This window comes from Labrus bergylta, chromosome 19 (assembly GCF_963930695.1).
Source record: "Labrus bergylta chromosome 19, fLabBer1.1, whole genome shotgun sequence".
NCBI classification, from domain to species: Eukaryota; Metazoa; Chordata; class Actinopteri; order Labriformes; family Labridae; genus Labrus; species Labrus bergylta.
Window position 1 is genome coordinate 15172800 of NC_089213.1, and position 72089 is coordinate 15244888.

A 72089-nucleotide genomic window follows, 5' to 3' on the forward strand; every position below is an offset into this window, starting at 1 on the left:
TTTCGCTGCCTTTTCTATAGATCAGGTCAGGTCAGGTCAGGTCAGGTCAGGTCAGGTCAGGTCAGATGAACTTTCTTCCTGTAAGGCCCAGCAAACGTCTTGTCTAGAACTTTGATGTGTACATCCCAAACACAAAATAGGCCCAGCTTTCTGTCAGAATACATTCCAATAACTTGGATTAATATATATTGCTAATATCATAATTGTAAACTTTTACCCATTCATTTCAAATTCCTAATGTCACTTCAGTGAATATTTGTTTTCTGTTTTTAAAGGCATATTTTTTTGTATTTCTGCAGTACTGTATGCTAAGCTATGCTAACCACCTTCTCTCTATAATATGATTCCAAAGAGACAGACCCAAAGTAGTTATGTTCTCCTCGTCTAATTTCCTGCACAAAAAAAAAGTACAAGTGATGTTTTAAAATGCCTTTTATCAACCTAAACAACCAGCATGACCTAAGCGATGTCTCTCAGACATCAAGGTGATCGGGAAAACTTGAACTGATGATTATGTTGGACTAAAGTATTAAAAATCATGAACGTTTAAACTTTCTGTACATTGTGTTTTTATCCTTTACCTGTTGATATACTTCCACCTGTATGAATCTGTATACATAGAGTAAACATCTGTTGTTGAATTTCACACTCCGTAAATAGCATTTACATGATAATTAATAGGCCTACATGTATTCTGTATTAACATCCAACAAAAACAAACAATGCTACACCATACTGTACATAACATTTATATCTGCTCTCTGTTTATTTAACATTTCAGTTACGTCTCTGTGTTCATGTCAAAGTGAGACCCATGCTCTCAGGTCTGTCACAGCACAATAATAGACTGGGCAAAGGGAAAATAAGACCAAGTAGAATTTGCATTACACGAGTCGTACATTAAATATTCATATGGAGAAGCTTTATGGAGGGGGTTACATGCAATTGCCTTCCTCCCATGTAATGCATTTTCATAAAAATCTATTGTGTCGTCTTATTATCTTCTGGAGGTACATTTGATGCATAAACGAGCATTTAAACATGAAGTACCGGGGTTCAATTGGCCTTGTCCCATTGGTGATGGTGGAGAATCACTCTGCAATGTACTGTTCAAGATATACGCTGCCCCCATTCACACACACACACACACACACACACACACACACACACACACACACACACACACACACACACACACACACACACACACACACACACACTTACATGCTGGTCACTGAAGTAAAGGCTGACACAGGAATAAAACGCGTCATGTTCGAGAGCATTTAAATGTAACAATGACTCAATGGGCTTTCAAATAGCTGTTAACCTGCTGGCATACCATAAAAGGCTTTTGCAGAGAGTGTCTCTGGTGCCTTTTAAAAGCAGCCAGTGGGAAAATCATGGCACACCATAAAACTCTGAGATACTTGCTGAATCATTAGACCATTTATTAGTTTAATTAATGACTAGAAATGAAACCGCTGTGAGTATCGGGGTCTGCATTAGAGAAGAAGAAGTCTGATCAATTTTAGAAATTGCTTCCTCTAACTTAGGCATCATTTCTATTATAAGCTTTACAGTATTTATGATAGAGACAGCACAACAGTGTTTAACATAAACAACCATTAGGAGCCAGACATTTTATTTGCTGTACAATGTTATTTTTGTATTAACTTTTACACATAGCTTAAGTACAACATTTGCAAGTGACTCTTAGTGCAACTTATTTATTCCGGCAACGGATAATGAAAAACCCACAAACCTAAATGAAATGAGCAACAGCTATTTTACTATCAAATTCAGGAGAAATTACTGTGAAAAATTGCTTTGGTATAATTGTCACTTCTCACAATTAAAGAGGTAAGCGTTGCAGTATTTTTCTTAAAAATCAACAACTTTAATACCTCCAATACTTCTCCATATAATAATTATCTTAGCTCCACAGACACCAATAACTTTTTTTTTTGTGCCCGTGTGCAAGTGTTCAATGTGTGTGTAAATGTGTGTATGTGTGTGTAATACCTTGCCCTTCAGTAGCAGGTGTGTTTTAACAAGCTAATCAAACTGTGTCCACCTGTTTTTAATTCGAGCGAGACGTATCTGAAAGGCCTGTAGGCAGCTGGTAAAGGCCGAGGATTACAATCAGCAACTGTAGAACACATGGCTACGCCACGGCGGACGCACACCGACTCATACCCACAGATGTGCACAAGTAGACACACGAGCAGTGTAATTGTTTTTGCATTACGCTGCAATCCAGCAGGTTCACAGGGGCTGTAATAAGCTGAGCTGTTGCTTTGGGAATGCTAATCACAATTTATTTTTGAATAACTGACTTTTCTTTCAAGTATTTTGATCCAAAATATGCATCAAATTAGGAGGCCTGAATATAAAAAGGCAAATCATGATCAAACTTCTTCATTATCACAACAGCAAAAGTTTTTCAGTTCGCTTGAAGCAGAAATGCATTTGGCAGTGGCATTAAAAATACATTTGCTGAATTGTTATTCATTCGCAATGCTCATCACGACCTTGTCATTCAGCATGTGCTGTCAGATGTACTGAGGTTCCATTCATCGTAATTACGTTGAACAGTCTGTGCATTTGGAATCTGCCATGTTCATTTTTTAAATGAAGGCAGCCTCTGACAGTTGACATTGAAGAGCTCTAAAATTAGAAATCAGTTAAGAAACGTCTTTCATTCAAGCCATTAGAGATGCATTTTTTCTGCTGATATTTTTTTTTTTTCATATTTCAAAAGCTCACTTTGCTGCATTTGCAGTATTTGATGTATTTTCTATAATTATATACATGGGTTTGATTGTTTGGACAGGCTTTCCCATCATGTAATTCAGTGTTGCTGCTCTGCCAAGCCATCTCTTTCTCTTGTCTACGGTATTGATTCATTCATTTCTTTTGCACTTGTTCCTCCATTCTTCCTGCCCTCCTTCTTGGCCAACCCATTCTTATTATTTTAATGATGACAGACTTATGCATTGCCCTGGCGCATGTAGAGTAATTATGGGGAAATGAACCTGCGGGATGCATGGGCCATTGACCAGCATATTGACTTTGACTGCCACCACAAGCAATTAAACTTAAGTTGCTCTGCGTCCATAGAAGCCCCCACCTTTCTTTATTACCAACCTCCTCCACACACGCTCACACAAACACACCGAAACTAGATGCAAGGTCGCCAGGGTACAGTTAGTCAGCATGTTTTCTTTCCAGGGTTCTAAACAAAAAAGATTTTGCTTTCTAAGAATAAAAAAGCAACCTCAATCGCATGCAGAATTGTGAGTCGTCCTGTCTCTTTTCTCTCAACGCCTCAAGTGAATGCACAAAATTCCTTTTCCATGCATGACACAGCATCAAGGCTGACATGATCCTGCCATCACCCTTCCCTGTGTGGAAGTCTTATTCTAAGAACTTTACAGCTGTTTTAACATGCCGTTATCAAATACTTCTGCCCTTTGGCCGGCAGCGTCAAGGGGTTTTAAAATATAGTGTGAGACATACAGACAGATTGGTGCAGCATTAGCAGTATTCACAGGGTTGTGCTGAACTGTCATGGGGAAGAGGGAGCTAATTCCAAAGGCAAAGCTTTCAATTTTCAACCCTCACCTACAGTATGGTTGTGAACTTTGGGTAGCGACCAAAATAATGAGATCACAGATACAAGTAGATGAAATGAGTTTTCCTCCAAAGCGTGGCTGGGCTCAGACCTTAGAGATAGGATGAGGAGCTCAGACATCGAAAAGGAGATCTGAGAAGTGCTGCTGCTCCCTCACATCGAAAGGAGCCAGTTGAGGTGGTTTGTTCATCTGATTGGGATGCCTCCTGGTCACCTGCCTTTGGAGGTCTTCTGTTTAGACCTCACTCTACTCACTGGAGGGATTATATATCCCTTCTGGCCTAGAAACTACTTGGGATCCCCCAGGAGGAGCTAGAAAAAGTTGCTTGGGAAGGGGGGGCGTCTGGTTCAACTGGCTTAGCCTGCTGCTACCGTGACCCAGCCCTGGATAAGCAGAAGAAAATGGATGGTCGATGGATGGATTGAGATTCAACGGATTCACTTAACCATTTGCACAATTTATCTATATTAACTGATTTTCCGTGTGCTATATTTAGATGTCATCTTTTATTGTGTTCTCCTCTTTTTTATAGAATACTTATCTGTAATGCATGGTAGTTAAATTAACTAAGTATTTTGTTGCATAATACATCGTATACATGAATTGCTTAAGATGCTTCAGACTCAGGGTATTAGGTGTGTTGGCTTGGGGTAATGGCTTACTGAGACACTTGGAAATGTGTAAAGATATTGTTCATGTTTGAATGGAATATCTGAGCTGTGCATAGTAATTTATTTGAAATGTGCTTGGGGAACTGTTTGGAACCTTCCTGAAAAAGCAAGCAAATGTCATTATGTGCCACATTCCCATTCTTATCATACTTACTTTATTTCCAATTATCTTCTGTTTTGGCTCTCAAGAATAGTGTCATAGAGCTTCATTTAATTTACCGAATGGAAGCAACATTTCCTGTGGTTTAGTGGACAATCGTGCCATTCTTTGATAGTCTTTGGTTAAAAAAAAATAAAAAGGCTATTCACCCTGCTGGGTTTGCATAAAAGATGTAAAATGCATGAAAATCTGGACTGTAGCATCATTTTTGTGTTCGCAATTATCAGATATGACAGCTGACAGGGAGCTTTAGAAATCTGAAAGCTCAAAATCAAAGCCCCTGTTCCGCTCTCTTGTTTCATCCATCCAACTGGGCATCAAAACATAATGTTTATTTAATACCTACACATTATGTGTTGTCAAGATGTTTGTGTGTGGGTCTGTATGCTTAAGTGACGACATGTTTTAGCATTGGTACATGTGTTTCTGATAAAAATAACATCTCATCGGGACTATATGTGTGCAGGGTTGCATATTTTTTCCAAGTACGCCCTCCAGCCATTTCTATCCCTCCCCCCTTCTGAGAGGGTTTCAGAGCAGTGGATTAGTGTTGGGTTGACTGTCAAACAAACAGGCTCTCTGCTAGACCGGCGTTGTGGCTGTAACAGACCTCCTCTGTGCCGTGGGGACTGTGAGCACATATTGACTAAATACCTGTAGGCTGAGATTTTAAATGGCTTCTGACACTGTGGGAGAGGATTTTAGGCTTTTGCAGCACCCGCATGTGAGCTGCGGTGTAGGGTCTGCCAGTCAAAAAATAATTTATGGCAATGATTACTTTCAAGTTTTTGTGTCCCTATTTTGAAGCATTTCAGTCACTAAAAATGGTTATGGCAAAGAGTGAATAAATGTTTACATCTCTAATGTAAAACAAATGTAATTTAAAGAAAAAGAACTTAACAGTAAATAATAATATATTTTATTTATAAAGGGCTTTTACTCAAAAAAACGTTGCATTAAAAAAGATATAGATCATGACAACATAGAGTTAAAATTCTGAAATTCTTAACCCAAAGGATATTTTCCTCATGTGTTCCAGAGCTTCAGACAGATTCTGAGAAGGCTTTCTCAGTTAACAACAATACCAGTGAGGAGCACAAACCTCTGAATTTCTAATTCCAACGGGTCTGTTAGCTTTCACCTTATCAGAGTAATTCTAGTTTGGCCTTCTCCTATTGTGTGGAGTAATTGTCTTTAACACATCTTTAAGGCAGCCCATTTATATTGATATGTTTTCTCGGGGCTTTTTGTCGTGTTCTGGTTTACTTGGTCTTGATTGAACTCTCTTCTTCCCCATTCCCCTTTGAGTTTAACATTTTCTTCTCAGTTTTTGTATGGCAGCAGGCGTGGCTGGCTCACTCTCTCCTCTGAAGCTGCAGCACAGGAACACCTATTCTCAATCACCAATGATCACCCGTTCCATAAAGGCCTGGTCAAGACTCCACCACTCTGCCAAATAATTTAGTCTTGCTTTGCTGTGCTTTTTACTAGTTCCATAGATTTCTAGTGCTTTTTTTCCAGTGTGTTTTTTGATGTTCAGTTTTGCAGTTACTTGCAGTGTGGTGTGCCTAGCTGCCACTCTAGACTTCCTTTGCCTTGGTTCTTCTGAGTTTCTAAAGTTGATCTCAAATAGAGACTCGGATGCTTCTCAGCCTTCAGTAGCCATCCAGCCTTCGGCCACCACCACCTGGCTATTATAATTTTTCCCTTTTTGCCTTTTTGTTGTCGTTCATATTTTTGCCTGCTTTTTTTTATTAAATACATAAAACTGCTATTTTTGTCCGTCTCCTGCACCAGTAGTCAAAACTGACAGAGCCATCACACCCGAAAGTATTGATTCTTAGTAAGCATGCACTTTATGAGAATGACCAAGCCAAAGACAGCTTAAATTAGTTGGATTTGCTTTCTGATAAAGGCACTTGGAAATCATTTTTCATTTTTCGTTAATTCGTTAATCAATAATAATATTAATATTAAAAAATAATAAATGTTATGTGTAAAACACTTTGAACACTTTGAAGCAAATCTCAAAGTGCTAGAGTTGAAAAAAAAAAGCACAAAAACTATTTAGTGGGTCAGGAAAGGCATTCCACAGGTGTGGGGCAACAGAGTGGAAGGACTGATCTCCTATTGTGCAAAGCTTAGTCCTGGGGGTGTGGAGACAGGCGGCATGAGCAGAGCGGTGGTTTCTTGTGGCAGTTTGTGATGTTCCTTTGAGGATAATACATTTTTATTTTTTACTCAATCTTGAGTGAGATGGCAAGCCAGTGAAGTGAATGTAGGCAGGGTGAGTGTTATGTGTTCATTCCGGACTCTCACCAGGATCCTAGCAGGGTTTTTTTTTTTGGCTTTACTGGACCTGGAAGTTATAGGGAAGTTTTTTCGATGAGAACAGTTTCAAATCAATGTAGCTGTTGTTAGCTGAGCTCATGAATACCTAAATTCTTGCTGTGTTGTTACTATCATTAATAATAAATAGAATGTTACAGCATGCTGTTATTGCGGAGAAGTACCCAACGTTGAAGAAATATCGCCATTATTGCCATATTTAGTTTTTGGGGTCTTCTCGCTGGTTCCAGCCTCCAAAAGCCAGCTATTCCATACGGCTAATATTATATCTATTTCTAGGGCTGAGGTAGCATGTCAGAGAATAATCACATTTGAAGAGTAATTAAAGTTGAGTCCTGGGCTAAAAGCACTTATAATTGATTACCCTGGATTTTCTCTGAAATAGGTTAAATACTCCCCTAAAATGAGTTCCATTAGTCTTCCGCTCACTATTTATATTCTCTCGCTCCTCTCTTATTACCCAGCCGAAATGGCTGTGATTAAATTGCCCCATGCTGTACCTCCCTTAGACTGTGCATCTCTCTCCTCTCCTTTTAGCTCATATCCCCTCACGCTCTCTCTCTCTCTCTCCTCTGCTTGATGTAGCCCATTGATCAGATACAGAGAGTCATAGAGTCTCCCTCTTTCATGTATTACTCTGATGATAATACAGTTGCTGTAATGTGTTGGCTGGCTGAGTCCATGTCTGCAGCACAAGTTACCGCAACGTGTACTGATGACTATGAACGAGGACCTTCACTGCTTTGTGCTCACTGTGGTGAGTCCTGATCTGCTTATTGACTCTTTTCCCGACAGGCCAACTTCTTTTCTTGCTTTTATGTAAGAAATGACTCATGATTTGTCGAACCAACTCCGGTACACACTGGTCCTAACTTTAAAGCAAGTCCAACAATCCAATAAAAGCCAATACTTAAATATCAACTGACCCTATAGGCATCCATTTCCAATTTGCCATTGGCAGCCCTTTTTGGAGGAATTTATTTCTACCGTTCTACTCGTACCTGGCACTGTTACCATCTTAAAATTCCCATTCATCATAATAACCAGTGTTGAGTGTCCATTTATCAAGCCCTGAATGCCAGTGTTTACTGTTGCAAGTTGAGCCAGGGGGATTTACCTTCTAATGACCGTTAGAAAACCTTGCGGTTATGAGACAAATTAGACGACAAAGGAGGGGATAACAAGATCGCCGGTAAACAAAAAATCCACCTCCAACTCCCCTGTGGGAATTTCAGAAAGCCTTGAACAGTATTCCTAACAAGCAAGGCACTGCTTTTCTGCACTTGATTGCCATACATTCATATCAGACAATCTCTCGAAAGAGAAAAGGTTCACAAATCAGCATGTTTGAAATTCTCTGAATCAATTTATTCTATCTAAAATTGCCTTTTATTCTTCTTCAACAAGCATTCATAGCTCCTTGGTAGATTTTCTTCTTCTGTTCATCTTCTGTATTCCTTCTATCATTTCATCACCACCAATGCAGTATCTGTCTTTCTTTCTTTCTTTCTCTTTTCAGACCTTGTGATGGGAGTAATATATTAATGCCATGAGCCCCTGGTGAGGCACATCCACCAGAAGACTAATCTGTAACGCAAGGCTGTTTGAGCTTTATGCAAGCCAACATGATTTTGCCCAAAATATGATTAATACAATCTCTGTATCCCACAAGGTACCTTTGATGAATTAACAAATCGGGTGTGAATGTCTCCCGTTTAATCACCCTGAGAGATGAAATGCTGGACTAGTGAGGCAGGCTGGTTGAGTGTATCCACACTAATCTTTTTCCATCCATAACCCGGCTTAGATGAAGAGGAAGCGATGACTCAACACTTACTTCCGCTTGATGGAAATCCAAACAGTGAAGGTCTAGAGAAAATCATAATGAACTGCAAAATGTTCAAGCGTCTGTCCTGAACGTGGTAATGTGTTTTCTGCCAAGCTGAAGAACTGTGTTACTGTCAGTCTGTACTTTTACACATACAGGAGAGTTGGTTATGCGGTACATGAAAGGAAACATATTTATTATCACAAGATTTGCATTGGTTCGGAGCTTGTTTTATTGGGACTTGAGATGGAAAGGGGAAACAGGAATTTAATGCTATTTTGTGGTGGATATTCTTTTTTAGTTATAGATACATTAGACGTTTAATTGACCAAACTAATGGGAAAAAAAGGGAATAGGAGATGCTGAAGAAATTGAGTTCAAACTATATAGTAATAAGGGTGGATAGATGGGATGCAAGGGCAAGTGGAAGTATTTAAAGAGCCTAGCACGAGAACAAAAATTAAAAGTGCATGAAATACCAATTTAGTTTTAAGTCGACGGAGTCAACAAGAATTTAAAGAGTAAGATCCCAAACTATACAGTATGGTGGAAATAATGAAAAAGAGGTGAAAAAAGTAATACAAGAGGAAGTACACTAGAAAATGAAAAGAGGAGTTGGAAACGAACAAGTAGTAGAAAGAAAAAGAAACAGACTAAAGTTCTTGGAATAGTTTGAAGGTAGGGACTTTGAAGAGATGATGGAAGCGGAACGTATTGGAAAGTGATCATGAGGGAAATTAAATGAAGACAAGTACCAAGTAAGAGCAGAAAAGACAAAATGGTGAAACCAAAGTGAAGGGAGAAGAGAAGGAAAACAGAAGGTGGAAGTGGAAGATGAACAAGATGTGCTGGAAGAATGTCCTTTAACCAATCACACAGTGGCTAGTGGGTAGAGTCGGCCATCTCTTAACCAGAAGGTCCGGGAACAATCCCCAGCTCCTGCAGCTTTATGTTGACATGTCCTTGGGCAAATTGCTCCTTCCGCTAAATCAGCAGTGTGTGAATGAGTATGAATAGGATTAGTTAATACTATTTAACATTGCAGTCTCCATCAGTATCGATTCCAAATAATTGATTGATGCTAATGATTATATGGGCCGCGCCACTTTCAAGAACTCTAAAAAAAAAGTGTAATTCAGTCTCTTACCTCACATGGCACTATAAAAGTTTTTCAAGTAAGCTGCCGTGACATTCCCAAAATGTGTGTGAGCAAGTGAAACATGTAATTTATTTGGAGAAGAGAGTAAGTATCCAAGTTCATCCTCCCTTTTACTCGCAGCTCCTCTCTAACAAGCTCCATGCAACTAAAGGTTATGTGTCTACAATAGCTGGAGCCCCCTGAGTTAGCATGGGGAAAGACATCCCAATTAGTTTGTGTGTGTGTGTGTGTGTGAGAGAGAGAGAGTGTGTGTCCTAGTATTGTGTGTTCAGAGGGGGACAGACCTCCCTCCCAGGATCTAAGCTGTGTTGAAGTGGCAGGAAACTTGTTGACTCCTTCTGTAGCTTTAACAAATCATCCACTGCCGTTTCTCTGGATGGTGTAATGTTATCACTCTTTTTCTTTGTATTCCTTGAAAATAACTTTACAAAGACTAAGGGCGCGGTCACACTGGCAGTCTGTACCGTGCCGTACTCAAGCCTGATTGCCAGTGTGACCACGCCTGAAGATACAATCTAAAAGAACACAAGGCACCAGAGAGACTTGTGGTACACGAAACTTGCTCAGGACTTAAATGTTTGGCTTTGAAAATCCACCATTTTTCTTATTGCCTTTTTATTCATAGTCATCAGATGTTGCAAGCTAGCTAAACTAGTGTAGCTAGAAGAAGTGCAAACCCAAGCGAAAACCGATGGTACTAAAAGATCAACACAGCTGAACAGAAAGTGCACGTTGTTGTCCTTAGAACAAACAGCAAGACAGTTTAAACCTTTTTTCTTTTTGGGAAACCCCCCAAAACAGGCTCCGTCTTATTTACTGCTGCGATATTCTGGATTTTACGGTAGAATCAAGGACACTGCACATTGCTGGTGTTATTCAATCTTTAAGAGGGAACTTTTGTAGTCACACTGGGTAATCACTTATCTTCAACCACCACTATTGCCTGTGGTGTACCACAAGGTTCAGTTTGATTTTATTCTTCATTAAATGCTGCCCCTTGGCAAAATATTACAGCACTAAAATGTCTCCTGATTGTAACGGTGATAACTTTAGCAGCTGAAATTGTTAAGAATGAACCTAAAATACGCATTTTTCTTTGTTAAGATACTGTCTAAAACTTTGGGCTAAAATACTGCAGAGATCAAACTCAATTTCCCTGTTTCTACTTGCTTCAGGAAAGGTAACCTAGTCACAACCAAATCATCTAAATGGAACGGCTCTCAAAGTGAGTATATCTGTAATTTATTCAGTAGCCTACACTCTCATGTCTCATATACTCTTGTATACGTTCTTGCACATTTGTTACATTTTACACCAATTATTTTAGTGTGTGTTTGTCACTGCATGATAAATTATAAGGGCCCTATTCTGTGGAAATACAATTTTCTATTACTGACTTTAGAAGCAGATTAATATTAATAATGTATCCATACAGAGCTGCTTTAACTATGAATATATTCAGTCTGTATCTGTATAGAATAGTATCTCTGCTTAAGTGTATTGGGATCTTTCTTTCCTTTTCTTAGATGTCTGTGGTTGGAATTAAAGGAGTCTGTGCGCTGTTGGCTGCTCGCGGTAGATACCTCTCCTAATGCTTGGCTATCTCTCCACACACTATGGGTATTTTTAGTGGCCCTTATCTCTTTATGAAACATGAGGCGCACTGCAGAGGCTTACGTTACACACCTTGGATGCTTTGGCTTAGGATAATGCAGGCATGTGGAGCGTGTGTGTGTGTGTGTGTGCGTGAGTGGAGGGGTTTGGTGAACTAAGAAGAAAGAAATAGAATTATTTCCTCCCTTTTCCGGAGAGATTTTGGCTGAGTCAAATCCAGAGTTTTTTTTTTTTTTTCCCCCACCAAACTGTTTCAACTGACTGTGAAAGAGGGGTGAAGTGTGAATGGGCACTGTGGCAGTGGAAATGGTGAGGAAGAGGAGAGCAGTTGAAAGGGAAGGAAAGATGGACAGATGGACAGGGAGGCTGGATCTTTGCAAAAGAAAAGCATCCAGGGCAGACTCAACTGTTCCAAACTGGAGCTTTTTTCAAACTTTAACAGCTTAAGAGCAAATTTAAACTTGCTGCACAAACTGTGACTGTACTAAAAATTATATACAGTATGCATATTCCGGTTGTTACTGCTGTTTTATTCCACACTAAATGGGAAATATCCCTGCCTTGGCTACATGCAAAACTAAGACTGTGTGTACTGAAAGTTTCTATGATTGAGATGCTTGTAAAATGCCCTGCAGTTTAAGGCTGATATATCCGAAAGCAGCATAAAGAATACAAGCTTATTATTTATAAATACTCATATCTGAGAACCAAAAATCCTGTGGAGCCTTTCAGAATAAAAGATTCCCTCAATAACCCCATCCCATGATCAGCGTGCGTTGCCTGACCTCGTGTCTCTTGCACAGTGTGGGCTGATATCTAAACTGACTTTCTTTACCCAAGATTTTAGAAGATTGATCCGTCTAATGTCTAATTACAGTCTGTTGTGAGTCAAGCTACTATCTTTGAGGAATTCTAATCTGTTATAAAATACTTTCACAGTCTGCCCTCCAAAGAGTGACCAACAACCTTCTTTAAGCAGCAGATGTGCATGCTGCATTTTGATTATGTTAGATGCCACAGCAGTAGGATTTGTTAGAATGGACTGATGGAGAAGCAGCAGTTGTTGCTGTGAAAGCTTGTCTTTTTTCCTCTCTCATTTAAAAAAAATTGTTATTTGACAGAAAGCCTCGCACAAATATACATATTCAAATATGGCTGTATAACAAAAAAGCTGGGAGTACAAAGACTTGTGACCGGGAAAGAACATTTTCCATCACACTCTTAATGTAATGCTTTATGGATGTGTTGAGTGTATTAAGCTGACATTTATTGCCGGTATTAAATTAAGTCAATGTCATTGGAAGGTCAGACTAAAATATGATGTATATGTCTCTAAATTTTAAAGGAAAGTAACTTTTCAAATAGAAGAAATTCTAATGAATGAGGTGACTTTTCCTCTCACACAAAGTTTGAAATTAGCAAATGGTAACATGCTGACATCCTTAGCCAAGACAGTGAAAGTATGTTAGTATTAGCATAGCATAGGGCCACTAGCATGGTTATTTACACAGCAGATTTTAGCCATTTTTCTTCAGTAGACTGGACTTTGTGTCACTGTCAGTTGGGAGTTTTGTCCTGTGCAAGGCTGGAGAAAGAATATGAGGTGATGTTAGCGTGGGAGTAGGCAGCATCAAACATGTCGCCTGTCATCACTGAAATGGATACACAATGCCAAAAGCTGTACAATAATGTCAGAACACTGCAGGAATAGAAGTTTGTCCTCTCCCAGTCCACTGCGCTATCAATTGTCTTAGCTTGACTGCATATCAGCAAATACAAAGGTTTTATGTGAGGTGAGGGAGCGCTACCATGCATCCTTATGCTTGTTTCAAACAAAGAAATGGGAACCCACTTACTTAAGCCCCATCAGGAAAATGTACCCTCTAATTATAGACGACTGCAACAATGATATTATACCTTTTTTTTGTTTGTCAATTGCACATTTGCTCTTTGCTGCATTAAAATAATAAGCCAAGTTTTCTTCTTGGACTATGTTGGCAACTGGTTTCTCAATGACAGCTGCATTGGTACAAAAATAGTAACAACGCGTACTGTGCAATGCTGTGCACAGATTTGTGCAGATTGTAAGAAAAGGCCATTAGTCTCTTTTTAGATTAGCAAGTGGAGCTACTGTTTTATTAGCCTACTTTCGAAAACTGTATGTCTTAAGGAACCTACCCAACACATTTAAGCAAAGTGTTTTTATTCTTCTGATCTATTATAGAACCAGCAAAACAGATACTGAATTATTTGCCTTTTAATGGTCTAGCATAATTAGTATCATGATCAGAGTAAATTTAACTCTTAAAATTATACATTTTAGTTCACAATATTAAGTGAAATAGATCATTTCAGAGGTCAAGAGATGCTAGGATACTTCCCTCGCATCATTACAGTCTTTTATGCTACAGTTTTGCAGTTGAAAATCAGTGGCCTGGTGGCGGTGCCATGACACCTGTCACTTATTTACACCACAGACGTGAATGGAGGAGGATGCTACATCTCTTAGGCTATAAAAAAAGAAGCCCATTCAGATATATTTCGTTTTTTCTTGTAACTATTCAGTTCGGTTGCAAATCAAGGATGATTTATCTAACACAAAAAAACTGGGACCACTGCCTCTTTCTTCCAGCAGTAGCACAATTTATTTTTCATCAACCTGAAGAAAGGAACAACACTTCTGGCCAAATTTTCCACTACTAGTGGGGCTTATTTTTATGGTTTCATCTCAGGTGTGATCTGCCCACCCTTATTCGGCATGCACATCTACGCTGCAGGAAGCCAAATGAGGCAGTGAGCAGGGCTCCCTGCTGTCTCCTTTTGGCAGTGCCGTTGATGCAGCTGAGTTGAAGAGGACCCTGGGGCAGACCAGGACACACTGGAGAGAGAACATCTTTCAGCTGACCTGGAAGAGCTTGGCTGTCCCCCAGGAGGAAGCCACTGTGCAGAAGGAAAGGATGTGTGTGTTTCTCAGCTTACCCTGTTAGCATTGCAGCTCATTGCTAAATAAGCAGGTAGAAAAGGGATTGGTTGCAGGATGAATTACTCTCTGTAGTTGCAAAATCTCTCCTATTTCGCCTATATGATCTTTTAAGAGAGATTTTATCAGTTCTAGTGATGATTTCCATTCACATGTTCAATGAGATGTACAATAAACTGAATCTAAAAAGATGTAATCTGAATTGTTGCATTTATGTGCTTAAAATACAATACAACTAAAATAACAAAAGTTGTGCATGAAGGTCTTTTCTTTACCCTCAAAACACCTATTTGAGAAAAGAGAATTCTCAACAAAAGAGCCAAAAGCTTATTTCCAAAGCTTCTAACCAAATCTCATGTAGATAAAACATCTAAGATTAGGGCTAGTCACATTTATCAAACTGAAGCAACTTAAAAAGTTGGAACCACATCAATAAGAATAACTTGATTTAAAGTAGTAGCTACAGTGAATTGTTTTTGGGTCTGTGTTTTGTTTGCACATGCATGAAGAGGCAACAAATTCAATTCACACTCTTGCCAATCACTTCAACCAGAGTGTTGAAAAACCCTTACAGGCAGCTGCGGAAAGAGTCCGTGATGGAAAAGATGAGGCTTCATGCAATGAAAAACTCAAGATTTCCTTTCAAGGACTTATTATTCATGACAAGAAATTAATTTGACATGGTAATATATTGATTTTGGTTGAACCACTCAATGTATAAATACAGTAAATCCTGTTACATTACAAGACGAATGAGGGTAAGAACCTTTAAAAAATAATCTGATGATGTCAATACATATTTGTTTAATGCCCAGTTTGTTTTTAATTTAAACTTTATTTAAGCAGGTAATTAACCCATTGAGATCAAGATCTCTTTCACAAGGGTGACCTGGCAAAGCGGGCAACAGCACACGTCATAATAAATATTACATGATTAAGAAACGGTTTACGAACAATAAGTTAAGAGAAAAAAACAATTATAATGTGCAATTTGGTTCACAGATTAAGTGCAGAGTCATGATCACAGATCCAATTGTCTTGCATTGTTTGGCTTTTAAAGACAAAAAAACTGCATTGCAGTTGCCATTGGAGCTATGCCACTTTAATTCCACCTCTTGCCTTATAATAAAGTGAAGCTTAATTTTAGAAATGAAAGCCCCTCTGAGGGATGAGCTCTCGGCAGGTGGATGGATGGACAGGTCAATATATGATGTGACTTGGACACAAAGTCAAGTGCCATTTAATCATATCAGATAAGTATTTCCCTTCTCATTCAAAAACGTTTTTCTTCTCCAAAATACAATGTTTTCATTATAACCAACATATGTCTGAAAATTAAATAAATAAAAAGCTGTTTCGTTTGGAATAAATTTAAACACATTGTCCTTTTGCCGATAACGGTGTCAGCTCAAAGAACATTCATATTTTGTCATGCAAGGAATTGACAAATTACTTGTTTTCTTCTTCACCTTGTAGTTCTTTGAAGGTGCACGCACGTTCTTAGTTGTTTCTTTGAGGGCAGCAGATATTCAAAGGTAGATTTGGTACAGTATAGTTAATGTTTTTATAAAGTAAATAACTGTACAAAGGGCACTTTTTTGGAAAAAAAATACACTTTTCTTAACATAAATGACCCTTGTGCTTATCATTAGTGATGTTACGTTCTTCCTGCCCCATACCGCACTTTGACTTCATTATTTAAAGCCATTATAAGGTTGACTGTTAATCAGGGTTTTGAGTCCACATTCCCCTTTCAAGCTGCTCCGTAGTAGGAGCAGCTTAACTGCTCCTCAAAGACCTGGATGTTTAGGCTAGGAGGCAGGAGATCAATGGTGTAAAATAGGAGAGAATTAACAATGGTTTCAGAGCGAGGGGAGGACAGGCTGCTTTGACCTGTTGTGTGATCAGACGAAAAAAGCATCACCCTGTCGCCCTGATTATCGCTCCACTGGAGAGTGATAAGGCCAAACAAGAATGGGCTGTGATAAAGTAAAAGCTCCCAATGTGTCTCAAGAATCCAAAAAAGCTATGGTTATTATTAGTACCTTTTTAAAATTCCATTAAATTATGTGAGACACCAATCTATTGCTTAAAGGAAAGCCTTAGACAAGGTGTTTTTTTTTCTTTTTTTTGTAACCAATTAAATAAGTTAGATGTAATAACTTTCTTTCTTTTATGATCAATTAACAGCTGAACTTCCTATGTAAGCTCTTCTTTCTGCTCTGTCTGCTTCTGACTTGCTTTCTTCTCATTTTTCCCCCTCCAACTCCTTCATTAGATTAACATTGATATTCATTAACACCTGATCTACCCTGCGCGCCTGTGCATCAGGTCTGGCACTGTGCCTTCATAGGAAATCAATGGTATTTTCATTCATCCAGTTGGGGGGGGGCCTAGGTCTCTTTGCTTCCACATGCAGTGCCAGCGGTAGTGATTAACAGGCCAGTAAAGGAGCGTATACAGTGATTCTTAAGTAAAAACTTTGACTGTGGGATTTAGGACTCCTCAAACATCCATGCTGTGATGAGTGAACATACCTAAAATGAATACAGAAGGGTTTTAATCTAAGGATTGCTGAAGGGGGAAAGAAGAAGGGATGACATGAGATGGAGAGAGATCATCATCTCTCATCTCTCCTCTCTTACATTACGGATCAGGGAGTGAGGGATGGTGACAAGTTGGCCAATTTCCCCAAACTCCCAGTGGATGCCCTTGAAAGTGACAAATTGCCAGGTTAATTGTGTTGGGGTCATGGCCATTCAGAGGGAATGAGCCACTTTATTTGGTGCAAAAATCCATAAAGGGACTTCGTTCCCAATCTACGCTGTCTCCGTGTGGATCCTGTGAGATATGGCCCCAGTCCTCATGGGAAGTGTCCTAAACCATCCAGGCAGAGTATGGTAGAAATGACTAGCAGGTTAGCTGAGAAGTCCAGTTAATTTCCTGCAATCTAGATCCATGACAACAGCACTTCCGGCCAGCTGCCTGATGATAAAGATCCAATGTTTAGCTCTAACTATCTACCTAAGGGATCGGTTGCACTTACATGTCTGTCTGATGGATGGGGCATGGGTCATGTCCATTGGAGGACTCTTGACTTTCCTGTAACAGCACTCATTCCTGAATGCAACAACCTGCTACTCCCTATTTTCTCTGAAATCCACCTCTTAGCAGCCTGGTGCAATTCCAGGAATCTCTTTCAAAAGTGCTGAAGGGAGGCCAGACAAAAAAAAAATAGATTTTACATCTCAATGAGAACAAGCAAGGGTCAGACACGACCGAAAAACGGGACATCATTGAGCTGGAGGGAAGCAGATGTTGGCATACTGTCAGTGGTAACCATGAGTAGAGATTTTTTTCTAGGCAGAGGCAAATGAGAGGGGGTCTGTGCATCTGAGCAAAGCCAGCTCCAGCCTCTCTGCCACGCTGAGATTAAGGGAGAAGAGGAGGCTTTCATATAACTGACTCTCCCCGTGGTACGACTGCAGAGAGACAGAGAGAGAAGGCAGAAAAGCAGGAAGTCAGCCTGGCGTCTGCTTGGAAGGTGGAGGCAAGGGGTTTAAGAGAACAACATGGGAACCAGTGCAAAGGAAGAAACTGAGAGTGGGCTTTCTTTTTTTGTCTCAAATTGTACAGTGAGAGGCATGTATTGGGGGTAAGAGCATCCTCCAGGACTCCGCTAATAGGTTGTGGAGAGCTGACAGACCTCATTCTCTACCTCCGCCCATTCCCTATCTGTGTTCCTTTTCTCCCCCCCCCCCCCCCCCCCGTCTCTTTCTTGCTCACTCACCCTCTCTTGCCCTCTTTCTATTTATCTAGCTCAGTTTCTATGGGAGCAGCCAGCCAGAGGAGCCTTGAAGTCGATGGAAAGGAGGAAGTAAAGCCAGGTGTGCAAGGGAGGAACATGATGGGCCCCAAGGTTGGGCTGAGAGGTGAGGGACAGACACCGGAGTGTGTGACAAAAGGATGAGCTTCACTGCTAATGACTCCCACAGGGGAGACCAGCTGCTTGGTTTGCAAAGGCTTGACACATGCACGGCTACCAAGTAGGATTGCCACTGTTGTGTGAAGGGGCGTGCACACAAGAAGACAAACTTCACAAGACTTGGACATCGGAAAACAGGCACACACATAGTCACATATCACTGTTTATTTTGTGCATCCACATACACACTAATGACTTTCCTGAAAAACAATCCTTCCCTTTGTTCTTTTCAACCTACTTTTCCCATATTCAATATTCTTCAAAAAGTCTGGGAAATCCTCCGCCTGAGTAAGTGATGTCCTCAATTTGCACTCTGGTGTCATGAGACTTGATGCAGTGTTGCTTATGAATTCAGATGTAACATTCTATTTTCTCAGCAGTTTTTTGTCCGTGAATAGAAAAGGGATGTTTGGGCACAATAAAGTGTAATCAATAATACATTGGACAGTCGTCTGTGTGATAGCGGGAGATTTCTAACAACCTCCCCAAATGCTGGAACATAGAGGAGGCTCTATTGAATGGCAATGCATGTGAGCCCTCTAGTGTTAAGCTGTCTAGTTTCATGTACTTGGAGGATGAGAAAATAAAAGCTGCTAAGAAGGGCTTAGTGCCACACTCATGGGCTTTTTTTAATACATTGTACATGCATGTGTTTAAATGAAGAGTGTCCCATACAATCCCTGTAGATGTTACTTTCTTCAATGCTAGACACAATTTGCAGAACGAAATTTTAGTCATCTAGGATGATATTTTTTTAATTGAAACCTCAAGGCAAAAAAACACATATTTCCTTCCATTCATTCAGCACTCTGAGAAGGACGCTTGAAATGGCACAACGTCCATGACGTTCAATATACAAATCACCATTGAGGTGGCATTTTCTGCAGATTTTCAAGGGAGCGAATTATTCTCCGCTTTGGAAGGCTTGAAAAACCTTTAAAGGGCCGCACTCTATCTGGTGAATAATGTGATATTAAATAGATGTGACATTTTAAAAGAGGCTTTAAAATCTGAGCATTGATCAAATGCAGGGTGACAAGCATCATAGCTCAGTTAATGGCTCTCTCCACGAGACTTTCTAAAGGTTCACTTATGAACTGATGATATTTCATGGCAAGCTGCCATGGATTTCTCTATATCTTCACTCACATGAAGAATTAGTGGACCCTAATTTAGCTATTTATTGTCGTGTTTGTGTTGCGGGAACATGAGCAATGGCCCAACACATTGTAAACAAATCACCCTTGCCCTTATTGCTAAGGGTCAAAGCAATGTATCAACGATCCCATAGCTAATGTCCTCTCTGAGAAAACAGTTTACTCTATAATAATGGGCTTATGATGGATCTGACTGCTGTGATTATTCAAAGGGAAGCTCTTCAAAAGAGGAGGCATGAACTATTATCTTGATGTTAAACAACTGACCTTGGTTTCACGCACTTAAGTGTCCACCCTACATAATAAAGTTACCTGTTGTTTTGTGCAGCACTTACCATCTTTGCATTCATCTGATTAATGTGTTTATTCAACACATTTTACTGGTATTTGAATGAATCAATCAAAGTACAAGCTGTGCTCCAGTAACAATTAAGGCATTCTGGGCAAGGTGGCACAGAGATAAAATAAAAAAGATGAATAAATAAATAAATAACTTTCCAAAATTAAGTTTAAAAAAGTGTTTTAAAATTCAAACAAGCACAAACAAAATAGTGAAATCAAACACAGAAATTGACAAATAATGAAACAATTAATTATACAGATAAAATTATGTTTGAAATAAACACAAAATACTTCAGCCACAAACAAAGTACATCACCCAGGGAATACCAAGGCTGCACCCATACGTGCCAGCTAGGCAGCGACAACGCCAAGACCGCCCACCACACCACACCACACCACACGGTCCTCATCAGTCCCCCAACCCAACTATGTAGATCTAGGCTCATTGGCAGCTAGAGCCAGGACACCATGCTGTCAAACGGGAACCCCTTTACCCCACTGGTGCCCTATCCCGTCTGTCACACTACACTCCAGGAAGGCCAGACAGTGAGCCCTGGCTTCCCAAACCCAATCTCCTCCACACCAGCACCGTCAACCATTCACGTTTGAAAAGAGAAAAGCGAAAACAGAGATGCTGCTATGAATTTACACAGAATAACAGGACCAAATATTTATGATATGTCCCTCATGTAAAAGGTGCGGTTAAAGAAATTGTGGCGAGTAAGATAAAAACATCTAGGTAAGAGATCAGAGGATTGTAAATCTGTTATTCCTACAGGCTAACTATGAAGCTACAGCCAGCAGCTTGCTAGCTTAACATAAATGCAGGAAACAGAAAAAACAGCTCTCTATTGTCTCTATCTTAGATTGAAATATACCTATTAGCTCCCGTATGATCACTTGTTTCCCCACACGTTTAAAGCTTTATACTTAGTTAACCTTGTGGGCTGCTGTGTTTCCTTGCAGCATACAGTGCCACCTTCTCATTTTACTCTTGGCACTAAAGTAATAACAAAAATATGGAATAGTTAGTTATAGACTGAGTCAGTTGAGAATGATATATTATTTAAGTCTCATTTAGAAACGTATTTTATCAGAGTAAAAAGATTTGTGTAGCTAGGGCTACATGTTGAATGTTTGCTAACTCATGCAGAAGAAAAATCCATTTTTTCCATGTCATGCTGCATTATTTCAACTCCTATCCCAAAATGTTTAAAGAGTACATGGTTATGTTCCAAATTTGGTTTGTCAGATTATCATTTTAAATGTAACTTGTTGCTCACTGATGTCAAATAATGTTAAAATCAGAGTTCAAGTTATTCTACCATGTTTCACGCTACAGTTGGTAGAACATTTTACAACAAGGCCGTTTTGGCAGACATTCTTACAAATATTCTCATGAGCGTGCCATTGTGTTTGCACACATGCACTGATCCCCCCCCCCCCCCACATGGCTTTATGCGCACATGCATAAAGCCATGTGGGGGGGAGGGGGGGATCAGTCCTAGTTAGAAAAGCAGCATTTACAAGAGTGATCCCACCGAAACCTGATCATTAATCTATGTTTATGAGAATGTATAGATGTGCATGTATAGATTAGCTAGTACCTGCCTGCAAAAATTTGTTTTTCTCTGTGCATAGACTGAGCTTTTTTTTTACTGCAGTCAGTATAAATGAGTTTAAGAACAGGAATTGATGGATTGGACAAAAGGTCAGAATACAAGGTCATGCTGGAAGTGTGTCGGAAAAAGACAGTTTCACCTCTCAATGTCTCTGCTGCTGACATACAAATCGATCAATATGACAGAATGCTAAAATGCATGATTAATCAGGGTCTCCCACATAACAAGGATGCAGACAATTTATTATGTTTTTTAATACAATTTTAAGACTGAAGGGTTGTTAAATTAAATCCAATATGACCAGTGTATGCAAAATATATTGCATTTTTGGATAAATAGGATTGACTAGGAATGATTGACTTTTACATTAAAGATAGATAGATAGATTTACTTTATTGATCCCAAACTGGGAAATTGTGGCATTACAGCAGCAGGTTATCAAACACACAATATTAGCAAATAAAACAAATTGATATTAAATACAAAGCAAATAAGCACTAAAACCAAGAAGAAATATATACATCCAAGATTTAACTCAACATAACTTCTAGTTTAAAATATGAAAAATTAATTTTAAAAAATGGACTTCCATGCAGCAAGACAACACTTAAAATATCTGTTTATAGAACAGTATTGTGGACCCTTCATGTTCATCTATTTTTGATCCCTGTCTGAAGTTCCTGGTTGGAGGTGTTTCTTGTGGGGTTTGAAGTTTTAAGCTCCGATCGTGTTGGCATCCATCTAAAGAGCTGGCCAACTGACCACAATTAGTGGCATGTCCAGACCTCCTGCTCTGATTGGTTGGCTGGCAAATAAAACATTTTGTGTGTGCTAAAAAGCCTAATGAGAGACACCGAGGAAAACTGCAATGTGTGGGAGGAGAGAGGGCAACTTGAAATGGGAGGAAATAATCCCCAACTGTGAAATCAACCAATCTTTTGATAATCTGAATTTTGAAAGGAGATACCCTCCCGTGCAATATATCTTCATACCAAATGTGGAGGCTCTCGTGCAGTTTTTGTAAAATAAAATGGAGAATTCTGCAGCTAGCTGAGTGTGTTTGACTCTCTGGACAGTTTGTCTGGCCATGCTGTGTTATGTGAGCATTGTCCTAGAGCTGCTGTGGGCCTCTGCTGCCCACATCTTTCTCCATTGAGACAGGCCTCCTCTTTGCTTCCTTGGACCGTTGCTGGCAGTCGGTCTGAGCGCTCAGTGAATGTGGAGAGAGACATAACAGGCAGCAATTCCCCAACTCCCACCAGGAAAGTCACTCTAAGATTAATGAGTGTTGTGATGTCTGCCGGCTACATGCTTGGCCATCAAAAACTTGTAGCAATGGGCAAGAGATAACTTCAGGGGGTGTGTAGGGGTTTGTTGAAGTTTTTTGGATGGACTTTTTCAAGCAGTGTGTACTTTTTCCACTCCCTATTTGGTTATCATTAAAACAAATGTGTTTTAGTCACATAATGTCAATAATATATTGAAGAACAGTGACAACCAGGGTCAGTTGGAGGACACAATATCTCAGCAAAAGCCTAACACAGGGCAGATGGGGTAAAGAAATAATGAGCAGGCTGAATTTGCTAGAAGAACAGGGCTGTCATTGATCAGTTTGTTGGTTTATTTCTTTCCCTGAAACAATCTTGTAGATATGACTTTTCTTTTTTGTATTCCTCATTAGGGAATCAAGGCAAAAGAAACACATTTCCTTTTCACAAGAAGTCACCCAACAGACAAGTCTCTGGCAGGAAATTAAATAAATATGAAAGGAGTGGCAGCAGTGAGTGGCTAAGTTGACATTTACTGTCATTTGAGTTTGTAGTGCCGAGTGCATTTCTGTCATCTTTTCATACGCAATCTTTGTCTTTTCTTCCACAGTGATCTCTCACGTTCAACTTTACATGCCGCATGTAGATGTCCGTGACCTTTTGCTTTCCTGGATGAAAAATAATGATAGAAGAAAGGAAAGAAAACTCATTGAAGAACACAGGTGCAGCACAAATAAGCAGGACTGGGAAATATACCGGGGCTGGTGCCAGCTGTGACTATTTCTAAATGCAGCCAAAATAGGTGGAAAAAAGTACTTTTTATATAGTGGAATTTAGCTGCCTAACTGGGATACAATTTACTTAATGTGGACTCATGAATTTGAAAACAGTGAAAGAAAGTCCTTAAAGAGGCCATCTACATGAATTATGTGAATTTGAGTCTCTCCACATCTGCATAACTGTGCCCTCTCACGCACCTGCTCGCTGTTCAGTCTGCAGGTTTGAAGCACACTGTGAACCCTTTCGCTCTCCTCCAGAAAACATCCAGAGTTCCCCTCGATCAAGGGCATAATGGTGCGATCGGTCGACTGATAATGTTGGTGGGATCCACAGGTCGGCCGGCCCGGCGCCAGAGCAGAACAGCCTCTCTCATGGCCCATTACTGTCTGCTTAATGACCACACTGATGACCCAAACTCTGCAGCAGGCTGTCCTCACTCTGCCTGTTTAAAACAACATTTCACTCCCTGGGCAGACACAAAATGGGAGAATTTGGTTTGTTCCGTTCAACTGCTATCACAGTATTCTAAAACCCCATATTCCTTTCTTTTTTTCCTCGTACAAACTTATTTGTATAATTGTAGGAAGCAACAAGTGACTATTGCTGCTCAAAAAGCAATTTGGATATGTATATATGTGTGATTTTATGTTAATGCCATGTTATATATGAATGCAACAAGGCAGGACTCGCACACAGAGAACAAAGCAGTACAGACTGGAGGCTTGACTGAAATATTCAAATCATAATAGGGCATAAAGGTACAATATTTGGAATTTTATGAGAATGTTTACATTAAAATATGGACAGTAAATTAATTTAAAATGGACTAAACCTATTTCAGTAATTACATTACCTCAAATATTTCCAACAGTTATCAAAGCCAGAGAAATACTTAATTTTAAAGTCTCAACATGTTGCCAAGGAAACACCTGATGTTACAGCAAAGACTGCTGCATGGAAGTGGGAATTGCTACTGAAAGCTGCTGTAATGGTGCTTCTTGAGAGCCAGCTTTTGGTGGAACTCACATACTGTGCATTTAACAGACAAAAACATATCTTGCAAGCATTTCAGAAGATCTTAAACTTTTTTCACTGCAAAGAGAAGCATGCATGGAACCCACCTGCAATCAGTGTCTGTCGACAATATTTGTTTCTAGGATTTGATGCCAATTTCTACGTAATTCTGGTGAAGCCATTGGTAAATGACTTCCAGGCAAGACTTCCTTCTCCATGAGGTGTTCACATCTGAAACGTTAGTGGCATCACCCTGGCTCACTTACCTGGTATTAGCCCGAAAAAAAACATTTCTTGCAACATCATGATGCTGATTGGTAAGAAGTAAAACACCAATCTTAGTCAGGTCTGTTCTCAAGGAGGAGAAGAAAACAACTTTAAGTGTGTTTGTTTGTTGAATAGAGGTCTCATGAATCACTCCTGAAGTGTTTCAGGTAATAAGAGAATCTAAACGCTGATTGGCTTTTGTGACATAATGTCAAGCAAATGTGTGGTGCAAAGTGAAATGTTTGAAAGTTAAGTGATTGTTAGCTGCACTTTTCTGCAGATCTATTTATAGAGAGAAATAATTCAGTGTTAGAAAAGAGAGTTTTTTTGTCCTGCATTCACCAAAGCTTGCTGATACGCAGTCGATCAATACAACTCTGACTACAAATGGAAACAAGAGCACATATCATGCTGACATGTGACTTGACAAGAAAGTGCCATAGTGTTGGAAGGCTGCACTGCACAGGTGCTCAATTAAGTCCCTAATCAGTGATCAGATACACCTGTGGAGTAACCCACATGTAGAAGAACTTTACATGCACCCTTCACTTTGCACTGAAGAAGGTCCATGGTTGACTGAAATGTCTGAAATATATATATTTTGTTTGTCAGGGGAGCCCTGTTATGATGCAAAATGAGTATATCATTCAAAACTCTACCGAAGTGCTTCAGAAGAAGACAAACATGGAGGACAATATCTTGGTTGTCGGCTGGCTGTCCAGCTGTATGTTCTGTTTTGAAGCACAAAAACTGAAAATGAGAAAAACAATGTGGATGCAATCCTGGATGAGAAGACAGATTTAGTGCGTCTTTGTACAATTTGCATCGCGATCTGAGGGTGAGTTGCCTGAACAATATAAAAGAAAGCTATCAACTCAAAAATAAAGAGCTCCACCATCTCTCCAAAATACAAATTCACACTATTGGAAAGGAAAACAAATCCAGATACTTTGAATATGGGCAAAAATGAAATAAAATCCATTGCTTAATTTGAACGTTATTTTTTTTAACTGAAAAGAAAGTCATCATCGGTTACATATCTTTTAAGTGTTAAACCCTTCAAAAAAGACCCATACTAACAATGTACAGACTCAGTGACCATAAATTAAAAATTAAATATAGGCTGTCATAAAAATTGGAGAAGAAGTAGAAACAGAGGTTCACTTTCTCGCCTGCCTGCTGTATGAAGCTGTCAGAATGAGCTTCCTTGACCAGGTAACATCAGCAGAGCCACACAAGGATGTAAGAAGGACCATAATTTATGCTTTCAGCTGCACAATTGTAAATGATCGCCACTTTTTAAGAAAAACAGGTAGTTAGTTCACTCTAGTTATTTTAGTAATAATCTAATTGTAATTGATTTTATTATATTGAATGTATTTTTGCATAGATGTATCTACTCAAAATGAATATAATAATATATAACATAATTGTCAAATGTTTTATATGTTATATTTTTGTTGATTGTTTTGATAATTTTTGCTCTGGTAATAACGGTTGTTAGCATTCATGCCAATAAAGCATCCTGAACTATGAACCATGTCAGAGTATGCAACATCAGGCTACCGAGTGTGCGCACTCTGATTGGCTGCTGTGGGTATTCTGTCGGAGGAAGTCCAACCATGTATAGATTTATGATTGTTTTTTTTGTTTTTTTTACTCACCTCACTTCTGCTGCTCATTTCTAGCTGGCCATGCCCATCTAATGAGCAAACTCAGTTCACATGTACGTATATGCAGCTGCTTCCTACTGTATGTCCAATCAAGCCAGTATTCTCTTTGCCAGATTTTCCCCAACATCCACATTCAAGACTTTCCAGCGTTTGTCTTTTGACTCGACCCTGCCTGCCCTTGTCAAGTTTGTCCATGTCATAATCCTGGAAATCACCTCATCCCTCTGTCCCAGCCATGAGTCTCATGTGCTGTATGGTGCTCCCCATGAGAGCATTTTTGAGTGAGTAACCATATTTCCCTAAAACCTGTATCTCTGAGACCTTCACTGTGAAGCCAACGTGTGAACACTTACCTGCTGGCCCACTGACCCTTCTGCCTGCTCCTGCCTCACTTTCTTCCTCATACCCTCTCCGGACTGTTTGTTGTACAGGTCCCTTACCTTGCTCTGGGACAGCAGCCAACTGCACTGTCGCAAGAGTCTTTTGTCAAACCTGGAAACTGAATCTGAATTTCTCATCTATTTATTCCTGTACTTGCTGAACTTAAAATAAAATACAAATATTATGGCTCTGTGGCCTACATGGGCTTTCTCACACTAATATCTGATTTCCCTGATAAAATGACTATGTTGATTAATAAGTCCCTGAGTCTTCTTCTGGCCAATTACCTATGATCTTTGATTCTTGAGGCCCGTAAGGCCAGAGGAAGAGCATATCAGGAAAAAGAGTTTCTATCACGTTCAATCCCATTTCCCGTCTCAATATGCTGCTGTCAACCTTAAATGACATAAGTGGTTGTTTAGGTTCCAATGACTTCCATCAGATAAAGTCAATGGCAGCTAAAGTGCGCTGTCCCTTGAATGAGGTTTTAAGGCCCTTGGATCTGAACTGATGCTAATTCTGCTTCTTGGGAGGACATTCTGCTCTATTCCTACACAGGCAGTCATTTTTCCCAACCACACACTGTCACTTCTACTGCTGCCCCGCTGATATGATGTCGCAGAGACATCAATGTCAAACTGCTGGCTGTCTTCGTGTGTGCGCACCAGATTACAGTGAACACTCTGATCTCTTGACAGAGGCGGCTTCACTCAGTCAAGGCAGCAAATACAGACATAAATGCATGCACGACTGACGGATGTATGTTGATACTGTGTGTGCATTTCCAGACTTGGTATACACACATATACATACATATATATATATATATATATCCAAAATGGATGGTCATGGAGAGTGATGTACTCTGAGCACATCCTTCATGTCTGTGGAGACAGCTGTATTTCACATAGTAGAGAGCAGAATGATATCAAGTCATTATGTCTAGGATGTGGGGGCTGACTGAGGCGCAGAGGATGTTAATAAAACATGCTGGATGTTTTCACACAGATTGGAATATGGCGTCATGTTGCATTTCAGACTCTGAAATCATAATTTCAAGAACAGTCCAATAACATGACGTGACTTGTTAATTACTGGTGTTTCTTGGCATTCAATTGGAAAAAGAAATACAGTTTTTTTGTGACCCATATGTATTTTACCAGAATATTTCTTTCATTGGCTTTTAATCATCTTTTAAAATTATTACCTTAATTTGGAGGATGCAACAGTAGAGTGATCCTCAGATATGAATTCAATTCACTCTCTCTTGAAACGTTTCCAATTTTTTCCTCACTCTTTATCTCCCTGTCCCGCCTTCCTCCCTCTCTCATTCCAGGTCCGTCATGATATGCAGTCATGTTGTACGATGACTGGAAATGACGGATGATCACTCGGAATGAGTAATACAATCAGAGCTATGGGGCATTGAAGTGGAAAGAGAGGGGGAGTGGGGGGTAGATCAGTCTGAGATATGGGACTGAATCTGGGTGTCTTAATTTAGTGGGCCATAATTAAAAATCTGTTTCCCTTTTTTTTTTTTTCCTCTCCCTGCTCTGCGGTCCCGCCTCCCCTTGACAATTAAAGATTTAATCACCATCTGCAAAATAGGGGGGCCGGGAAAGTAGGTTTGACCCAAAACTTAAAATTCAAAACGATGCTGTTGAGGGATAACTTTCGGTTGGACTTGGACACTGTTCATTTGCTGTCCCTTCTCATCCGAATGGGAATTTGTTTACTGACAAAATTACTGGCGAAATGAGCTGCTGGAAGCTAACATCTGTGACAGCTCTTCATGTTTTAATTTGGTTACTTCCCGATGATAAGAGCATGATTTAAGACTTGTTAAAAAACTTGGAAAAACAATTAACTATTAAGCAATGACAATTAAACCTGTGATTCACGTACATATTTATAGTAAAACAATTATGTAATAGCTCTCTATTGAGAGTTAAGTCATAAAAGCCTGACATCATTCTTAATTTAAGGCTTACAAGCACATTCTGTGTCCAACAAAACAATCTGTCCACAAGCCCAACAACTAGAATATGAAATATGCTTAGTGTAGTTCGCACTGGGAACGCTGTGTTCCACATCCTGCTCCAAGTTTATTTTTTATTTTTCTAAAACATCTAGTCGCTGAGTGCAAACCTGAAAACTTAACAACACACCAACACAGACTTTTTCAATCTCAGGTTTTCATGCAGATAATGATCATGTCGTTTGACAGAAGTCTTTCTATCAAAATACATAAGAGCTTTATTATGTGTAGAGTATTGGAAGGGAAATCTGTTTCTTTCAGTCAGACATCTTCATCTTCTCATTGTGTCTTAATCTCAAGTACTTGTTTCAGTATGATCAACCTCCTGCTGTCTGTGTGTGTGTGTGTGTGTGTGTGTGTGTGTGTGTGTGTGTGTGTGTGTGTGTGTGTGTGTGTGTGTGTGTGTGTGTGTGTGTGTGTGTGTGTGTGTGTGTGTGTGTGTGTGTGTGTGTGTGTGTGTGTTAATCTTTTTGGCAATTACATTTCCAAGGAGGAAATGGCTCTTCTGGATAAACATGTACAACAACACAGCAGGAATCTTTTTAGTTTGAAAATCCTGTGATAGTACTTTGTATCCCTTAGCAGTGCTTCTGTATGATTGCTAAGAAAATAAAAGAAGAAAGCAAAGTATGTTTCTGATGTTTGTAGGCAGTAGATTAGATGAAGTAAGAGCAACAAAGGGAGTTTTGAACATGTACTGTCTTCTGCAGGGTTTTACTGGGAGAACACAGTTGTGATTTTTCTGTGCAAATAAGATACATTTTAGAATCAAGTGTTGATTATTATTATTATTATTTTCCCCAAAAACGGGGGTTTAAAACTATGATCTTTGTCCCCTTTATTTGTTGTTGTCTCAGCATTAAACTGATTCAGATGCTCCACCACTAGGATTCAAACTGAAATATACGACTGGATGGGTTGTGAGAGAAAAAGCTGTCCCTAGTCCCAAAAGGATGAATTGAACCAACGTTGATAAAACCTTGACTCCTGAAACCACAATGATTGACACATTTTCATTTTTAGTCAAAGTTCAACAACTATATAATTTGATAAAAAATTTGATGCAAATAGCCATAATGCCCAGTTTGTACCTTTACAGCAACCAGCAGGTACTGTAGATGTAGATAGTCATGTGTCAAGGGATTTGCCTTCAAGTTGAATAATAAACAAATTAGCTTCAGCATTCTGACAAAATCATAATTTTCAGGGAGGTTTTGGAACGTTTCAACGTACCTGATAAGATTTGCTTCACAATATAATACACATGTTAAGACTCAAACTTTTCTTACTGTGGCATTGTGGGAAACGTATGTATTATTTATCAAGTTAGTGGATGACAAACTGGGATTATCATGGTCAATTTGAGAAAATGTGCTACTGGTGTTTTTTTTTCTTATCATGAAAATTGAAAAAATCAATAGGTACGTTCAATATTTGCTCTGACCTATTTTGGTGCTTTAAGTCCAGGACAAAATAAATCCCTCAGTACAAGCTGACTTTATCTCAGACTTACCACAGTCTGTAATTAAGTCACAAAGTAGAACTGTCTGGCGTTATCTATGGGGACAAGGTGGGCAGGGAAACTTTGAGACGGTGGCATATCATGAATTACAACTCAAGTCTATTTCCTTGCCAGCTCTTATCAGGTTCAGAGACCTGCTCCAAAGGGGAGCTTTAGTTTTGTGTATCAGGCCAGTACTTAATGGAATTGATGGCTCTGTATCAACTTTGGCCCAGCAGAGGAGGGTAGATTGGAACTGGTGGGAGCTGTGCCAAATAATCAGAAAGTCTCCTAAACCATTATGACAAAGGTGACTAATGTCAGTTATGGAGTAAAGTAGCTAAATGATGTGGTTTCTGAGTGTGTGTCATTAAATTGGAACATTACAGTTTAATCGTAAACTGAATAGGGAATGTAGCCCAAGTAACATCAACATGTTGATTTACTTTTTAAATGTACACTTTTTCAGGGCTATTATGTTGTTTTTCTGGAGCCAGAAGTAATCATATTTGGAGGACAGGGTGGTGTTTGAGAGAAGTGAGGGGTTGACAATGCCAATATATATCAAAACTGTGCAGTCCATTTGGAAGCTTGTAAATAAGCTCATTAACAATCACGTTATTACAGAATAAGGTTCTATATGTGGTGGTAGAAGAGCAGGGTTGTTTTTCAATTGTCTAAAGCCACTATAAATGTTCCAGAACATAGCAGACTTGCTGCTTGCTCCTCTCAATATCGGCCGGGCAGTAGTTGAAAGACACATACTGGGTAATGTTACGGCCTCCTTGACGTACATTAAATTAAAACACAAATGATTCGTAAAAAGAGGAGACCAGAACATGTAAAAAGGGGCGCCACACAATGTTAACTGTTTGAACCCCGGAGCTTTATTTAAAGGACCCGGAAGCATTTAAGTGGCGGCCATGATAAGAGCCGTTCGAATTCTCTAAAAGCTAAGGAACGGTGGGTCAATGCTTCTTTTATAACGTCCTTTAGCATAGGATACACTGGACCATCCTTTGCGAAAGGAGATGAGATATGACGCCCCACAATTCCTTTCGGCCGCAACATTTAAAGAGAGTCCCGCATCCGACTGTTCACGGAAATGAACGATGATCGTAAAGTGACACAGATCAAGGGATAAAAAGATCAAATACATTTTTAGCCAGATTCTGTTTTATTCAACGTATTTCATTCACTTAAGGATGCTTTGTGCAGTTGTACATTTGTATGCTTAAAACATTATGTGTAGGCTATATCTTGCATAAATGTAACAATTAATTTCGTGCAATAATACTTAGTTTGGTGTTGATTTCTGAGTGGACAGGAAGCTGATGATTTCACTTTTGTTACTCGTAGCCTGGTAGTCTATATTGCTTTTATTTCAATCCCAACCTTGTGGTACTTAAGATTATTTCACCGGTAAGAAGGCACAGAGGAAAGTTTTTTAGATGTGCTTTTAGTAGTCCATTTTCGGAACATTGTAGTTTCAACACGGCAGACCCACGTCATTAACCTCCGCCGGCCCGTCGCATTTAATTACGTCGCCTAGTGGAAATGCAGTCGGATTGTCAGAGCAACGCGATCGCCTTTCCCTAAGTCCTTTATGAATTCTCCTAACATCTTTGCTTAACCTCATGACGTTTTCCCCCGGGGGTTAAGGTAAAGTGGATAGTGAAAGGAGATAGGAGGGACAATTCGAACGCACCCTGTGTGTCTGCCAACCCCCGTTCTCCTCCACATGGCTCCCCTAAATCCACCTCCTCCTCCCTGATCGCAGATTGATCTCAGGTGCGCCTCAGGTAGGGGGAGGAGGGAGACCAGAAATGCACAGGGGGAGAGAACCAGGGCCGCACGTGACAGGTAACTTAAAACGACTGGTCTTCTCATCACCAACAATCCAACACCAATGGACTTGCCACCATAAATACCTTATTATTACATACACTGATACCAATACCAGATTATTTGTTCTAACATATAAACAGTGAAATATGACACATTTTATTTCACACTACAGAGGTGAGCTTAGGTGCCACCCATCGCCATATTGGAAATGCCATCTCAACCTAACCTTATATCAATATATATTAGCAACAAGCAAAGAAGTGTAGCTGAGGCAGGTCTTAAGCCTCCTGGCAAACAGCTTCATTGGCCCAATTGTCAGTTAACCCAGCTGCATTTCTAACTCATGATATAATCAAAATGGATGAGCTATAAAAAAAATCATCAAACCTTTCTGCTGTAAAAGAGAACCATTTTAAAATTAAAATCAATTTCTCATTCACTTGATGTTGCATGTAAAACATTGGCTTAAAATACAGTCACTTAGTCATGTATCCACATTTAAGAAATGAGACGATGAACAAAGATGGATTTAGTAGTGTATGCTTGCATAAAAACTAAAACAGAGAGTAGGCAATTCAAATTTTAAAGTGACAATGTCAACTATAGTGACCTGCTACTTTATCTCACAGGAAGGAGGAAGTCAGATCGGGTAAAGAGAAGCAAATTATATCCCTGTACAGCCACAGACAGGGGTCCTTCAGATGCCTTGCATAAAACTCTCATAAATGTTTCATTCAGGTTACTGGGGTAGCATAGTATTAAAAACAAGTCTCATCACTCTGACAAAAGGCTGGTTTTCTACCGACAGCCTCGGGACAGGCTTCCAGTAGCTCAGTTTTGACAAGAAGAATGAGAAGCAGTTGGAAAACACCACGAAGAATGATGGGAAGGAGGTTTTTGCTTGAACAACATTGTTTTTGAAAAGACAATATGAGTCTGGGAGTAAAGTAATCACATTCACAGATCAAACTGGAGAAGCTGGGGAATCCTAGCTTCAGGTAGTCTAGAAGAAGGCATTCTAGTCATTTGACCAAAAGTCTTGCATCAAAGGAACTCAAAACATTGGCTGAAGAGAGGACTCATGTAGGACAATGAGAAGCTTTTCAAAACTTGGGAAGTCTTGTGCATTTTTACCTAGGAGGCGAATATTTTGTATGAGAGGTAGATAAATTATACACAACATATGAAACATATTGGAAAATAGTTGTATTCATTTCATAGTGTTCTAACCTTAAGAAAAATGTCACAAGTGTTTTTCTCAATATACTTGACTTTCTAGCATCACCCATGCCACCATCGCTGTTATTGTTTGACACACTACTTCTGTGCTTGTGTGAAATTCCAGACTCAACTGCTGGCGGCTACAAACAGTATGAAGTTCAAAAAAGTTGTACAACAAGATTTAAGATAAGACACGATAAAGTCAAAACTTACACAGCGGAGACCCGATTCAGCTCCTCAGCAGCAGCGCCTTTGGGAAGGTTATTCTGTTGTACAGAGAAGGAGGTGAAACTATGCAAATAAATCAATAAATACATTGAGTAGGAATGGTCAAATACACAGAAAAATTGCAATAAAACATACAGTATTGGGGCGCGCTGGTGGCGCAGTGGCAGGGCGCGCGTCCCACGTGTTGAGACCCTCGTCTCGAGCGGTAGGCCCGGGTTCGCTTCCACCCATGGCCCCTTTCCACATGTCATTTCCCGCTCTCTCTCCCTGGTTTCCGACTCTATCCACTGTCCTCTCTCTGAATTAAAAGGCACGAAAAAAGCCCAAAATAAATCTTTAAAAAAAAAAAAAAAAACATACAGTATTTACATCAATTCATTATAATTATTGATTCGAGGCAGGTCAGTTCACTTGAATACTCAAGCAGTGATTAAGTACAACTAATTCTTCTCTAATAAACTTGGATAATTACCTTGCACCATAAAGGGATACATCTGTTACAGCAGTAACCTAAATAAAACTCAAGTTATTCCACTTGTCACTAAAACAGCTGTTATTATTGCTTTACTCATAATCATGTTCTAATTATATTGTTTTTATATTTACACTTAGAACAGAATCTGATGGATTTAGTGCCAATTAAAAACACATTTTTTAAACCAGAAAACACATTTGTTTCCCAGCGTTCTTCTTTGTATTAAATTAAATGTACTTATTATCATTGTGACTCTCTCTTCTAATGCCGTCAGTTTCATGTGAAAATTACATTCACGTTTTCATCGGCATCACAAAAGAAAAAAAAAAGAAATATGAAAGTGTTTTTTATTACATCAAGTCATTGTGATTATGACTTCTAACCCCATTCAAACAAAAGCAAGACCTCGAAATTAGAACAAACACTTAAAAAAAAAAACCTACTGTCCAACCTACTGCTGTGGTGGTGTTAAGGAGGCCGTTGTGTGTCTCTGTCTGGCGGTTTTTGCTGCAGCTGACCTTAAACATGGCCTTAGATTCTGCTGGGGCTTTTATTCATTGTCAGTGTCTGCATTCAATTTATCTAAGCTCTTTTAAGGAGCACTTCTATTAGTCCTGTGTGTATTTTCTTCTGTCTTACATTAGTTAACCTGACTTGTTTCACCACTTTCACCACCAGTTTAACCCCTTATGAATGACACAACAGTGCATGCAGACCATGGACTGTAAATATTAATGGATGAAGCCTGAGTGACGTCACCCATGTGTTACTGCAGGGGGCTTTGGAGTCCCATCGACCACAAAATGCTCAACCTAACTTTAACTTAAGCCAAGGGCAGGCTAAGAGCTGGAGCTGAGTTACATTGCGCCCGCCTGTTGATCAGGCCACCTACTCGCCTTATTGTGATTAAAGCCTCCTGCAGTGTGCGCTTATTGAGACATTGGCTAATCAGACCAATTTAGTTTTTGAACCAAGCTGTAAACATGTGAATTGCTGCTGTTGCTAGAGCCATTCCTGTACACTTTATAACATAGGATGCTAAAATATTTTCTTTGTGTCACGTACCAGAAGCAGAGCTGCTATGCTTTAATCTAGTTGAAGTAGTCACAGGTTGCAGACTCTTGACTATTTCATGCTAGCTTCAGTTACATCACACCTCCTGTCATTCACTGGGACTAGCATAGAAGGACAATTAAGGCCATTTCATTCTGATCTTTATACCAATTGTCAGCTACTTGATGTTACACTCCTTACCATATCATGGCCCCAGTTGGATTAGTATGTGCTGTGTGAATGTATCATGGAAGCACATTACTGGGATATCCGTAGGTGTCATGAATAAGTTGTCAGTAAAATGAGTAAAGATAGTACCATGGAAATAGGTGTTTGAGCAGTAAAAACAAATGTTAGTCATAGACTTCTATGTGCATTCCCAACAAGTATATGCAGTATGAAAAATTAAACACAAGCACTTCAGCGACCTGAGCCAAGAAAGGACATTCAGTACAAGCCATTAAGCTTTCAGATTCTGCTGAAGATCGCACATAAGTAAGTCTGACTTAAGCAGACCACATGATCCAGTCCGCTGTGAATGTGTGGACGCCTCAATACTTATTTGGGATGAGCCACTTTTTGGGCAGAGCATTAGTTATTAAATGATTAAGTTGAAGATATGCCATAAGAGAATGAAAAAAATATGATTACACTTGCTCTGTGAGGCAAGTTGTACTGAAAGGCCTTTTTTTTTTTTTTTTTTTCAAGGGGAGCACAGTGTCATGCCGTGCAGCACAAGACTCACTAGTGCGTGAAGAGATGGATATTGTCAAGTCTCCCATCATAACTCTCATGGTAGACCAAGTGAAAGAGGTGACCAAGCAGTACAGCTGGAGTGCAGTCAACAAGATAACGTTTCAAATGGACATGGATTGCTTTTGTTTGGGAGCCTTAAGGCATAGAGGCTCGGCCTGAGTTGAGTGTGTCAAACTCTGAATCCACTGAAACTGAGATTTGAACGTGCATTGGAGTGGATTTAAAAAAAACAAACAAACACATAAAACATAGTCACAGCATGCCCTGCGTCTATGTTTGGCACGGTGAAGTGGTAATTCATGACCTGTGATATCAGAAAAATGTAACCTCCCAAAAAAACAGTCCCACAGTGGTCCATAATAGTATTCAAACAGCAGCTGTATTGTTTATTTCCTCCAGCAAGGTTATTTTTTTGTGTGTTTTGTGTGTTTGTCAGTGGCATTTTAATGGGAAAGTGAGGAGCACACAACAGTTTTGTCCTGGTCTGGATGCTTTAATGACCATATAGAGGTTTTAGGATTTTGGGAAAAATATAAACCAATATGCAATGGACTGGGATAATAATTCAGGCCAGGAGTTTGACTCCATCCCAGTGTAACCTGTCCACAGCCAATAATTGTGTAAGCCAACTCTCCTGCCCAATTATTTTCCAAAAAAATCAAAATTTAAATATTACATGAAATATCCAAATCACAAGAACCAGCAATTATATGATGTTGGTAAATGTGTCATAACACTGCATTATAATGGCATTTTGTGCTGCAGAGTTGCTAATGTTGTCAATGTCCATTGAGAAGCAGCTGGTTGACAGGTGCTATGTGCGCTACAAAGGACGATATGACGCAGTTTTTTTTCTGACACTACGGCAACTCGCTGAGTACAATGAACCAACCATGAGAGTCGCCTTTAGGAAAATGCATGCATTCACATATTTTTGCTGCTCACATTGACAGCTCACAGCAGGCCAAATGCTCCAGATGTACAATCTGCGCCTACAGTACCAATATAGTAATTACACATACTGACCATGTTATAGAAGACTGGTATATTAGTCCCCTATCTGTTTCCACTCTTGTGAAACATTCTAGTCTTCTTCTGTCATATCCTATGCTAGTTTGACCCCAAGTATACCAATTTACCAGCTCCAACTAATTCACCCCAGACTTTAATATTTCAATGATTATTAGTTTAACTGTTTTAAAAAGAGGATTTTCTGGCACAAACTTCACCAACTGACAAGGTGCATGAAGAGTGGTCAAAATGCTCCAGCAACCCTTGTAGTAGGAAAATCAACTTTATTAACAATTTAGACCGGCTTGTGGCCTTCATTAGCTTCATAGTTTTAACTGTTTTGAAATAATAATTCAGCAGGCCAATGTGTTCACTTATCCAGTGAAATACCCTGCTAGTTGTTAATTGAAGCAGGAGCAGAACATTAGTTCATTATGAACATTGGTAGAAACAATGCATCCTAAGGAATGGGGTCCTTGTATTCTGAAAAGACACTCCTAGTCATTCGGCAAATTGTCAGGAAGAGGGGGCCCCTGCCAGCAGTTAATGTTTTGACTTTAGGAATATATTCTTACTTATTCCAGGACTTAATGTACCACACACAGTAAATTTAGGAATTAAATCCAAGAGACTATCAGGAACATTTTGAATGATCCAGGGAATAAGGTGTAGAAAGATCAGTCAGAGGCTCAGCTGAACATAAACACAGGCATGCATCTGTTGCTAGCTCTATTGCTAACTACCTTGCAGCTCATGATCAGGTGATGGCTACTTGACTTTGTCTGAGGGCCAAAATGTTCAGTTGACATTAAACAAACTTTGATTTGCCTTATTCTGTCTGGAAACATTTCGATGTTAACACAAATTATTTCTCGCCCTTTGTATGACCGTAAAACTATGGAACCCCCCTGAATTCTCAAAGATATATTTGAGTATTTATCTTTCTGATGACTAAAAATCCAATAGGTTGTTGACAAGCAGCAACTTAAAAGCTTACACAATAAAGTATGATCATGAACAGGTTGACATTATCCATGCTAAATACTCAAATCTCTAATTATCATCTGGAGACAATGTTACAGAGATTATTCAGTTTAAAGTACCATTGTGTTTCAAAACAGGCTTGGAAAGCTTTTAGCATGGCTGTAGCACTTTTTCCAAGGCTCAAGTTAGAAAACTGGGCTAACCTCAAAGTAGTGGGTGTCTTGCCACATAACACAACATGGAGAGAGGGTCTGATCAGCTTTCAAACAGGGAACTCTGCTGCACCACAGGGTTTGTGCTGCCATCTTAGAGCTGAGGTATGTAGCCAAGGCTTGGGTTGGCAGAGAGAGTGCTGCCCCAAGTACACAGAGTTGTTGCTGTGTTGTTGTTTTTTTTGCTGTTGACTCCTATCTCATTTCTTGTTTCAGGCACACATTGGAACTTGACAGTGTGGGCGCATGAGTCTGCAAATGATACCTTCAGGGGTTTGGACTGGAATATTGTCAATCACAGTGAGAGAGGAGGAGAAAAGCTATGGGGTGTTGTGTATGTGTTGTGCAGAACACATCTCCATGCCTGAGCTTGTAATATATTATGCATAGGGTGTATACTGTCCAAGTATCCATCTCTGTACTTGTGTATGGTTATACATGCAATATACATATGGTGTATATGCAACTGTCAAGTTTAAAATATGAAGCTTCTAATTGAAGAACCCAATAAGACAAAGCAAGAGAAGAAGAAGAAGAGAGGAATAGCTTTGGCATCCTTACCTGGAATGATCCGTTGCCTCCTGTTGGGATTTCATTTCATGGTTAAATGTGAAAATAATGGACAGTCTTGCAGTGTCTTCAGTGTCCGTAACCCAAGCCTCCATTAGTCCCTGTAGCATTAAAAAAGAGCACTACCTTCCTTAAGCAGCATAGCAACAACAGCATGATTTTATGAAGGCTTGTTTTCCTCAAGACACAATTTATTAATTACTGAACTTCTTTAAACTCAAGTTTATGCTTTTATTTGATAAAATAACACAAAGTACTTGTGCCAGTTTTCAATACCAAGATCAATACAATGCTTTGTAGACACCCAAAATCTTGCTTAAAGTTTCTGGGTTTTATAGATTGCTGTTAAGTGCAAAACAAAAACTAAAAAATAGACTATTTTGCTATGAGAACAGAGAAAATCAGTAATCGAGTACAAATATGATGTGAATAATCGTGAGGGATGCCTGTGAGACATTTCCAAAAATACAACAGCTCTAGGTTTATTTTTCTATCATTATACCTTAGATTTCCAAGAGCAATGTACAATGTATCCACACTTTTCATCTATAGGTTTTTAGATCGTATTAGTCTCCATGAGTAGTGGGCTGTTCCAGCTTTTTGAAAAGTAAATTTTGGTTTACATGCTTGCCATTCTCATAACCTGTCTGTAGAGATTTATACAGCCAGTTGCTGGTTAGCTAAACTAAACATCACAGCTGGAAACAGGGGTATAGCACTAGACTAGCTCAGTCTGAAAGGTTAGCATACTTAATCCACAAGCAAAATAATTTTCATGCTGTGGTATGACACCAAGTTTCTGTTTTCAGGTTTATAGCCTCCAGGGCTAGTTATGTACGTTAAGATGTGCTGCAGCTCTCGTTTCCTTTAGACAAAGCTACAATAACTGTTAAACACCAAGCTAATCATGCCAAACTGAATGAGAGTGCTATCGATCTCATCTAGCTCTGCGAACAGAGAACATATTCTTTTGAACTCCACCATTATTACAGATCAAAGCCAGTATACAAGTCTTTGGGAGAACTACTGCACATGTGCAGAGCCTTTGTGACTCCAGGGTGTCAAGTGTGTTAAATTGCCTCAAGTGATGTCAGATTTGTTTTACATCAAAAGTTATGGTTTTTGAGCAGCAACCAACTCTGCCTCAGAAGTTAGACAATAGTGAGCTTACTAGACATTTTTTAGCTCTCTCGTCATTTCTGTTTGATGTTAGCACCATAAAGCTATACTTGCCGTTAATACCATGACACACCTAAATCTCAGACAGTGTCAGCAGCTGAGTTTCATTTGAAAACACTTCCACACAACTTTTTTCTTTGACAAGAAACACAAGTTGCCAAAAAGGCAACAGTTCTGCTGACCTGTTATCCTGACCTAACCTGGGCTAACGCATATAGCTAATATACCGAAATGTATTTATTTGTTATTTAACATAAATAGATCAATATGTTTGATTCAGACAGACAGATGGTTTGTAAAATCTAACATATTTCACCATAAAGTGTATATTTCTGACCTACACAGACTCAATTGAGATGGTTACCAGCACAAAAGACCAGAACCTATAATAGATAATTAACATTCCTCGTCTGCAGCAAACTAAGAACACACTCAGCTACAGCTTCTCATAATTTTAAACCGTCTGCTGTAGCCTATCTGTCATGATTTGGTTTCTTATTTTCAGAGTTTAGGTGTTCTTGTTGTTTTTAGTTCTCATTCTTCCCTGATGGTGTTGTTTCCCTTGTGTGTTTTCTAGGTCAGTGTTTCATGTGTTATTTTTGTAACTTCATATCCTAGTGTTTCTTTATGTTCTAGTGTGTTTTGTTTCATTCTTGAGTTCTGTGTGTCTTTAGTGTTTCATGATTTAGTTTTGTAGTTGTCCTCAGTGTTTCTTGTCTTGTGTTCATTCCTTCCTCTGTGTGTTTCCCTCCAGTGTGATTGCCCTGATTGTCTTCACCTGTGTCATTAGTCTCACCTGTGTTTGATTACCCCTATGTCTATTTAGTCTCTGTGTTTCTTCCCTTCTGTGTCAGTTCATTGTATGTTGTAAGTTGCCAGTGTTGTTTGTTGTATGTTGGAGTGTCAGTGTTTCCTAGTGTTTGTCAGTGCTTGTCAATATTTGGATTTTCTCAGTTTGGACATTTTGATAGAAAGTTTCAGTTTTTGCCTTTTTGTTTAAATAAATAATTGTATTAGTTTATTCTGCACTTGGGTCCACTTCCTTGTTTTCCCACACCCGTGACACTATCTGTTGTTCTGAATAAAGCTCTACTTTATCTTTTCTTCATGTGACACTTTGAACTCCATCAAAAGTTTACTTTTCTAAAATTCAGAATCCAGCAAGATATCCACATGTACGATCAAGGCTCAAGTCAATTATCTTCCTTTACACCTTCTAGTTAGTTTTTGCTTTATTCATCCACCACTGACTGATAGCTTGACATGCTAAAACAACACATCAGATTGTCTTTGATGAACCTGACAAGCGCCCAAGGCAACAAATTGGTCTGAACGTGCCAATTGCCAAAAAAAAATCCAGTGAATACGCTTGGCCCACTTTCATCAAATTGCTTGACTGTAATAGATTCACAAATTATGAAGGGAAAGCTCGGTAAGCACTTTGAGCTTCCCCACTGTGACTCGTCTAATCTCATCACATGCTGTAGTCACCCCCAGGTAGAGCACATGTACAGTATCTGCTTTTTAAAGGAAAACTTAAAAGATTTATTCTCACGATTTTAATCAGTGAAGAGGGACAGCATTTGTGCATTTAAATGAGCAATGCGATTGCAGAAATGGTTACAGGGAGCAATCAGTTACTGATATAGTTGCTTTGAGGGACTATGTGTTAGTGGTACACGTACAATCCAGACATCGTCGGTGGAGAAAAAAGTTGGTAATAGTGTGATAAGTTAGTAGACAGAGGCAGTGAAAGCTGAGGGCAAGGACAAGGTTAATATGACAAACAATTGGAGAATGCTACATTCAGAAGCAGTGATATTAAATTGAATCAGTTGTGGATGTTGGTTAGATAAAAAGAAAAGATGGGGTATTTTATTAAATGGATGCCAAATACACAGCACTTTGTTTCAAGGGAACGGTAGATATCTTGACCAAATAACTTAAGCAAGGGCTCTGGCATCTATTGTGCCTCGTGTTCCATTTCTTTCCCAACACGGTGAGAGCACTCCAGTGTATGAGAGGACAGGATCCTGAATTAGATATGGAGAATTAATAATTGATGGTGCCGCAGTCGCACACAGACACAGATGCCTGAAGCACACACTCCCAACACTTGCATACGGTATCTTAAGTATTAAGGATTTGCATTCAAAAGGTCAAGAAGAAGTGAAGGTTTCCCTCTTGTCAGTTAGTCATGGTCAAATATAATCTTGAGTTTTGAGCGATTTTTCGTTTACTGCAGTCAGGACTGAATTGGCAACTCTCAAAGAAATGACATAACTGCTGGGTAACAGTACTTCTGTATGATGACTAATACAACCCATATATTAAATCAATTTGAACATTTTAAGTTAACCAATAAGCAATTCAGGAGTGTGGAAAAGTTCAAATATGTTTTCAACACTGACGCTTGGTACAGAACATTCCTGCATATGACGAATGCCACTCCAAGGCCTGGAGTTTATCCATCATACAGATCATAAATCCAGTGCCAGTTTGGAGTGCTGTGATTTAGTTGGCCATGGTTTACCCAGCTCTGCATATAATAACATTCCTTAAAGAGCTTTAAGTAGACCACAGAAATCCAGCGAGAGCACAGCCCGTCTCTCATCCTTGTCATCTCAGCCGAGACGAGGTGTGACTGATTGCGCAGACTTGATCGACTACTTTGCATGACGTACAATCAGATAAAATGGCCATCACTTGAGCTCTATCACGCCATAAATCACCACTGAGATATGGAGGAATATGTATTCTCTTTCTCCATAAATCATGGTTATCCCTCATCTAAGAGTCAATTATCTAACGCGCAACAAATGGCTCGGCAATAACCTTGAAGATTGGGGATACATGCAGGGAGGCCAGCCTGCTGGGTTCTTGAATCTTTTCTTTGCTGAAAGCATCAGCCATAACATTGTATTATCTAGGAACTTTTCGACAATGGATTTATGTCGAATGAGGAATCTTTTTATTTGAGATGATCTATCAAAGTCTGATAATTTACCAATAGATGCGTTTTAATCTGTGAGAAATGTATATCAGTCGTACTGGGTAAAAGCATGCTTTTTCATCTTTATGATCTTGTAATGATGACTGGGTACTTTATTTTCTCAATAGGGAACTCTCGGGAACTAACTTTGACATAAAGGCACACTTTGATCAGAAGCCACACTTGGACATCACTGCAGATCTGTACTTCAAAGACAAACACATTATCTTATGTAAACCAGCCTTGTCTCTTGTTAGTGGAGTACAGAAGAGAAATATGTGTCTGCCTCTGTGATCCGTATAATTGTGAATACATAAAAGGAGTCACAGGAAAAGACATTGTCTTTGCTCTGTTACACCACATTTGTTTCATTTGAACTTTGCAGCATATTAGAAGTCCACTGATGGTCCCTGGCAATAATTGGGTGCTTGGGCTGAGGAACTTCATACAGGCTGGAAACCAATGTAACAAAAAAAAAAAAAAACATGATGTCAACAGTTGTGTTACAGGAGTTGCTACACACAATTATTCTAGTCCAGTTGCCTGGAGATTTTTCAGTACAGAGAAAAGCTTTCTTTTTTTTTCAAACTGCATTATTTGCTATCACACTATATCATATTTAAATATATTCAAATGGTTTAAAATTTGCATTAAGTATTTGGTTAACAAAGTTGTCTTAATAGTTGCAGTTTTAGTTTTTGGCAAAAGTGGATAAAGAAATCAAAAGTAGAAAATTAACCTATCACGACTTCAAATACGAGCAAACATTTTGGGTAAGATGTCTGATTCTATGTTGCAGATGCTGAAAGCATGTTCTGAGACCAGCCAGCGACTTTGAACACAGCTTAGATTACAAAGAGGCTGCTGGGAACTTTGACGAAAGGATTTATAGATTGTAATTGTCAAAAGGTTTACTCACTCATGAAGAATTGGTAAATGACTGGTGAGTCTGACCAACAGAGTCTACTGCAGGTCAGGAGAAGATTTGGGAGAATACCATCTCAGCAAGATTTGATTATTCTCAGGACAGACACAATTTATTTTCTGACCATCTCGTGTCTCTCTTTAAGGGATTGAAATATATTTTATTCTGTTTTCCTCTTATTCCAGTTGGCACTGCGCGCCGCTCTCAAGCCCATACATTGTCTATGTGTTGCGCAGTGCTGAAAGTCACAACAATTTCAACTTGGGCGCACTGCTCCATGACGACAGCTCACCGCGTCCAGTAGGAGGGAAGAACATCACAAAAAATGATGTCCCACTTTCCTGAGCTCTTGTTTAAAAAATCTACCAGGACATCAGCAAGAGAGCTCCAGTTTGAAAATACATTTCCAACAGTTTGGGCGTCACAGATGTGTTTAAAAAAGCAGCAGTAATGTGTGTCATGCTTGTGAGATGGGCATTATTGAGCTGCAGCTCCTGGACGAACCTAAACTCTTCCAAATCCTGTTGTTCCCTTAAGATTTAATGAACGCACACCTTCTTCTTTACTGCTCGTCTCCTCCTCCACTGCAGAAGACAGACCATGACTTTCTACTGAATAGTGGACAGACATACATTGTGCATCCAAAAAGTAGCTGTTTTCACTACTATTGTTTCAGTCACCTAGCAACTTGAGCCGATGATCTGCGGATGTGCGCCCTACTCTCCGGCTCTGCGCCCAACCCTGCGGCGACTGCAGCGCACATTGTATGCTATCTGAAAGGCCCTTTACTCTGCAGCAACAGAGCAGTTTTTGAAATTAAATGTATGAAAATGCTGTGGTATTTTTTAAAATAGTGTTAAGCCCCTGATTTAAATCACAAGGACATTGAGATGATATATGGTACAAAAACCTAAATACTGGTCATTGGTGTTTAGCTTAGACTTGAAAGACAGGCACCTGAATAGTCCTACATTTGGTCTAATTCACATGGTGACAGATATATACATTTTTTTTAACTGAGGTTTTCCTCCTCCATTCAAAAAAAAAAAATCCCTAAATAAATTTGAACATCTTTATCCACATGAATGACACCATACAGAGAAGAAACCCCCACACAGTCTAAAACTCTGTTTTCCCCGTCTACACATAAACGCCTGAAACTAAGTTTCTGAAAAATCTTTACCTTGAAAGGAGTTCTCCAAAAGGGGCCTTTTGCATTCATTAAAAAGCAGTTAGCATGTGAATGAAAGGGCAGAACGCACAGACAAACATAGATATTCAATAATACGATTAAGACTATTATCTGATCCACTGTTAAGAAAGCTTTTGGTGTGTCAATGGAAAAGCAACACAATGCTTTTGTTGTCCACAACAATCAATACAGCTGAGATAGCACTATGCATCAGATTGATTTGTTGAGATATCTTTAAATTGGTTGATTTCCTGTGTTTTTTTTTGCTAGACAGAGAAGTTTGGGTATTGGTTAACATCTATAAGAATTGCTGTTGTTTGCTTTCTTCCTTGGCAGTATGTGCTACTGTCAAGATTTTGCTGAATTTGAATAAGAACACTGAATTTAGCTTTTTAGTATGGATTGTGTGCCTCTGTCCGCTAAATCCAAGTTAAGCCAATGGGATGGGTTTCCCTGGGAATCTAGCAAGACACCTTGCTCTCTTGCTTGATTTGAATAGATCTGATAGTTGGGGGAACCAAGGATGTAAACTGTCTTTTATTCTGAGCTTTTTGAAAGGTGCATGTTTTTTTTCTCAATTGCAAGAAAGTTCTTTGACAGTATTCAAATGCCATGTCAACACCAATCATTTATAAGTAGATTTATAAATGTAGAATGTCACTATGCTAAAGGTCAGTAATAAATGCTGATTCATTCAGGGGTTTTGTAATCATTATGTAAAAAAAAAAAATCTTAATGGCCTCTTCTACTTAAAAGAAAAACATCAGAAGCAACAGTTTTACTGCCTCTCTTGATCAGGAAACATTATATTTATATGGATCTGTTTGGATGTTTTGGACGGGGGGCTGGTAGGCTCAGTGATTGCAAGTGATATGTTCAGATTACTGCATAATTCTGAAGATGTTCAGAGGCATATCTATCTAATCAAGAATAAAGTCACCAAGGATGACCATTTCTGGGTAAGCATAATCATGAAAGTTGCTCATACTGGAGGCATGAAGAATACTAAAACAACATTACAATTACTTTGATATTCAGGGCAAGGTGAGAAATATTAGATTAAAAAAGTAGCCTGAAATTTAAAAGTTTGTTAAGTCTTTGTCATGGGATTATTTTGGATGGTCAACCCTCATTTTTATTTAGTATCTCGGATACAGCGTCTTCCCAAGTTTCTGATACATAGTCCTTGGTTACAGGTTGAATCATTTCAATAGAGAAGTCTTTTTCCATTACCTTTTTATAGGACTTTTTTTCCCCTCCACTTGCACTCGTCTGAAATTATCATTCACTATCTCTACTTCTCCAATGGAGATTTACGAACGGTTCAAAACTGTTTTCCGGTCATGATGTCAGGATCGTCTTGAGGTCAACATTCCTTTTCGCCTCTGGCTTTCTATTTGGGGAATTCAGCAAAACAAGTTGCTCCTTCAGAATGTGGTTTACTGGGCAAGTTGTGGCGTCATTAAGAGAGTTTTCCACCAAAATCTTGTACAGGTGAGTTCTAATAATTTAACACACTTGCAGAAGACATCTACAGAGTACTGTGGAGACTTTCCCAGCACTTACTCATTGTCTTCAGTATATTTCCTTGTATTAAATGTGCAGAATCCTTCCATTACAAATTATACCATTCTATGAACTTAATTCTGACCAGCAGTGAGGCATAATTAAGTCTAATGCACAAGTTACCCATTAGCCGAATGTGTGGGTGATGTTAACATTGTGGGCAGCAAAAGGCCATACAAAGTATTTACACAATCAATTCATCATACATGTTAACTCAGTACTTAGTATATTATGTAGTATATTATTATTTACAAAGATCCAACATTAATCCACCATAAGCAAAGCACTTAGCAAAACATTGAGCAGAGTTACAGTGGCAAGAAAATAGAAAAAAAAACCTTTGCAGGATCCATTTCACAAGACAGGTGCTTAGGAGAGAATGTGTCAAACAAACATTTATTGGCAATGTTTTGTTACTAGACAGGTCGGGAGTTTACCTTACAGTGGCAAGAAAGCACTATCTTTAAGAGAGAGAAACCTCAAACAGAATCAGACTCATGATGGACAGTCATCTGTCAAATCTGTGTTGGGCATGGAAAGTGGTGATAGAGGGAGATGCAGAAAGAGAGGGATGGATAGAGACAAACAGAGCAACAACAACACCTATGAATAAGAGTTATAGCTACAATGTCAAAAATAATGGTAAGAGCAAGTGTTAGCAGTAACATCTTAAAATGGTCATCTATGATCCGTTTTATATTAACTTTAGCAACTGTTATGATGATATAGCAAACCAGTAGGTACATGTATAAACCTCGCATTGATTTAAATGTCATCGAAAAAAACCTCAGAAATTTATCTCCTGAGACAAGAAGGGAATATAGAAGAGTTTCTGTTTAGCAGTAATTTAGTGGCATGATTCAGAAGGCACAGGTCGCTGTTTTCTCATTTCCAACTGTAGTCCATTTTATCTCTCTCCTTTGTACATTGAAATAGATTTCTGTGACTCTTATATTGTGGTGAACTGCCAACTAATGTCAGTGACCCTCCAATCAATTATGAAAACCTGACTAAACGACTTTCTGTTGTGTTCTTTCTGTTGTTTTAGTCAGCCTTGACTGACGGGGAAAGAGTTTTGAAATGACACAGACTGATTTCCAGGACAACAAAGAAGTGTACTCTGTTGCACGGGTTACAGATGGATGGCGGCCAGAATGAGAGAAAACTGAGAAGCTGGGAAGTTGTAGAAGAGAGAAGGAGTTGGGTAGATTTGTTGTGCATCAGTGAGGTGAGAAATTGCAGAAGCTGCACAGATGGCGTGCTCTCACCTTCATCAAGCTCTTCCTCCATCAGTCTTCTCTGCCCTGGCACCAATGTCACATCACATGACCTACTACGTGCACCTTTCAAATGAGCATCTATTGTTAATCTTTAGCATGTTCTGCTCTTTGAGTACATGCGCTCTCCGGGGTAAGATCTTTGTAAGATGATGTGAGTGAACAAAAGTTCAATATTTTTTTTAAAAACAAAAAAATACAGATCAGTTTGGTTCAGGTTCAAAAGGAGGACCCTTTTGACAAACACACTTGCCAAACCTGTCACATCAAACACTGTCTACAGTGTATATTAAATGCAAAGAAAGTCATAGATTAGCTGGTTTCACTCGTCCTCCACTCTTGTCCTTCTCTCCTTCTCCCCAGGAGAAGAAACAGATGCGTTGGTGGCACTAAAGCAGCAGCTGATTGTATTTGTGATGTTTATCGCTCCCCTAGCTGTTGAAGATTTACAGTAAATATCTCTTTTATTGCTCACACAGGGCCCCGCATTTACACCGATGCACCAGCACCCCCCCACCCACCCCCACCCCATATACCTTTGGCCACCCACAGTCGACTCGAGGCCCGTAACCACAGCTTGTATCCTCTGCCATATGCGGAGCTTGCATTAAACGAGCCCTCCTGCATTTTTCGTCATATCATTAAACCGGGAATCTCATAATGACTCGTAAAATTCACCGTAAATGTACACAGCAGTAAATACAGAAGCTTTTTTTTTTTTTTTTTTTAATTAGTTTTTGCCTCCTGGGAACACATTTTAGGGGGACAAAAATCAGGGAGAAAATCTTAAGTTATCATTTTGTTTTCCTTCATTTTTGAGGAAACCATCCCCTTGGATCTTGCTTGCATTAATCCACTACCATCAATAATGGTGTTTCTTCAAAATACTCTTATTTGTATTCTGGAGAGGAGGCACCTTTCACTGCTATTTACGAACAGAAATGGAATGCGTAAGTATCAAGGAGCACTGTAGAGCATGAAGAAGGTTGAAAAATGAGTCAGGCTTGTTTGCACGTGGGTTTCTATGTAAATATTGCTCTTAATTCTATATTTTGTATTCACACAGAGTATGTAAGGCAAGATGGACTTCGGAGAATAAATGATGTGCATGCTTTTGTGTGTCATTCCTACTTTGTGTCTAGAATGTTAATACACAGACTGCCAGCTATTTAAGGACAGGATCTCATAATCAGGGAAAAGTGGTGGAATTGAGGATTTTCTCAGAGAAACCATGGTGCTCATCTATCTCTTGGCATCAGTTCCGAGATTGATTTCCTTCCGTGGATCATCCGTGTTTTCATTTCATGCTTGTGGTCATGCTTCCACTCACCATCACCCTCTCAGCCAGTCAGTTATCAAACCTTGTGGAGAGTAAGGGGGGGGGGGGGGGGGGGGGATAAGGCAAGGAAGAGGGAGAGGGAGGGTTGTTCACATAAAGGTGAATGATACGGAAACTATCCGTCCCGAGCGGAAGAGAGATGGTAGGATTTGCTGATGAAGAAAAGGATGTAGGGTGATGGAGGGGTGATGGAGGGACGAAGCGATAAAAGAATGCAAGTTGGTCAGAGAGGGGAGGTGTGATGGAATGGCGGGACTCCTGGAGTCCGGGTCAAACGGTGAACTCTAAAAGCACCCGTTTGATCATGACATGTCAAGGATGTATGTAGAGAGAGAGAGAGAGAGAGAGCGAGCGAGGGACGGAGAAAGATGGCACAACAGGCAGAACAAAATGCTCATCGTTTGGCACCAGATTGAGTGATCCGTTTCAGGGGTGTGTGTGTGTGTGTGTGTGTGTGTGTGTGTGTGTTACCTTCATTGCATGCACTGTCTCGCGCCCATCACTCCTTAAGGGTAGGTGGCATATTGCTTAGCCCACGGATTTGACGGACGGCACATCAGTGAGCCGCATCGACCTGGGAGGTTCGGTGGGAGGGCAGTGTTGGGGGGGGGAGTTGGAGTTTGGTTGTCACAGACAGGGAGATGGAGGATAGTATCAGGCGTGCAATCTCGCAGCCGGGGACCCTGGCATGGAGGGATAGGTCGGGGCCATCTATCTCTCTGCATTACCCTCTGCCGCAAGGACATTAAGCCAGAGGGATAAGGGTCTGTCTGGTGGTGTTTAAAGCTACGCCCGGTTATCTCTCTGCAGGGACCACGCGCCTAGTACCAGGGCTACACCCAGCAGATGGACACTTGTCTCTGCATTGATGTGTGTCAAAGTATAGGAAAAGGAGGAGAGGTGGGCGATGCATGCTTACAAGACTTTTTCAGGCTTTCCTTTGTTACTGTGGAATCTCCTATTCCCACTTTATGCTCAGATAACTCCAGAGTATATGTAAAGAGACCCTCTTTTAAAGAGATAAGCACTGATCTCTGGAGCTATGGCTATATGAATTACTCTATGCTTTAAATATTTTATCTAAAAGATCTTACAGAGGAAAATGAGTGGTGATGGATTTGAACTTTTGAATTCATGTAACTGCTGAGGATATGAGATGTATTGATGAGATGCAGACTGATTTCTGCTTGGCAGCTAATAAGACAATCTAGTCAAAAAGTGTCAAGAACTGTTGAAGTATAGTGCGAGCTTTTTAACTTGATATAAATCTACCGTTTCAAAATATATTAATATATGAATCTGAGACACTGCTTCTGACAGTAGGATATATTCCAACGCTTTTCTTTCACTTCTTTCGCCCAAAGCTCATAGAACATTAAAGCTATGATTCCATACCACCCGTCTGCGCTGCGCCCTCTGACTCTGATTACGTCCATTTTAGTCAAACCTCATGTTTCCACTGGACGTGCGTCTCAGAAGCATCCCAGTGGGCGACCGCTCCACGATAAATACACACCTAGACAATGACAGATGCACATCCAGCAGGCACCAAGCTGAACAGAGCAGAAGTCAGTCATGGAAACGGCTTAAAGTAAAAAGAACATGTACAGACACTCAATCATATATCTTATCACTAAACATATTAAACCTCAAAACCAGTGGCACCAGGCACCAGACTGTATACCAGATGGAGGTTGTCGCAGTGAAGTCTCCCACTGGATTCTAAAGAGCCGTTGATGGGCCACAGTAGCTGTCGCCATGCTGAAAATCCTGACCCCAAGGGTGCATCCAAATTGTCCCTCCTATCTCCTTTCACTATCCACTTTACCTTAACCCCGGAAGCATTTAAGTGGCGGCCATGATAAGAGCCGTTCGAATTCTCTAAAAGTTAAGGAAAGGTGGGTCAATGCTTCCTTTATAACCTCCTTTAGCATAGGATACACCGGACCATCCTTTGCGAAAGGAGATGAGATATGACGCCCCACAATTCCTTTCGGCCGCATTAACGATGATCGTAAAGTGACACAGATCATGTAAGAGATAAAAAGATAAGAGACATTTTTATCAGACGATGTTTTATTCAACATATTTCATTCAATTCAGAATGTTTTGTGCATTTCTTCAGTTGTACATTCTTGTCTTGCATACATGTAACAATTAATTTCATATTTATTTTGATTTTGATTTATGATTGGACAGGAAGCTGATGGTTTCACTTTTCTTACTTGTAGCCTGGTAGTCTATATTTCTTTTATTTCAATCCCAACCTTTTGAAAATTAGGATTATTTCACCGGTAAGAAGGCACAGAAAGCGTTTTTTAGATGCATTTTTTGTAGTCCATTTTCAGGAACATTGTAGTTTCAACATGGCAGACCCACGTCATTAACCTCCGCCGGCCCGTCGCATTTAATGACGTCGCCTAGTGGAAAATGCGGTCGGATTGTCAGAGCAACGAGATCACCTTTCCCTAAGTCCTTAATGAATTCTCCTAACATCTTTCCTTGAACTCATGTAGTTTTTGCGGGGTTAAGGTAAAGTGGATAGTGAAAGGAGATAGGAGGGACAATTCGGATGCACCCCTACTTTAGCTTGTCATTTAGCTTGTACATTCCAAACAGTGAAACCAACACAAACACATAGGAGAAAGATTTAGCTAAAAGGAAGCCTAGCCTCCTGACAAACAGCTACAACAATTAAGTCAAATCAGCCACGCCCGTCATTGTCTTATTATGAAAACAGGAACTCTTAGCTTAATATTACCAACTCGAAAGAAGGAGAAAAATACCCTTGTATAGTGTTCACCAATAAAGAAATGGGCTGTAGAGACCAAGACTAGGTCTGCACTAGACATTAGACATGTTAAGTTCTGCTGTTAAATGGGCATTTTAGCATTGGAACTATTGGGGATTTCCTCGAGTGGACACTTAATGAACTGCAGTTTTTTGTGCTTCTGCAATGGATTCACTTTTCCAAATGGGAGTTTGCAGCTTGTTATTCTGCAAACCAATGCAGGGGTTTTTTTTAAATCTAATCCAAATAGCAGACTTCCTATTGAGTTTTGACTTTTTGTAACTCAAAAATACTTTAGGGCCTCCAAACCTTTAGTAACTTTTTTTGCTGACAACAAAAATAATTATGAGGTGAATGCAAATGAGCAGAATCAAAGAATCACAAACACATTTTGTTCAACAAAGAAAAGCTCATCCTGTCACATGACTTCGATCAGGCAACTCCCATCTGCCAGCATTTAATAGCTGCCGACATGCAGCTCTCCCCAGCTGACAAACACTGTGCAGACAAACGGATGATCAAGTAAAACTGTGTGGTGTCCTTGGCACAAAGGAGTCTGAGGCCAGTCTGGTGAGATAAAAAAAAAAAAAAAAGCCACCACTGATGGGGCCTTCAGGACCCTAAATGAGACAGAGATACAAGTGTGATATGCACATTGTTAAAGACTGTCTGTCGATCCGTGCTGTCTGGCTGGACACTCCCCTGGTGACATAGTGTGGGACAGCTCTGATCATTATTTCATGCTATCCGGCTTGGTTTTTTACTGAATAGCAGACGCACATACACAGAATACAGCCACCTGCATTACTCTAAAAAAAAATCCTTGTGGATCTAAGAGAAAGGCTGAAAGAAACGTGAAAGCATTAAGTAACAGATTTTTCTTTTAATGGCTCTCAAACGCATCTCATCAATTACAGGAGTTGCATGTTGGTGTTTCCCACCAATGCGTTTAAATTGCTGTGTACAGCAGACACTATATATGTTTTACAATTAACTTTATTTTAAAGATTTTATTTTTGTGCTTTTGTGTCTTTATTGGAGTGATAGGACAGTGGATAGAGCCAGAAATCAGGTAGGGAGAAAGTGGGGAATGATATGCGGGAAAGGAGCCAAGAGTTGGATTCGAACCTGGGCCACTCGCTTGGAGAACTAATAGCCTCAATACATGGGATGCATACACTAACCACTTCTCCACCAGTGCCTCTACAATGAGTATTTTATACAAATATAGGGTTACATGTTAATATCGGCACATCAATATCAGGTCATGATTTTCCATCAGTATCGTACCCCCAAAAAATGCCAATACCACAGTTGAGTAAGATGACACTTAATGATGCCCAACTATGATCATTTAATAATTTTACCAATCAGATTACTCTCACTTCCATTAGAGTTTCTTTATGTCACACAGCCAACATTTGCATTTCTGTTTTCAAGACAGTGTACTGTGTAATTTTTTCTGTAGTTGCTTACATTACTGCATGTACAAAACAATGCTTGAAACACATGTGCATCTAGTTACCACTTGAAGAACTAGTGGTTTATTTAATTGAGTCTACTCTGCATTATGGAGCATACAAAAAGCCAGTCAATCATTTTTTTTTAAATTACAACTGTTTGTTTAAGTAAATTTATGAACTTTTTCCATTTGCAAATCTTGTTTCTCAGACTTTTAAACATCATGATTAACCTCCCATTGCCACTACAACCTACTGAGAATGTTAAGACATCCATAATAACCAGCAGATGTTGATTCAGTTTTAACTGTGATGATACAAGTTACAATGGCACACAGGCAACAGCTGACCATTTTTATTTAGCTAACAATAAAAAAAAAATGAATTCATCTACATGTGTTTCGCCTGAGTGGCTGAGATGATACTGTTAAGCTCGGTAACATTTTTCAACAGATTGAATTTCTTTTCAAAACCCAGCTGCTAACAGATGGGTTAGGAGACTGTTCCGTCATCTTTTCTGGTGAGCCTGTCAAATGTGCTTTGCAAAAGGTTTGTGTGTATCTCAGAGGCATTTTTTTTTGTAAGACTCAGAATGAAATCATTAGACATGTCTGAATGCTAAACATTCATATTTTCTGTTGTTTTGGCAGCAACACAGAGCAGCTTGAAAATATGTGTTCTCTCTAAGTTGTGAAAAACATGCCTTTCACAGCGTCATCCCCGACACTGTCATGTTTTTCAGATACACACATACGCAAGCCCCCCCCCTCCCAACATGAATGAGTACACTCCTCATTCATTCACACACACACACTGGCTGCATGCACACACGGTGAGACCAACGAGTGGAACAGCAGCCCATCCATTTCATTTCACGGTGAATTCTTCTTGCTGTGAAAGGCACTGAGTGTTCACCCTTGTAAGTACTTTATGTGCAATTTTGTGGGTTTTTTGTGCTTGCAGCAAGTTTGTGTGTGCGCTTGCTGGTCGCATTTACTTACATCCAAGGGGCAACCTCCGGTCTCGAAAAATGAAGCCTATGCGGAAGTACAAAAAACTGCAGTTCCTCAAGGTTCTGCTTGAGGCTGGCTGCAGAAGAGTCGGAAGTGCCATAAGCTCACAGCCAAAAAAGCTCATTTTTACTACAGGAATCAACATGTTTACAGCCTGGTTAAAAAAATGAGATATATCTGATAAGTTGACGGCCCCTTCTCCTCACACTGTGGGGGGGAGGATTTTTTTTATAACTCATCGGATTTTATTCTATTAAGAAAAACGGCTATGCCCATATTTGGTTGTGTCAGATTTGATTGACAGCTCTGCGCACTGCATCTGTCTGTCAGGTCAGCAGGTCAGGAGGCTAACAGCTTGATCCGTCTGATTTCTCCTCTTTTTTACATCGTTTGGAGAGTTTGTTTAACACGTATCTGACAACATACATGGCTTGCTGTGCAGTTAACAGATCATCCAACAAGTTGATGCTTCAGTTTTTTTTCGGTAAGTGATATAGTAGTGTTATATTTACTGTATACTTGTGTGTCGGTATTTATATTTACGGACCTAGCTTGTTTAGTGTTAGCTTGTAAACCAGTCGACTAACTGTACTCAGTGTAGCTCATTATTTACATTATTTACATTATTTACATTATTTACGGTCAATGGTTTAGAAATGTTTGTTGTTAAGATGTTGTTGTTGAAAATAATGAGTTTGTGTGATGTTAGAAGCTAAAGGTTCACCTCGGTGGTTAACCACAGACTGTAAATATGGTTATCTGACGTTATGATGAATGTTATACTCCACGTAAATGTGGACATTAAAAAACAAACTTTGTGTAGTAATTATCCGTCAATAACATAAACTGAACTCAACCTAATGTGCTGTGTAGGTTATAGAGGATGACATTAAAGTTACATGGTTGATGTAGTGTCTTAAGATTTGAGCAAACTGTTAACAAATTTAAAAAAACTTCACTTTGTAAGAGCATCTGTAACCATTAAGAACTATATAATAATAATAACCATATTAATTTTCCATAACCATATTAATTTTCACTGAACTCATACATAGAATATAGCAGTAGAAATATAAAATATAAATAACATATGGAATGAAAATAAGATATAAAGCACATAGATATAAAGTATAAGAAATAGTTTGAAGAATACAGCCATGTACTGAGCTCATGTTAATAATAAATGAGTTACTGTTTGTTCTGTACTGAAGCACAGAGAGTTGGGACCTGTTACTGATTTAAATAATTCAGGTTATATTTGTTTCATGTTAAGATGAAGTACTATCCACAATAAACTGCTTAATTTTTCCTCACAAAATCTGAGACAATTTGATGTGGAATATCATTGTGTGAGTGAGTGAGCTGAAAACAGCATGATTACAATAATGTTTATCTTCTTAACTTTGAATAGATGTTGATTACCTGAATACTGGACCTTTGTTGTCTGGGTAGTACACTGTTGAATTTATAAATGTAATCTTACACACAGATGAATACAGAAAAATAGATGAGAACAAAAAAAATGATTTAATGAATAACTGATATTTTCTCTCTTTCTTTGCCATCCTGAAGACCCCTCACTAAAAGTCCACGTTCTCCTGGATCCATGTCACATGCTCGAGCTTCTTCTGAATGACATTTCAACAGTCAAAGTTCTGGTGAGAGAAGATGGCCTGCAGATAAGACAGCAGCACATGAAGGAGCTCCACAAGCTTCAGAAGAAGGAGGAGGGTTTGCACCTTAGAGACTGTATTCATGCTTCAGCTGTTCAAATAAAACTAGATCTCCTCCAAACAACTTGCAATCAAACTATTTTCTTCCCATTTTAAAACCCTTTGTCCAGTTTAGATGGGAGAAGTTGATATTATGTGATATAGATCAGGGAAGACTACATTTCTAAATCATTTTTAACTCTGTTTTTATTCACAAGTTATTGATCTTATTTACTCTCCATGTATCTTGATTTAAGAATGGGGCTGTGTTTAAGGGCATATTTTTGCAATGACTCTGTTCCATCCCACTTTCAGAAATAAACTACATTAGTATTTATCAAAAGAATAAAAAGTTGTGTAAAAGTAGACTTCCTTCCCTAAGCTATTGAGTTGAGCATTAATGCACATTTTAGTCTTGTCATTTCAAATCTGAAATGTATACTCATAAGTAGACATAAAGGAGTGCATTTATATAGAAATATTTATTTAACCTGAAAAACAACATTAAAGAAAATCTGTTTTTACAGCAGAGATGAACATGTTTACAGCTTGGTACAAAACAAACAAATAGGTGTGATTAGCTCATGTCTCGATGGACACACACTGTACAGGGGGTGAATGTTTTGATGACTCACCAGTTTTGATTTGATGAAGGATAAGAGTTATTCACAATAAGGCGTGTAGCTGACCAGCTTGACAGGTGGGCGCGGTGTAACAGTTTGTCAAGAGGCTTAAAACCTGTCTCAGCTCCAGCTCTCAGCCTGTGGGTGTCATTACTCAGGCCATCCGGGGGAGACCTCCCTCACAGCGAGCTGTTGAAGAGAAGCAACTGAAGTCCACCCCAGAAGAACCAACAAATACAGATGTTGCTGAGGCTCAGGTTTCTTCCTCTGTCTCTGCAGCTCTCTGGGCACCAATAATCCACACTGTGTCTATAGGAGAAATACAAAGGTGTTCAATTAATGCCTCAGACAAGACAAAATGTACAGTTAACTACATGTGACAGCTCAGGGTGTTTTTTTGTTATTAGCCACATCTGCAGGAATAATATTTAACTAGGTAGCTGCAACTCATCATAATAGATGCCAGTCTTAAACACTATTTTTTCTAATACTTAGTTTTTGGTGTGAAGCTGACACTGTCCACAGACTCCATGACTTCACAGGTTCAATAGAAAACAAATGTCTTATAATAAATACTAAATAATTATTTTTCAATTGTCATGTTCACCTCATCGCTGTTGACATCAGTAAATATAAGACACAGACATTCATCTTTTTGTCAGAACAGTAACATGAACTGTATGCTTTGTAATATTGATTTCTTTTGGATGTCTCATATTTATTTACAGTCTATGGATAAAACTTTGTTAATGTATTTCTCTGCTAACACTGACAAAGTCTAACTGCTCTGACAAATAACTAATAACCATGATTGTATATTTAAAAAAGTGTAGTTTTAAGACTTTAATTAAATATTTGGGTTGAATATAATTAGTTTTAACTGTGTTGTAGAAAAGTTAAATGTTAACTTACTGTTTATAGAGTTTTCTCAGGACGAGCAGGAATAGTTGATGATAGCAGCCTAGCTGTTAGCTATGCTGTCAAGTGGACTGCTAACGTCGAGCTGAATGGGCGGAGTTAAGTCCCGCCGGTCCCGCCTTACTGCTGTAGCTAGGTTGATCCGAAGTTAGGTTGAGACTGCAAATCCAATATGGATGCGGCCGTCGATTGGACTCATTTTCTGCCTATGTCACAGACGGGTCAGGGTTCGTCCAGTAATATTTACAGTCTATGCTTACATCACACAGTCTCAGTATGTATATGTTCACACAGCTGCCTGTATTGCACTGCTCAGCTCTGTGTGATTCACCATGCAGCTTCATATTTTTTAATTTATTTTTTCAGTACAACACAAGGGGATAGTTGGCTGTCAGGAGACCCACACAAAGCCGGCCGCAGACCTCCTCGGTAGGTGGATGTGTTGTTTGAATAAAGCAGACAGCCACTGCATCCTTCAAAAAAAAAAAAACGTGTGTCTGCATATTCATGTGCAAGTTCTTCTGTTTGCCCTCACAGCGGCAAGGATCTCTGCCATGTCAATAACAATGAGAGGAGCCAAGATTTTAATGGGAATATAATCTCCTGCCTATTTGTTCTTTCTTTGGCACTCAATATATTTAGCTTGCCTGCTGTGATTCAGTGCGCAGCGGAGCGGGGAAGAAAAAAAAGCAGCGCTATGAATTCGATCAACTCCTGGCCTGCTTATAGGTGGGAAATTCAGAAGTAGGGAAAAGAAAGAAGGGTAAAATCAAACAAAAGGGCATGACAAGGAGCCAGATATATAAAAGAGACAAGCAAGGAGTTAGAGGGGAAAAAATTCTCACACATTTTAAGGTTCTACAGGTTATCTCTGGCTCTCTCGACGTTGTATTTCATCCTAGTCCAGCCCTTCACCTTTCCACTTGCGCTTTTTTATAATGGAATCACACCATTCCTTTTCAGACACTCAGATGACACACACAACCAGAACCAATGATCCTTCCCTTGGCCTCGGTGAGACCAAAGACCTCTCTGCGAGGAGATAACGAGTTCCTCTCCAGGAATGAGCGAGACAGGGTGGAAGAGAGATACAGAGAGATGAGGCCACTGATAGGAGGGAAAGAAATAACAGTCGCCAGTGCATGACTCGCCCAGGTTTCCAGTGACTAATAATGTTGTCCTTAAGGTGGCAGGGGGTATTCTTCCTTAAGCTCGTCATCCCTCCTTTCTACCTTTTTTTGGCCTTTGGACACATCCAGCATATACCTGTGCTCAAGAGTGTGCATAATAGTGTGTTTGCAGAAGTGATCACTCCCATCATGGCAGGTCTGTAGGAGTACAACCTTCAATGAAGTAATCAAATCAAAAATAACTGAGAAGTGCATGTAAGGAGTGTGACCCTCCAGATAGCAATCCTATAACTTAGAGCTGAAAGAGTTGATGTAGTTATAGATTAGAATAGAGTGAAGTTAGTCTTGTTAATTGATCAATTATGTTTTGTTGTTGTCTTTAATATTGTCAGGGACAAACTCAGCAGATTATACACATAGTGAATTCAAAAGACACCAAAAATGATAAGGTGTATTTTGTCATTATACAAATGTTTTTAATGACTTTGTGTAACTGTTTATGAAAACATGGTTACAGAAAGTTCCTATTTCCACAGAAGTGAAGGGGATTGTGTTGCTGAATCTAATCCCTCTACCTTAATGAAGGGTGCTCCATCCAGCTCTGACTGGGTCTTGAAATGGAGTTCACTCCGTGACAGAGTGGTGGTAGGTGCAGTTTGAGAAAGGCCCAAGGGTCCCTTAGACGTTCCCTTCTTTTCCAATCAAAACATAGTTGATGGTGTTTGCTTTTTTTTTCTTGTTAGATAGCTCTACCTGTTTCCTTGAGCCACTGCTGCCTGTACCAGCCTCTGGAAATCCAGGGACTTAGATTTTGTGATAAAATCATTGATCTAAACCGGCCTATGCTGCATTGTCTGCTTCTGAGTCCTTATCCTGTGTCCAGCATATAGCACCATGACAGGCTTGAGCTCTGGAAAAATTAAGGACATTCACAATGTTCTTAAAATGTGTAAAAAATAACAACTAAACTCATAAAAACAGGCAACCATTTTACACCTTTTCAAAGCACTTGAAAGTAGCAGCTCCACAGAACATTTTTACCAACATTTGCAAACTTTGAAACCGTCCAATAAGGAGAGTTTGGAACAGAGCACTTTCTTAAAATAGTACTTGATTAACAAAAACAATAATCCTCAAAAAGAAACAAGAAAATATCTATTTTCTTCCACTGTATTTACCAGCAACATATAACTGCATAAAATAACATATAACAACCATATATACTGTAGCAGGAATGAACCTCTGCTCTTCTATGTTTAAATTATCAGCAGTGAAACCCAGATGCACATGAAGTCTGATTTGGCTCTGACAACATGTTATAAAATCTGCAGTAATCAATGTCTTCTGCTTGTATAGTATATACGATGGAATCAGTCTGTGTGTCTGAAGTGTCATCCTCAACTCTGCTAGCGGACTGAGCCGACGTGATTCTCCTGATTAAGGCTCCCATGGAGCCACAGACTGGAATACAAAACATACGTCTCAATGTGGGGGGATTCTGTCAGCAGCTTGCAGCAAAATTTACAGAAAACATAAACTTGTCCTGCTGCAGTGAGAGCAAAAACAAGTGGATGATCAGTCAGCCGTCAAATACATTGGCTTTTATTTATACTACCCTCACATGCATGTTTTCATGTGGGACTTTATGTTCACTCCTTCACACTCATACACTCATTAATCTCCTCAAATAGTTAAACATGTGCAATTGTACTGGAGAAGCCTGATTCCATATAAAGGTGTAGTTAATTTGGTGCTGTTGATCTGAGAACAGTTGTTTAATTGACAGTTAGCTTTAATAATATAATTAAATTCATAGCTTCCAGTCGCGTGAGTAGCGCTGAGGCTTGGAGGGGAAAAGAAGCTTAGGAAAGTGGCAGCCACCATTGAACATGCTGTTGAGCTACAGCACGGGCTTGTTCATTTACCCTCTCTTCAAAATGGTGCATGTTTACATCACCCAACAACCACAGAAAAAATGTTAAGAAAAACTGCAAGTTTTGGACACTTGAGAGCCCTTTTCACCACTTTTTTTTAAATTTAGTGGTGAAACCTTCCCCGTTATACACTGTAGGATGAAAGTCTACAATGGTGCTGAGTAAAAGGGTTTTCAATAGATCTGACAGCATTTTGTGTTTTTGATATGGCTAAGTCAATAATGCTGCCGTTTGAGAAATGAAGGGCAAGAAATTCTTCATCACCAAAGCATAAGTGAGAGCCTGTTGGCTAGATAACATTATGCCCTACTGATAAGTTACATAACCTACCTTATGGCCCTTAGCTTTCACCGCAACCAAAACAGCATTGCCAGCTTCAACAAACTCAGGCTTAGTTTATGCAAGCGAACCAGGTAGTGAAGTCGAATACACTACGTTCCCCACAACATGACCCCTTCTTGCCCCTATAACTCATCTGTAGACCAATGGGCTGCCAAGGCACTGACATCACTGGGGTTGTCAAGTGGAAACCTCCCTTCACCTGTGTCCTAAACCTCGGTGAAGCCTGACACGGAGCTCCGGTGTCCTAGAGTCACCTCCCTCCATGCTAGCTCTCACCGCCCACCATACCCACGTGCATGACTTCTATAGAAGGTTAGAGCAACTTAAAACAACGAGTTTGTTAAAACACTCGTTCAGGTTCTAATGAAGACATTACCAAGGGGGGTCAAAATGTTAATGGCACAGGAGCTCATCTCGAACATCAGCTGAACATCTGTATCTGCAGTGTCAGATACAAGTGTCTCTTGGTAGAGACTGTGAATCACTCTGTGATGAGGATGAAGTGTTTTCATGCACTGAGGAAAGGTCGCTTTAAACCATCAATAGATCCCTTGTATCAGAATCATTGCAGTAAAGCTTTCAAGCATCAGCCACATTTCCTTTCATATACTGAGTCATTGTAGACATTTTCTTAAGGCACCTCAGGAAAATGAACTGAATATTATACTGATTCGTCATATCACAGCTGAATCAGTGCATTTACCCAAATATATGACTGTGGTGTTTGCAATATGATGGCACAAAAAACACTCATAAAAGTCTTAATAAAGTATAATATCACAAGATATTAGTCATGATATAAACTACCCTCCTCATTAGCTACACATATACAATATAATGTTGTCGAGTACAACACCTCTAATATAGATGCTGCCAAGAGAAATAATAAGCAATGCAGTTTGGGTTAATATCTTCAGTTATAGTTAATAATGTATTAATATCAGGGTTGTAGTTTGTAGTTGTATTAAATATTGAGAGCAACTTGTTTACACACATCAGAGTGGAAATTCTAGTAAAAAAATAAATAAATCACCCATTACAGCGTTTATTATGATCATTACAAAAATATTATAACCTGAGAATATTAATACAAAAATAATAATAATAATAATAATAATAATTGATTACTGGAATTAACTGTAGACATGTTTAATAAATCACAAAAGTACCTTCTGAAGTTGTCAGTAAGTGTTCTTATGCCAAAGTTACAATATGAAATGTACATGAGGTCATATAGTAGAGCTTTTCCCTTTATGACATCACAAAGGGCTATAACCCCTCCCCCAGATTGGTACCGCTCCCACAGCTAGGTGTTTGTTCTGCCCTTTGAGTCTACCTTCTGACTTTAAACAATAGGGCATGGTGCGAGAAAGGCCAACCCACCCAAGCTCTTCCAGAGAGGGGCGTGGTTGAACACAGCTCTCTTAGATTTAAAGCTACAGACACAGAAACAGCCTGTTCTGAGCAGGGCTGAAATAGAGGGGTTTATAGGCATGACAAATACAGGATCAGAGTGGATGTCTGATAAGAAACTTAAGAGACATGTTTTGGGAAGTTCTGAGACTTATTTAAACTGGTGGAAAATGAGGATAATATGTGTCCTTTAAGGGGGACCATAGTCGACACCTGATATTGCGTCAGCAGCGGAATAAGAGCTCTTCCAACAGATGAGACTAGAACAATGAGGGAGTGAAATTTAAATGTTCCACCCACAGCTCAGATAGGATGATTCAGATGCATATTTTTATATGCAGTAAATATTAATGCATGGCTGGAGTTAGCAGTTTCAGGCTAAATGATACAGAATTAGAAAAGATCCAGTTTGCTGCGTGGGCACATGGCTCAAAACGAACGTGGGACTTTGCAGCTTTAAGGGGTTTTAAACTTGTAAATGCTCACTCTGTGCTACAGGTTAATCAGAGTCGTGATAAGCTGAATTGTAACTTTTAAAATAATTAAAATCCTTGGGATTGTGAGGCTCATCCCTGAGAAATGTAAAACCTTGATTTATATCTGAATATGAGGTCACTACGTCCTATCACGCTCTTCTTTCAAGCATCTGCTGCACTTCAGGGGGGGGAAATGACTGCATCTATTATTAGTCCTTGGGGGTGAATAAAGTTAGTTGTAAGTGATATTGCACAGATATTAAACCTCATTTCTTACCCTAAAGTTAGATTTTATATTCTTACCTCCTTTTTTTTAGAGTCTCAGCTGCACACTTCTAGTTTTCAGGGGGTCATACCTTGGGCTGGGCCTTCGGGAACTGAGCTTTCCTTTTGTCTTTGTTATGATGGTTGCTTTTTTTTCAGGCTCTAAAATTATCTACACCGCCGAGATAGCAGGACCGAGGGAAATCAAATTCTGTGGATAATTTCAAATCTCCCTCACTCCTCAGGCAAAAAGATTACATAGATCAGCCAGATGGTAGCAGTAGAAGAAAAAGTGTGGAAAAAAAAAAAAAAAACGAGACAAGGTGACCATTTTTATGGCGTTAATACAGACTAGCATGGACATTGAACAATTCTTAAAGTAAATCTTAAGCTTCAGAGAGTTGTTGAGAAATGCAGGGTCAAAGTCACAGAATCCCAGAGGCATGAATCTACACCTCTTCCAATTTATAGTGTTTCTGAAAGTGGCCCGAACTTTAAACTTCTTATAGAACTCAAGAGGGACTGTTTCAGACTGAAAACAAGCTATGCCATCAGGATCAGGTGTTCTGTTATTTGTAGATTAACAGGTTTTGTATCTAAGGGTCATTTGAGGTTGGATAAGGCAGTGAGATTCCAACAGCATGGACTCAAACTTCTCCCGTTTTAGGACAGACAAGTCACAGCATGTCTGGAATGATTTTTCACCAGTGGAAAATGAACTTCAATCCGAAGGTCAACAGCTTCATGAGCTTGAAACTGAGCTGTTTTGGGCTTTTTAATGAGGAACCAGAGAGAAACATTTAGTATTTAATGTGTCTTATTTTTTAATTAAACTCCTTAAACATCCTAAGGAGCAGAGCTGCCACATCCTTTCCACACAGTTGTTAACCTTAGTGCCCCGTGGATCGACTGTTTAGCACCACCTGGGAACTCCTTGGTCTATGAGATTTTGTGGTAATGATATTCTGGCATTTAGCTCACTTATTGCATCTACATTAAATTTGGAGAGTGTAAGGGAGTGCAGGAAACTGAGAATATAAACTCATTTACGGAGCTCCGAGTGGTAAACATAGTTCTTCAGTATTTCCTCAAGCAATCACTCATTTTAATTGGGTAACTATAGGGCCTTAATGAGCTTTTCATGTTGGGAATGGCTGTGCTGGCTCGAGCACCTCTCAGCTGTCATGCGAGCACGAAGAAGGGTTTATCTCCCTCTTCAAACTGTTTATGTCACCTTCAGAGAGGTTGCATTTGTACATGTTAATTCATAATGTCCTTAAAGGGTAAGTCAGTGCTGAGTCACAGTGTGCACTAGCTGCTGTGCTGATAATACATACTCTCCCAAATATGTTGATTTTTTTTAAAAAGTAGAGCTGTTCTGTTACCCTTTTTCTTTCTCGTTACAGATTCAGATATTTAGAGTTAAGTTATGGCTGATTAGAAATACTCCTCTAATTCCAGTGCAGAGTTTCCAACACACAGACTATACCAGGGCAGGCTGCACAGGTATCTTTAACCCTGCCAGAGTACATTTGCCGACCATAAAAGCTTTTTTTCTCCGATCAACTACGTTGTCCAAAGCTTGCGTACTTGTCTTTTGTATACCTTATGCCAATTTGAGTTATCAGTGAGAGGGACAGAATGTCCCTCCTGTTAAACACTGATGAGGGTGTTATCTTATTTTGATTGGAATCAATAAATCAATCAATCAATCTTAATTTGTATAGTGTCAATTCATAGCAAGTGTTATCTCAAGACGCTTTACAAAAAGCAGGAAAAATACTTTATTTATTGCTATATTGCAAAGATCCAGCTTAATCCATCCTGAGCGTAGCACTTTAGCAACATTTAGCAAAAGTTACAGTGGTAAGAAAAAATGACTCTTCATATGCTGTTTAATAGTTTAATAGGATGCTGCCAGTGTTATTGTGCACCATCTTAAGTGCAGACACACACAGACAGCCTATTGTGGACACTCAAGGAACTGCAGGTTTTTTATTATTTCAACAAACAAGCTGCAGGATAAAGGTGTTCACAGCTTTTAGCCACACCCTTTGCACCAATCAGATAACATCAATATGTGTGTAATCCTTCAGTGTAAAAATCTGTGCAATGTTCGATTAAATTCAATAATAAAAATATACTAAATCAAACTAAGGCAGTGAATTGTTTGTGACTTGGAGCTTGAGTCATCATTCTATAAAAAAAAAAAAAAAAACCTTCATTTTTTTAAAGGAAATTAAAATTGGCAGATTGTTATGTTTGGAAGGTTTGTTTATAGGGTGATGTGCTTCTTGAAATTATGTCACAATATGACACCCCTCTCCTCCCTGATAGATCACTGTACCAGATACACCGTCATTTTGTTGTGATTAGGTTGCGCGCCCCTTGCACAGGGACTATATTCCTCCAAGCGAGCAGTCTGGGTTTGAATCTGACCTGTGGATGTCATTCCCCACTCTCTCTCCCTGATTTCCAGGGGGCAGGGACTCTCTGTGTGGAGTTTGCATGTACTCCGGCCCACAGTCCAAAGACATGCTCATTAGAGCAATTGGTGACTCTAAATTGCCCATAGGAGTGAATGTTGGTGTGGATGGTCATCTGTCTGTATATGTAAGTCCTGTGATTGCTAGCGAACAGTCCAGGGTGTACCCCGACTGTCGCCCAATGACAGCTGGGATTGGCTCCAATCTCCCCACAACCCCGAATGGGAAAAGTGGTGTAGATAATGGATGGATGGATGATTTACATTAACTCTGCTCACAGCAAACTGTATTTCTTGTGTTGTCAGATTTACCTAAAACCAGTTGATTATTTGGGTTGCCTATTATTTTAGGTAGCATACAAAGCATTTGTCGCCATACTCACCAATACCAATACCTCGCATTCTATGCAGTATCAGAGGCTGATACGGAAACTGTTATCGGTGTCATACTGATAATTATTATAGTGTCCTAATAACTCTAATCAAGGGATGGCATGTTCTGCTTTGACTGCTGTAAAAATCTGATGTGACATGATAATTCACGAAGCGTGAAACCTATAAGTGAAGGTTCAGCCTGTAGAAAACAGTGCATCAGCACAGATTGTATCTTAAAACACAAGTTTGGGATGCTGCAGGAAGCTGGTGTACAACACTAGCACCATCATACTGATGTACTTTTTAGTGACTTACACTGATTTGAAAGTATTAATTAAATCAGATAAACCCTGTCTGTCATTTAAAGCTGCATACTCGGTGATCAAGGTTAACTACTTTTGGTCATTATACAGATTGGGGCTAAATCACCAAATTTAATTTAATGGCCCCATTTCCATTAGATTTAAGTAGCTGTCATCACTGGACTTAAATATGAAATTTAAATGTTCTGATATTTGTAGAAGGTCAACCCTAATGTTACCTCTGAATCAGAGTATAACTTTGAGTGGGTGGAAGTGAGCAGCCAGAGACCAAAGCGCCTGCGGCTGCTGATGAATCATTTGGCTAGACTGCAATTTTCCATCAGCACAGTATGTCATGCTTTAGCAACCTATTTCTATTTTAAACTGTGACGGTCCCTACTCTCAACTGAGCTGTTTCAGCATCATCCAGTCTGAATTTACTTAACATGGGTGGGTATTTAAAGAGGTGACATTTGAATTGCTCCCCGAGTTCCACTAAGAGTGGCTCAGTAGCGCCAACATTCCTAGTACGGTGTAGTTATGTCAACCTTTGTATGGATTTAAATGTGAAACAGCGGGGCTAAGGGATGTTATGAAAGAGAGTAAAACATTTATTGTTTCAAATTGTACTCAATCATTTATTTTGTTATATTGTAAATCAAACGAACAGGAGAAGTACTGAAACCCTCCAATAAAAGAACAAGGAGCTTGTACCCATGAGAATAACTTTTTTTTTTTGCCTGGACATGATTAGGGTGTAGTTTGACTAGAAAACTGTACTGCCAAAAAGCAAGCGGCGACTTCCGGTCTTGAAAAATGAAGCCAATACAGAAATGCGAAATCCTGCAGTTCGTTGAGTGTCCACTTGAGGCTGGCTCCAGGAACTCCAGAAGTCGCATACACACCACGGCCAAAAAAGCGTGTTTTTACAGCAGAAAGTAACATGTTTACCGTTTTTTTGTTATATCCTGCGGCCCTATTTAGCAGCAAAGAGATGTGTTGACTTTGTCATTGAGGTGAGACTATGATAGAAATTACTTGTGTGAGCATTGAATGATTTTAGCACATTTTTTCCCTGCCATTTTTTTAATATGCATGAGAGAAATAGATCAAATCAACAGGAGTGAAGTTTTGCAGGGCTGGTTTCGTTCACTGAAGACATGCAGAATGTGCTTCCATAGCAACCACTGCCGTCTGCTGCAGACTTCGGCTGAATGCTTTCAAAGCTTTATGGGCAGTGTCGCCATTTGAGATATTTTTGGCCAGAACATCCACTTAAAATGAAGAGCTGTGGTAATTTAGAGGACAATTTTTTGCTCTGTGTGAGCAACCCAAGATTATGGTAAAGCATTGTGTTAATGCTTGCCAAACGCCAAACTCGAACTGTTGTTATTTAGTATTAAAGTAATACTTCCAAATAAAAGATGAACTTCTCATAGATTTTTGACTCACAAACAAATGCAGAGCAACTCTTTTCTTTCAGGAAATCATATGTCCCCAAATGAATAAATCCTGAATCTCAATTTCATTGAACATATTCACATTTTACACTTATCTTAAATACATATAGCTTATCTCCCCAAATATAGGTCTGTCACCTAAAATCACTTGGGGTCAATATTTTAACACCCCACTTGCAATAGTAATTAATCATCTTCTTGCTTACATTTAACCAAAATAACATTTTAAATGTACTTCTCTGACTACAAAATTATGTTGGGAAGATATAACACTTGCATGTTCAAATATTCTCATCATTTACATGAGAATAATTTTCATGTCATCCAAACAATATGGCCATCTCTATGAAAAAAAGGACCCATAATGCAAACCAACAAAAAAATCTAAAAGGAGGATATTGGGGGAGAGATTAAGACCCATGTGGATTCAGTCGAGGTATTTAGAATTTCCCTCCCTCTCGAATTGTTTGATCCCAGCGAAGTTCTTTGCACCATGTACGTGATGTGCAGTCCCAATCTGAGAGTCGTTTTGTTAATAAAGGAGGAAGTGCTGTGTCGGCACAGGCCTTTGATTCTAGCTGAAGGCAACTCCATCTCCTGGGTGACGCATTAATAATATAGAGGAAGATCCAAGAGGAGAGGGAGCTGTGTGTCACTGTTTAAGCTTTGAGGAGATCTGTGGTGATACCACCCACTGCACTGCAACCTACTGACTGTACCCTTGTCTCTGAGCAGCCCCAGTCCAGCCCTTAATCTCTATCTCTCTGTGCTCTCAGAATAGTTTGAAGTTATAAAATGTGTATTCTTTTAAGACTATGTGTCAGGAAATCCCAATTTGCTTTGCAACTTTTTGGAAAAATATACTCCAGTCTTTGTTTTTAAAGAGACAGTCTGTTTGCACAGTTTCCCATGCAACTGTAAACAATATGAGGACTTGAACCAGCTCTATAGGGGAAAAAATCTTTCCCGGTATTCATTTAAGTCATTACATATTGTCTGAATAATTCAGTAGTGACTTAAACATTGATTTGAAAGGGGTCATACTAGGGATTTCAGAGGTCGAAATCATACTTATTTGCAGACTACCCAGAGCAACCCAGTCTCATGTCAAAATGTGTAATACTTACGTTGGTCCACAGCGCAAAACGTAGTAGTTTCACAATAAGGGCTCTAAAATTGTGACATGCCTACGTTTCCTTTTTTTATTCTTTTGTATAGACATACTTCAGGTCACGTGACTGCCCAGTTTTCCCCTGGCGAAAAAAAAAACATGGCGGACATCCCTTCTATTTTTGGTGGAAAATGCAATATTTTAAGATAGTTTGAGGCTTAAGTGTCGTTTTGATAACCTTTCTGGCAACAAATGTACATTGTATCTTCATAATCTTCGTTCGGTTTATGTTTATGATCTTTAGTTTGTTTGTTTCTACGAAGATTCTTTCAGGTCTCGATAGAAAAACGTTGGACTGTTACGTTTTCTACTGTTGCTATGGTGGTTGCTATGGACGCTATCAACAACGAACCGGAAGGAAGTGGACGTTCGGTTCGTGGCTTTTAAAACGGGTTACATCAGACCCTAGACATCAAACTAAGCTCCTATGCAATAAATAATGATTTCTGTTACATTTTTATGGATGTCTTTCATTACAACCAAATTTAATAAAACGATTGGAATAGATCGATGCATATTAGCAACATTATAAACTATAACATGTAACAATCCTTGATACATAAAGACAATACTGTACAGTTCATGTGTGATTTATATGATTTAATAATTTTATTTAACAAAATAATCCTGACAGATTAGATTAATACCAGAAAATGCAATCAATAAAGTAAACGGCTGGCGATAAGAACTACAAACGGGCGCATGAGACTGACATCAAATAATGACATATTGATAATCGTCACTTGTAAGCGACCTCTTTATTAGATCTTTCAGGGGGTATTTACTGATGTTTTTTAAGGTTGGTTGCAAAAACACATTTTAATCTCGAACACATTGTTAACCAAAGATCCCATTCCAGGAATCTAAGCAAAAACCCATTCAAAAAGCCCATTATGCTATGGTCTGCTAGTGTACTGCTGACATGCACAATCGTGCAGTCACGCCCACTGTCTGTTTAAAGGCCGAGGGCGCGTTCACTATCGATTCAACGCCCCCCCTCCCCCCCTCTCCCTCCTCTCCATAAACTCAAATTTTAAATCCCTTTTTCATACATTTATGTTTGACCTAGAACCCCCCCCCCCCCCAATTTTCACCACTTGTTCGTGAGATTGGGAACTGTCACCAAAACAAAAATCAACTTCCTAGGTCTCTTCTAAGAGATTTTCTGAGCCCACAAGTCCCACTCTCAATTTGCCAAACCTTTTCCAATTGAAACACTTTGGGTGGTAAAAAGTGTGAAAATGTTCCAAAAGACAGAGGGTCATTCTCCACTATATGCTGTATGCTTTGTGAACAAGACTGATGTTAAAAACTCCTTTTTAAAGGTGCTTAAAAGAGCTAATTTGACCATTTGAGGCCTAGCAGAGACATGAAGCCTTTTGACCTGTTCAACCCTGTTACTCTATGAAAGACATTAAACTGAATATTAAAACCATGACTGATGACAAATTAGATTAACTCTTCTGTAAGGAAAGAAGGATAAAAAAAAAGTACTAGGATGAATTAATATGGACAAGAGCATAAGAGATTTTTACTTTTAGCCATAATTCTAAACCATGCACTTGATGCTGTCCTCCAAGCATATAGATTTCATGACATACTTACACCAAAACAAACAAACAAAAAAACAAACAAAATAAAAAAAAATAAAAACATTTTATGTACTGGGCTTTGAAAGAGCTCTATGAAAGTATGACTGCAAGACCCCTAGCCTATGAAATGAGAATATTTAAGTTTTTGGCTTCGAGCTGAATGACATACATCGTTGGAAAGGTCTCATCCTGGAGAGTAACATATGTGAAGATGAGGTTTCAACATGACCCCTGTTTTGAAATAATGCCCTTTGAACCTTGACCCCAGGGCATGTTTGAAGGCTTATACCTCAGCAACAAAAGGGACTACAGACATGGGAATAACTGTTTTAGAGAGGTCTTGGAACAAAGTACCATGTGAGGGTAGTCAGCTCACCAAAACAACAGGGGGAGCTGCTATATATGGTTAAAATACATTTTAACAAATGTATCAATTATTTTTTAAATATCTGATAACATAAATGTGTTAACCATCCAATTAAACTCCCCTGTGTACCCTCAATTAAATATATATTACTTCTTAGGTAAGGGAAACACTGAGATTTGTATAAAAGACTACAATTCCTCAGAGTCAAGTCATACAGCTTGATACTGAATGGCGCCATAATTGTAGTCTTTTCCGTTTCCAAAAAAAGGCTATTATAAAAGGCTGACAAAATATATATTCACTGAATATGTCACGGATCTCGCGTGACCGAAGTATTTATTGCATAGTACATATATGATCTATGTTAAAATAAAGTACATATATCAGTTAATTTCAGATATTTTGACTGTTATTCTAGAAATGGGAATTTTGGTAGTTATGTCTGGCGTTGCGCACAGAGGGAACATAATTAGGGTTGTAAAAAATGTATATCTACCCACTATATCAAATATTTACTAATGCTGAATGGGTTTTGTAAAATAATCTAGACAATATATATTGTAAAATAAGTGGTCAAATCAAACCTGTTTTAAAAGATAGTATTAATCTGTCAGGATTATTTTGTTAAATAAAATTATTAAATCATATAAATCACACAAACTGTACAGTATTGTCTTTATGTATCAAGGATTGTTACATGTTATAGTTTATAATGTTGCTAATATGCATCGATCTATTCCAATCGTTTTATTAAATTTGGTTGTAATGAAAGACATCCATAAAAATGTAACAGAAATCCTTATTTATTGCATAGGAGCTTAGTTTGATGTCTAGGGTCTGAGCCGTCCGTCCCCGTGTGGATACTGATTGGATGGAGCGCCCGGGGCTTTTTTGTCAAACCCAAAAATCCTATGAACTGTGGCTTTTCAAACAATCAAACAAAACCTATACAACTCTTAACTGAGTTGTATTGTTGGATTGACTCCAACAATATTGACTCCCCAGGAAA

General features: G+C 39.2%; 1 long non-coding RNA gene across 1 annotated transcript; it reads right to left on the bottom strand.

Annotated features, from left to right (window-relative positions):
- Nucleotides 1-23109: 23109 nt before the first annotated feature.
- Nucleotides 23110-24048, bottom strand: LOC114920977 (uncharacterized). Its single transcript, XR_003809267.2, has 2 exons — nucleotides 23748-24048; nucleotides 23110-23438 (listed from the first exon to the last, which is right to left on the bottom strand). It is a non-coding gene; the product is annotated as an uncharacterized lncRNA (long non-coding RNA).
- Nucleotides 24049-72089: the final 48041 nt, after the last annotated feature.